The sequence below is a fragment of the Oncorhynchus gorbuscha genome, linkage group LG22 (assembly GCF_021184085.1).
Source record: "Oncorhynchus gorbuscha isolate QuinsamMale2020 ecotype Even-year linkage group LG22, OgorEven_v1.0, whole genome shotgun sequence".
NCBI classification, from domain to species: Eukaryota; Metazoa; Chordata; class Actinopteri; order Salmoniformes; family Salmonidae; genus Oncorhynchus; species Oncorhynchus gorbuscha.
Genome location: NC_060194.1, coordinates 2,118,292 through 2,185,136, shown reverse-complemented (window position 1 = coordinate 2,185,136; position 66,845 = coordinate 2,118,292). Strand labels below are relative to the sequence as shown.

At 42.6% G+C, this 66,845-nt stretch overlaps 2 protein-coding genes across 4 annotated transcripts; both read left to right on the top strand.

Moving 5' to 3' along the window:
• The first annotated feature begins 6,877 nt into the window (after window positions 1–6,877).
• On the top strand, window positions 6,878–15,493 carry epdr1 (ependymin related 1). The gene is made up of 3 exons (XM_046322553.1): window positions 6,878–7,320; window positions 8,752–8,960; window positions 13,078–15,493. Exons 1-3 carry the CDS (start codon window positions 7,019–7,021, stop codon window positions 13,266–13,268), a joined length of 702 nt encoding a protein of 233 aa, XP_046178509.1. The 5' UTR covers window positions 6,878–7,018; the 3' UTR covers window positions 13,269–15,493.
• An 18,002-nt stretch (window positions 15,494–33,495) lies between these two features.
• On the top strand, window positions 33,496–65,349 carry stard3nl (STARD3 N-terminal like). 3 transcript variants are annotated; one of them, XM_046321856.1, is made up of 10 exons: window positions 33,533–33,643; window positions 39,306–39,417; window positions 40,108–40,556; window positions 50,221–50,298; window positions 50,399–50,476; window positions 50,744–50,797; window positions 54,634–54,751; window positions 56,320–56,418; window positions 56,817–56,875; window positions 64,279–65,349. In XM_046321856.1, exons 3-9 carry the CDS (start codon window positions 40,362–40,364, stop codon window positions 56,870–56,872), a joined length of 678 nt encoding a protein of 225 aa, XP_046177812.1. In that variant the 5' UTR covers window positions 33,533–33,643; window positions 39,306–39,417; window positions 40,108–40,361; the 3' UTR covers window positions 56,873–56,875; window positions 64,279–65,349. The 3 variants fall into 3 exon arrangements, with proteins under 3 accessions (XP_046177811.1, XP_046177813.1, XP_046177812.1); XM_046321855.1 differs by lacking the exon at window positions 39,306–39,417 and having other exon boundaries at window positions 33,496–33,643; XM_046321857.1 differs by lacking the exon at window positions 39,306–39,417 and having other exon boundaries at window positions 33,496–33,643; window positions 64,276–65,349.
• The last annotated feature ends 1,496 nt before the right edge of the window (window positions 65,350–66,845 follow it).

The following is a 66,845-nucleotide window of genomic DNA, read 5'->3' as shown; positions in this document are numbered from 1 at the left end:
CCCATTGAAAAAAATAGCTAGCCTGCTACTTAACCCTGTTGCCCAAAACTAACGTTATAATCATCCAGCTAGCTTTATCTAACTACTATATTATGGCTTGACCGTACCGGGATATGTGTTGTGAAGATAGCCACAATAGTGGAATTTGTTGTTCCCCTTTAAAATAAAAGTCCCTATTTGAAAGTGATGCAGAAGGTTACAATTGGTGAAATCATGCCATATTTAGACTTGATAATGTTAAACATGGTTGGAGTGTTGGAATGTGGAGCAATGGAATGGGGTATCAGTCCACTCGGAGACACCCAGAGAAGACAACTGTGAAGAGTTTACAGAAATATTAGCGTTGTAGCTCATATTGAGGGACTTTGACTGTCGGAAATCACCTCCCCAGTCAGACTATTGTGCGTTTTGACATTCATATTGCACTGTACAGCCTTACCTAACGAAGGATCAATGAAATATGGTATCAGCCTACTCAGTACCCAAGTGATTTTCCCCCAAAGTCCTCCTCAAGAGTTATCAAGCTCCAAAACATCCACAATGTATTATTTTTCCTCTGGAACAGTGTTCAATACAGATAGTAGGTTGACTGGTACAATAAATGTGGCTCAATTCACAGTTGTTTCAGAGTCCCGCAATAAGAGCTACTGTCATGTTTGTCATTTATTGTCATGTCTTGTCCCTGTGCTCCCCATGCTATTCGTTTCCCTCTGCTGGTCTTGTTTGGTTCTATCCCTCTCTCTCCCCCTCCCTCTCTCGCTCTCTCTTCTCTCTGTCGTTCCGTTCCTGCTCCCAGCTGTTCCTATTCCCCTAATCATCATTTAGTCTTCCCACACCTGTTCCCGATCCTTTCCCCTGATTAGAGTCCCTATTTATTCCTTTGTGATCCGTTCCTGTTCCGTCGGTTCCTTGTATTGTATTCACCATGCCGTGATTGCGTTTCGCCCTGTCCTGTCGTGTTTTGCCGTGATTGTGTATCACCCTGTCCTGTCGTGTTTTGTGCCTTCATCAGATGCTGCGTGTGAGCAGGTGTCTCAGTCGACTACGGCCTGCGCCTACCCGAAGCGACCTGCAGTCTGTGGCCGCTTCTCCAGTTGTTTCCCCTCTACAAGTCTAGAGGAATTCTGTTATTCCGTTTTGGACTTTAATAAACTCTGTTTCTGTTAAGTCGCTTTTGGGTCCTCTTTTACCTGCATGACAGAAGGAACCGACCAAGGAATGGACCCAGCGACTTCAGACGCTCGTTACACTGCCGTCGAAATCCAAGGAGCCATGCTCGGCAGACACGAGCAGGAATTGTCTGCTGCTCGCCATGCCGTGGAGAACCTGGCCGCTCAGGTTTCCGACCTCTCTGGACAGTTCCAGAGTCTACGTCTCGTGCCACCTGTTACTCCCTGGCCTGCCGAGCCTCCAGAACCCAGGGTTAATAACCCACCTTGCTACTCCGGGCAGCCCACTGAGTGCCGCTCCTTTCTCACGCAGTGTGAGATTGTGTTCTCTCTCCAACCCCACACATACTCTAGAGAGAGAGCTCGGGTTGCTTACGTCATTTCACTCCTTACTGGCCGGGCTCGAGAATGGGGCACAGCTATCTGGGAGGCAAGGGCTGATTGCTCTAACAGATTCCAGAACTTTAAAGAGGAGATGATTCGGGTTTTTGACCGTTCAGTTTTTGGTGGGGAGGCTTCTAGGGCCCTGGCTTCCTTATGCCAAGGTGAACGGTCCATAACGGATTATTCCATTGAGTTTCGCACTCTTGCTGCCTCTAGTGAGTGGAACGAGCCGGCGCTGCTCGCTCGTTTTCTGGAGGGACTCCACGCAGTGGTTAAGGATGAGATTCTCTCCCGGGAGGTTCCTTCAGATGTGGACTCTTTGATTGCTCTCGCCATCCGCATAGAACGACGGGTAGATCTTCGTCACCGGGCTCGTGGAAGAGAGCTCGCATCAACGGTGTTTCCCTGCTCCGCATCGCAACCATCTCCCTCCTCTGGCTTTGAGACTGAGCCCATGCAGCTGGGAGGGATTCGCATCTCGAATAAGGAGAGGGAACGGAGGATCACCAACCGCCTGTGCCTCTATTGCGGAGTTGCTGGACATTTTGTTAATTCATGTCCAGTAAGAGGCCAGAGCCCATCAGTAAGCGGAGGGCTACTGGTGAGCGCTACTACTCAGGTCCCTTCATCTAGATCTTGTACTACTATGTCGGTCCATCTACGCTGGACCGGTTCGGGTGCTACATGCAGTGCTTTGATTGACTCTGGGGCTGAGGGTTGTTTCATGGACGAAGCATGGGCTCGGAAACATAACATTCCTTTCAGACCGTTAGACAGGCCTACGCCCATGTTTGCCTTAGATGGTAGTCATCTTCCCAGTATCAAATTTGAGACACTACCTTTAACTCTCACAGTATCTGGTAACCACAGTGAGACTATTTCTTTTTGATTTTCCGTTCACCGTTTACACCTGTTGTTTTGGGTCACCCCTGGCTTGTATGTCATAATCCTTCTATTAATTGGTCTAGTAATTCTATCCTATCCTGGAACGTTTCTTGTCATGTGAAGTGTTTAATGTCTGCCATCCCTCCCATTTCTTCTGTCCCTACTTCTCAGGAGGAACCTGGCGATTTGACAGGAGTGCCGGAGGAATATCATGATCTGCGCACGGTCTTCAGTCGGTCCCGAGCCAACTCCCTTCCTCCTCACCGGTCGTATGATTGTAGTATTGATCTCCTTCCGGGGACCACTCCTCCTCGAGGTAGACTATACTCTCTGTCGGCTCCCGAACGTAAGGCTCTCGAGGATTATTTGTCTGTGTCTCTTGACGCCGGTACCATAGTGCCTTCTTCTTCTCCGGCCGGGGCGGGGTTCTTTTTGTTAAAAGAAGGACGGTACTCTGCGCCCCTGCGTGGATTATCGAGGGCTGAATGACATAACGGTTAAGAATCGTTATCCGCTTCCCCTTATGTCATCAGCCTTCGAGATTCTGCAGGGAGCCAGGTGCTTTACTAAGTTGGACCTTCGTAACGCTTACCATCTCGTGCGCATCAGAGAGGGGGACGAGTGGAAAACGGCGTTTAACACTCCGTTAGGGCATTTTGAGTACCGGGTTCTGCCGTTCGGTCTCGCCAATGCGCCAGCTGTTTTTCAGGCATTAGTTAATGATGTTCTGAGAGACATGCTGAACATTTTTGTTTTTGTCTATCTTGACGATATCCTGATTTTTTCTCCGTCACTCGAGATTCATGTTCAGCACGTTCGACGTGTTCTACAGCGCCTTTTAGAGAATTGTCTCTACGTAAAGGCTGAGAAGTGCTCTTTTCATGTCTCCTCCGTTACTTTTCTCGGTTCCGTTATTTCCGCTGAAGGCATTCAGATGGATTCCGCTAAGGTCCAAGCTGTCAGTGATTGGCCCGTTCCAAGGTCACGTGTCGAGTTGCAGCGCTTTTTAGGTTTCGCTAATTTCTATCGGCGTTTCATTCGTAATTTCGGTCAAGTTGCTGCCCCTCTCACAGCTCTTACTTCTGTCAAGACGTGTTTTAAGTGGTCCGGTTCCGCCCAGGGAGCTTTTGATCTTCTAAAAGAACGTTTTACGTCCGCTCCTATCCTCGTTACTCCTGACGTCACTAGACAATTCATTGTCGAGGTTGACGCTTCAGAGGTAGGCGTGGGAGCCATCCTATCCCAGCGCTTCCAGTCTGACGATAAGGTTCATCCTTGCGCTTATTTTTCTCATCGCCTGTCGCCATCTGAGCGCAACTATGATGTGGGTAACCGTGAACTGCTCGCCATCCGCTTAGCCCTAGGCGAATGGCGACAGTGGTTGGAGGGGGCGACCGTTCCTTTTGTCGTTTGGACAGACCATAAGAACCTTGAGTACATCCGTTCTGCCAAACGACTTAATGCCCGTCAAGCTCGTTGGGCGTTGTTTTTCGCTCGTTTCGAGTTTGTGATTTCTTACCGTCCGGGTAGCAAGAACACCAAGCCTGATGCCTTATCCCGTCTGTTTAGTTCTTCTGTGGCTTCTACTGATCCCGAGGGGATTCTTCCTTATGGGCGTGTTGTCGGGTTAACAGTCTGGGGAATTGAAAGACAGGTTAAGCAAGCACTCACGCACACTGCGTCGCCGCGCGCTTGTCCTAGTAACCTCCTTTTCGTTCCTGTTTCCACTCGTCTGGCTGTTCTTCAGTGGGCTCACTCTGCCAAGTTAGCTGGTCATCCCGGTGTTCGAGGCACTCTTGCGTCTATTCGCCAGCGCTTTTGGTGGCCGACTCAGGAGCGTGACACGCGCCGTTTCGTGGCTGCTTGTTCGGACTGCGCGCAGACTAAGTCGGGTAACTCTCCTCCTGCCGGTCGTCTCAGACCGCTCCCCATTCCTTCTCGACCATGGTCTCACATTGCCTTAGACTTCATTACCGGTCTGCCTTTGTCTGCGGGGAAGACTGTGATTCTGACGGTTGTCGATAGGTTCTCTAAGGCGGCACATTTCATTCCCCTCGCTAAACTTCCTTCCGCTAAGGAGACGGCACAAATCATTATTGAGAATGTATTCAGAATTCATGGCCTCCCGTTAGACGCCGTTTCAGACAGAGGCCCGCAATTCACGTCACAGTTTTGGAGGGAGTTCTGTCGTTTGATTGGTGCGTCCGTCAGTCTCTCTTCCGGGTTTCATCCCCAGTCTAACGGTCAAGCAGAGAGGGCCAATCAGACGATTGGTCGCATACTACGCAGCCTTTCTTTCAGAAACCCTGCGTCTTGGGCAGAACAGCTCCCCTGGGCAGAATACGCTCACTTCGCTTCCTTCGTCTGCTACCGGGTTATCTCCGTTTCAGAGTAGTCTGGGTTACCAGCCTCCTCTGTTCTCATCCCAGCTTGCCGAGTCCAGCGTTCCCTCCGCTCAAGCGTTTGTCCAACGTTGTGAGCGCACCTGGAGGAGGGTGAGGTCTGCACTTTGCCGTTACAGGGCACAGACGGTGAGAGCCGCCAATAAACGCAGGATTAAGAGTCCAAGGTATTGTTGCGGCCAGAGAGTGTGGCTTTCCACTCGCAACCTTCCTCTTACGACAGCTTCTCGTAAGTTGACTCCGCGGTTCATTGGTCCGTTCCGTGTCTCCCAGGTCGTCAATCCTGTCGCTGTGCGACTGCTTCTTCCGCGACATCTTCGTCGCGTCCATCCTGTCTTCCATGTCTCCTGTGTTAAGCCCTTTCTTCGCACCCCCGTTCGTCTTCCCTCCCCCTCCCGTCCTTGTCGAGAGCGCACCTATTTACAAGGTACATAAGATTATGGACATGCGTTCTCGGGGACGGGGTCACCAATACCTAGTGGATTGGGAGGGTTACGGTCCTGAGGAGAGGAGTTGGGTTCCGTCTCGGGACGTGCTGGACCGTTCGCTCATCGATGATTTCCTCCGTTGCCGCCAGGATTCCTCCTCGAGTGCGCCAGGAGGCGCTCGGTGAGTGGGGGGGTACTGTCATGTTTGTCATTTATTGTCATGTCTTGTCCCTGTGCTCCCCATGCTATTCGTTTCCCTCTGCTGGTCTTGTTTGGTTCTATCCCTCTCTCTCCCCCTCCCTCTCTCACTCTCTCGCTCTCTCTTCTCTCTGTCGTTCCGTTCCTGCTCCCAGCTGTTCCTATTCCCCTAATCATCATTTAGTCTTCCCACACCTGTTCCCGATCCTTTCCCCTGATTAGAGTCCCTATTTATTCCTTTGTGATCCGTTCCTGTTCCGTCGGTTCCTTGTATTGTATTCACCATGCCGTGATTGCGTTTCGCCCTGTCCTGTCGTGTTTTTGCCGTGATTGTGTATCACCCTGTCCTGTCGTGTTTTGTGCCTTCATCAGATGCTGCGTGTGAGCAGGTGTCTCAGTCGACTACGGCCTGCGCCTACCCGAAGCGACCTGCAGTCTGTGGCCGCTTCTCCAGTTGTTTCCCCTCTACAAGTCTAGAGGAATTCTGTTATTCCGTTTTGGACTTTAATAAACTCTGTTTCTGTTAAGTCGCTTTTGGGTCCTCTTTTACCTGCATGACAGCTACGACTGATACCCCATGTCATTGATCCACAATCCATAGGTAAGGCTGTACAGTGAAATAAGTATGTCCCCAATGCAATTCTAAAGTCTAATACATCCAGTGTGATTTCAACATTTTTGTCAAATCAATAAATTATTGTATTTTGTTGAATTTTTGCATAATTATACTATTTGTATTCATTTGCATCACTGTCAATGACATTTTATTTTGAAGGCTAACCGCAAAGTCCACTATTGTGGCTAATCCTTATTGTGGCTAGCTTCACATAAATGGGTCCGCCCACCATTAATCAAGTAAGAATTGTCTTACAAATTAGGGTTATTTTAGATGATGACACCTAGCTACTTGATCTGTAAACCTTTGCTAGCTAACTATAGCTACTGAAACATATTATGTCGAAGGGCAGGTGGGCGAGACAACTATACCAGCATCATAGCATACATATCGATTAATCCTTGTGACATATGAAATACGAGTGATACTGTAATCATTGTGTAATAACTGCGTAACAAAAATGTATGAACGCGATCAATTGTTATGTGACTGCAGTCATATTCAGGTCCTGATTGGTCAACAAGCTTATTTGACACGTCAAATAGTGTTCTTTGAATTGTGTCATTTTTTGACGTTCCATACTATGTATGGAACATTATTTGTTGGCTATTATTTATGTTCATATCATTTATATAAATACACTGTAAAGAAATAAAGATGTGGGCAACTATCAATTTTAAACATGTCAATTTCAAAATGCAAAATGTTCCTGTGCTTGTTCAATTCTAAGGTTCGACTACATATCATGCTATTTATGTTTACAATAATTAATATAACAATGTTACCGTAAATGTATCCTTTTTATACAAACATGTTTATTATCATAGGACGGATTTGCGACTGCGTGAGCTGCTCTGAAAAAACAAACGGGCTTTTCATTTGAGTGTAACGGTATCAAAGACTCTGTGGTGTTATCAACCTGCTGCCACATATCAAATGAAATCAACAGGTCATGATTTTTACCTTCACTTAAATGAATTCCATATCTCCAGGATGACTCATGTTGTACCTCTTGTGTTTGCATTTTGCTTGGGAGCGGTGGTACCTGCTTTGAGCTACCCGGAGACAGCTTTCGCTGCGCCGGTTCAGCCCTGTCTTGCGCCCTTGCAATGGGAGGGCAGATCCGTCGAATACAACCACAACACAGGACGAAACACACGGGCCTCGGTGTCGTATGATGCACAGAACCACAGAATAAGGCTTCTTCAACAGAATAAAAGACATACACCATGCCAGAAGTAAGCAGGCTACTTTGAAACATTCGTTTTTATTCATGAATAGCGTTTGTCCAACTGGTGAGGTCAATTAAACAAAGGTTAGGTATTGTGGATACGGATGAAATACCGATGATGGCCGCTACAAAGCGTCAATATGGCTTGAGCTGTTCCTCTACCATTGTGATTGCAGACCTAAATAGACAATAACAGCAAAATTATGAAACAAAAATATCCAATCAAAGACATTTTGTGTGATATTGAACCTTTACCAATATAATACGACTATAAACGTTTTTTGAATTCATATTTTAAATAATAAGCATGTGTTCTTTATGAACTAGAACTGTTTTATGTTCAGACCTATGAGTCAGCATTGCTTCTGACCTTCATGAAAGTAGTTGATCCAGTGCCCTGTTTTTGGATAAGCTCTCCGGACCTCAAATAGGCCTAATATGCTCACCAGACACGTCGCGTGCACCGCAAAATTAATTTAGAAATCCATGTTATTCAATTATTACACCCACACTGCTCGCACGCGACAACAAGCGTCTGCGAAGCCAAGGGCTAAAATAGAAGTCATTCCTATTTCTGACACCGATCGCGCTGAAAGTCCTGCCTCTCCCATCTCCTCATTGGTTTATAGAAGCAGGTACCCACGTGCCATCTCCTCATTGGTTATACCCACGTGGGTGATTGAAAGACAAACTGTTTTGCCGGTTGTCGTGGTAATACTATGAAAAATGTGATCACCATATAAGTTCAACGATGAAAAAGCCTGCAAGGAGGAGACATGACTAGAAACGATTCAGTTGGCCGTTTTATGTGTTGATTAATGGTCAGAGTAGAGGAGTTTCAGGTAAAATAACAACTCGTTGTTTAAATCCCAGGACAAATTAGCTAGCAACAGCAAGCTAGCTAAATAGGACAAATTAGCTAGCAACAGCAAGCTAGCTAAATAGGACAAATTAGCTAGCAAGTGCAAGCTAACTAGCTAAATTGCCATACATGATTAATGCTTTTTGACCTGTCCCCAAATTAATGTCATTGGTTCAGAGTTTGTTTTGATATTTTAACCTGCGTGTCGTGATCGCTTTTGGTGTAGGGGGACAAAATACATTTCTGCACGATAACGCATATGAGCGCAGCCGGTTTTGGGTTTCATGTAAGTAAAACAAATGACAACAGCCAGAGGCAAAAGAGGAAAAGCGTTTTTCTCACAGCATAGTTAGACCTTGAAACAATAATCTAATTACTTGGTTATTATCAATGATCAATCAGTAATGCAAAAGGCAATATAATAGGCCTAATGTTAAAAGGACTAACCCTGCATTTCTTGTTGAATAGCTACTATTTACCTAGCTACAGTATGATTGATTCAAATCACATGCATTTTCTCCTATTATTACAAACTTGACATTTGAATATTTCCTTTGTTTTGCACTCACTCTCCAGATACTTTGAGTTTATCTACCTGTACAACAGTGGCCTGCTGTTCCAGATAGAGCAGAAGACGAAGCAATGTTCTAAGATCCCCTTGACCCAGGCCTGGGACCCCTTTGACATCCCTATGAACTCCACCTATGAGGACCAGTACTTTATCGGTGGACCTGGAGACATGATCGAGGTGCAGGAGTGGTCAGATAGGAAACCAGCCCGCAAAAGTAAGTAAGTGCCTTTAAACTGGGTATGGTAGTAGGTTCCAGGCATACCGGTTTGTGCGTCAAGAACTGCAATGCTGCTGTGTTTTTCACACTCAACATTTTCCGTGTGACTCAAAAATTGTCCACCACCCAAAGGACATCCAGCCAACTTGACACAACTGTGGGAAGCATTGGAGTCAACATGGGCCAGCATCCCTGTAGAATGCTTTCGACACCTTGTAGAGTCCATGTCCCATCGAATTGAGGCTGTTCTGAGGGCAAAAGGTGGTGCAACTCGAGATTAGGAAGGTTGTCCACCACCCAAAGGACATCCAGCCAACTTGACACAACTGTGGGAAGCATTGGAGTCAACATGGGCCAGCATCCCTGTAGAACACTTTCGACACCTTGTAGAGTCCATGTCCCGTCGAATTGAGGCTGTTCTGAGGGCAAAAGGTGGTGCAACTCGAGATTAGGAAGGCTCACTCCATTGTGTTACCAGGTGCTTGTTGAAAAGCTGTATACTTAGAAGGAAGTGAAGGTCCCTGATGAAGGTCCATTGAAGCCCAAAAAGTTGGTTTATAAATGTTTGGAAGCATCAAGCTCACCTGGCTGGCAAACACCATCTTATTTAGAAGAAACAGGAAAGGCTTCAATGTTTACTTTTATTTTCATATACAGAGCAATGTTAAACCAGTAGAAATCAACTTTTTCAAGATGAAAGACAATGGCCAGAGCTTACCCATAATGTTGCACAATGATTTAAGTTGTTTTAGTCAAAGTTTGATACATTTGGGCTTGAGTGACAAATCCAAACTGCAAATCCGTGTGAATGAACAAATTATTTTCTGCCTACATTTAGTTTCAGGGCTGGGTTTTATTTGAATGTTACCACCCACCAGCATGGCATTGCTTATTTATTTAATTAACTAGGCAAGTCAGTTAAGAACAAATTCTTATTTTCAGTGACGGACTCGGAACAGTGGGTTAACTGCCTGTTCAGGGGTAGAATGACAGATTTGTACCTTGTCAGCTCGGGGATTCGATCTAGAAACCTTTCGGTTACTGGCCCAACGCTCTAACCACTAGGCTACCTGCCGCCCTGATTATTATTAATCAGAAACAACTGTAAAGTTATTCTTCTTATCGAACCAAACAGCCTTGTGTTTTACTTGACCACCTGAGCAATGGTTATAATAAATGTAAAATATGGGGTGCAAGTTTAAAATAGGGGGTGCAAACATATGTTTTTGCACCATTTCTTTTTTACCAGAACATTATTTACATTTACATTTAAGTCATTTAGCAGACGCTCTTATCCAGAGCGACTTACAAATTATCATTATCATCCATTAGATAATTTATAAATGTTCACTTATTTTTTTAGCTAGTCTGTTTAAAAATATATATATTATAGTTTTATAAATGGTATAAATGTGTGATATGCTCCCCCCAAGATGAATGGTTTTGATCTTTAAAGTTTTGTTTCACTATGTGCTCCACTGCAATTTATAGAAGATGCCAAAACTGGATATAACAATAGACCAGTGTGGCCCAAATTTTTACAATTTTTAATTTTACCCCCTTTTCTCCCCAATTTCATAGTAACTACTAACAATTGGATACTATCTTGTCTCATCGCTACAACTCCCATACGGGCTCGGGAGAGACGAAGGTCGAAAGCCATGCGTCCTCCGAAACACAACCCGACCAAGCCACACTCCTTCTTAACACAGCGCTCATCCAACCCGGAAGCCAGCCGCACCAATGTGTCGGAGGAAACACCGTGCACCTGGTTAGCGCGCACTGTGCCCGGCCCGCTACAGGAGTCGCTGATGCGCGATGAGACAAGGATATCCCTACCGGCCGAACTCTCCCTAACGACGCTAGGCCAATTGTGCGTCACGGACCTCCCGGTCACGGCCGGCTGCGGCTGACCACTGCGCCACCCAGGAGGCCCAGTTTTCCCTAAATCAATACTTATGACATATCCAGCTCCATACGGTGTAGTATTTTTTTTTTAAAGCAACATCTGATAACATTAGCTAGCTAGATAATGTTAGCAAGATAGCTAGCTAGATAAGGTTAGCATTCAAGCTAGCTTCACTGACAGCCTTCAGTGCCCTATTTGTTAATGTTTATCAACTCCACGTGGAAATTCTCATACCCAATTTGTGAATATGTATAAGTAGCCTTCATCATTCTTCGGTTGAACCTAAACATGCATTTCCTCTCTAGGTCAGGAAATTACAATGAAATAGTGGTGGCAACTTCCTTTGGGGAAGTCTATTAAAGAGGAATTTCCCCCTGGCTCTGCCACGACATAGTTATTACTATATTAACAACATTACGTTTTTGTTATAAACATCAACATTATCCAAACCACAAGCTAGAAGAAGTACATTTTAATTTCACTGCTAGAATCGGAAAGTTTTGACTTCCTTTGTATTTGTCTGCTCATAGTGAACCACAAAGGCCAGCATTCATAGCGAATGCAGATACCACCCCGTTAAGTAGATGGGGCATGCCCACAAACCTGGTTCAGTTCCTATGCCCTCCACTAAATGTCAACAGTCTTTAGAAATTGTTTCAGGCTTGTATTCTTGTAAATGAGTGAGTAAGACCAATCTGAATGAGTGGACCCTGACTTGTCACAGAGCTTTTTCATGCTCAATCCAGAGAGAGTGCATTTCTTGTTTACCTTTTATATTGAAGACGTTATTGTCCGGTATTATAGATCATTTAGGCTAAAAAACAACCTGAGGCTTGAATATAAACATCGTTTGACATGTTTCAATGAACTTTATGGATACAATTTGGATGTTTTGTCTCCCTGTTTTGACTGTTTGAGCCTGTGGATTACTGAAGAAAATGCGAACAAAACAGAGGTTTTTGGATATAAAGAGACTATCGAACAAAAGGAACATTTATTGAGCAAATGAATGTCTTCTGAGTGCAACCATATGAAGATCATCAGAGGTAAGAGATTCATTTTCTCTCTGTTTCTGAGTTTTGTAACTCTTCTGCTTGGCTGGTTACTGTTTGTAATGATTTGTCAACTGGGCTATGTTCTCAAATAATCGTAAGGTATGCTTTCGCCGTAAAGCCTTTTAAAAATCTGACACTGGTTGGATTCACAGGAAGTTAGGTTTAAAGATGATGTAACATATGTTTTGTTTTCTGAATTTTTATCATGAGTATTTCAATATTTGAATTTGGCGCTCTGCAATCTCACTGGATGTTTGCCAGGTGGGATGTAGTGTCCCACATACCCTAGAGAGGTTAAACACGGGTTCCCATGCTTGTTCAATGCTTGTTCAATGAACCATAAACAATTCATTAACATGCACCTGTGGAACGGTCGTTAAGACACTAACAGGCAATTAAGGTCACTTATGTTTGTTCCTTGTATAATGACAAACCGTGGCGTAGGTTTAACCACTTTTAATGAACATATACTTCACCTAGAAAACTCCCTGTTTAGTCATGCAAGGCATTCTTCAACCACCTAAACCCCCCCCCCCCCCCGCATAGCCTGCTGGGTAACGTAGCCTAAATGTTATTAACACATAACAACACATTTTCCTTCCTTTAAAAGAAAACTACTTTTCTATGTAACTACACATGTCCCATCACATTTGTTTACCCAACCTGCATAACATGCAATTTTCCATAACACACATTTCTTTCCCCCAATTGTTATTGCTTTTTTTTTACATTGCTCTCATCACTTTAGAGGCAATAAACATATTCTGATGTATTATTTTTTCAACTAAATATAGTCTGTCCAACAATACTCTATTGTGGCTCTATTTCTTTTCACATAAACAAAACATTCAGTCCAGGTGCCCCTTTTTTAAAAACGTTTTATTTATTAGCAATTGGCCTAGCCAGAGTGGCCTAGCCAGTCTCCAGACCTTAATCCCATAGAAGATCTGTGGAGGGAGCTGAAGGTTCGAGTTGCCAAACGTCAGCCTCGAAACCTTAATGACTTGGAGAAGATCTGCAAAGAGAAGTGGGAAGCTCATGTTTTTAACCTATGGTATTCTATCTAGACGCAACAGAACATTTTAATGTACAAATTTCCCCTCAGGGACAATAAAGTCAATCCTAATCCTACCTCTCCCTGCTACACCAGATGAGGCGTGGGTGGGCGTCTACACAGTGAAGGACTGCTACCCTGTCCAGGAGACCTACACCAGGAACAGCAGCATCACTACCTCTACCCGCTTCTTTGACCTCCAGCTGGGCATCAGCGACCCAGAAGTCTTCACACCGCCCAGCAGCTGCCAGTCAGCCCGCCCAGAGAGGATGGACTCCGACTGCTGAGGCCTTCACCTTTCCCCTTTGACCCCATGCTCATTGACCCCATGCTCTGTTTTCACATTTCCCCCACTTTTTTAATTTTTAAATGTAACCTTTATTTAACTAGGCAAGTCAGTTAAGAACTAATTCTTATTAGTGTCGGTTTAGGTGTAGGTCCAACTGTCCCGGCATCCCGGTTAGAGGATGTAGAATGACCAGCAGGAGACAGGGAGACAAGGCACACTTTATTACCAAACACACACACACATGGCAAACTGGAAGAGGAGACTGTTAGTAGTGTAATAAGTGTTGTAGTGGTTGTCTACAAGAGAAGAGCATGTATTACATAATGGCATTACAGGCTAATGAATATGTAATAGCAATGAGGATGACACGTACTATAATGGTCAGGTATTAGCATAAGCTTATGTGGTACACAGTAGGATACAATAGTACACTATGGACAGAGCTACTAGCATGTATTAGCAGCTAGGCTAACAGTATGGCTTACAAAGAGAAGTTTGTAGGAGCCAACTAATGTAGCACACATTATGACAGTATATACAGGTGGGCTAGCATAGCATAGTATACACAAGATACAATTAGTGGCTAGCATATGTAAAATATACAAGAAAAGCTAGCATGCTAGGCTAGCAGGCCACAGGCTGTAGGTAGTAAGTAGCACACAATATATACAGTGGAGGCTAGTAAGCTTCAGGTTATAGGTACAGCATACAGAACTATGTACAGTAGGGATGAGTTTGCATTAGGGTTAGCAGCTAGGAGTTAGCATGCTATTTGGTAGAGGCTACGATTCGTATGAGGAATTGACCGGATGTTACCGGTCGGCCATTTTAGGTGAGCAACTCGAAGATGTAACTGGTAGCCATCTTGGGTTCCATAACAACAATGAAGGGATTACTCCTCTTGGCCTGCATACTGTACTGTAGCCAGAACTATGCCAAGCCGATAGATAACATGTATAAGCATATACTAACATAATAATATCAGCCTATAACATGTAAGCAGATGTTTTGTAGTGATTTCTATGTTGAAAATTTAAAGAATATTTGCTTGTCTATGGTGTGTAATGGGAAGCAACCAGATGCTGAATTTGACATATTTATTAATTTGCTTGTTCCAGTTCCTAATAAGCACGCATCCATTAAGAAAATGACTGTAAAAACTGTCGAATCTCTGTGGATTGATGAGGAATTGAAAAATGTTATGGTTGAGAGGGATGAGGCAAAAAGATTGACCAATATGTCCGGCTGCACAGCCGATTCGCAAACATACTGTACATTAAGAAATCATGTGACTAAACAAAATAAGAATCTGTACTTTGAAACAAAGATAAATAATATAAAGAATGAAAATAAAAAGCTTTGGAGTACCTTAAATGAAATTTGGGGCAAAAAGGCAACCTTGGCTCCATCATTCATTGAATCAGATGGCTCACTCATCACAAAATCCACTGATATTGCCAAGTACTTTAATGATTTGTTCATTGACAAGGATAGCAAACTTAGGCATGACATGCCAACATCAAATTCTGAACCTACACATCCATTTATAACTGACCAAATTATGAAAGACAAGCGTTGTAATTTTGAATTCAATAACTTGAAGTGTGGAAGAGGTGAAACAATTATTGTTGTCTATCAACAATGACAAGCCACCGGTGTCTGACAACTTGGATGGAAAATTACTTAAGGGTGATAGTGGACGATATTACCACTCCTATTTGCCATCTCTTCAAACTAACCCTAAAGGAAAGTGTGTGCCCTCAGGTCTGGAAGAAAGCAAAAGTCATTCCCCTACCCAAGAATAGCAAAGCACCCTTTACTGGTTCAAACATCAGCCTGTTACCAACCCTTAGTAAAGTTTTGGAAAAAATGGTGTTTGACCAGATACAATGCTATTTCACCGTAAAAATAATAATTGGTCTCTTCACAGTCCCCAAATCCAGAACAGATTATGGGAGGTGTACAGTACTACATAGAGCCATCACTACATGGAACTTCCACATCAAATTACTCATGCAAGCAGTACAATTTAGATTAAAAATACACCTTATGGAACAGCGGGAATGTGAAGACACACAGGCACAGACACATGGATACACTCACATGATAACATACGCACACTATACACACATGTACACGCGTGCATTTCATGTCGTAGATATGTGCTGGTGAAGTCGTGGACTGAGGGCACACACATAATGTGTTGTGAAATGAATTGTAATGTTTTTTAAAACTGTATAACTGTCATGTTTGTCATTTATTATCATGTCTTGTCCCTGTGCTCCCCATTCTATTCGTTTCCCTCTGCTGGTCTTATTAGGTTCTATCTCCTCTCCCCCTCCCTCTCTCACTCTCTCGCTCTCTCTTCTCTCTATCGTTCCGTTCCTGCTCCCAGCTGTTCCTATTCCCCTAATCATCATTTAGTCTTCCCACACCTGTTCCCGATCCTTTCCCCTGATTAGAGTCCCTATTTCTTCCTTTGTGTTCCGTTCCTGTCCTGTCGGTTCCTTGTTTAGAATTCACCGTGCTGTGATTGTGTATCGCCCTGTCCTGTCGTGTTTTTGCCTTCATCAGATGCTGCGTGTGAGCAGGTGTCTCTGTCAGCTACGGCCTGCGCCTACCGAAGCGACCTGCAGTCTGTGGCCGCTTCTCCTGTTATTCCCCTCTACAGACTAGAGGATTTCTGTTATTCTCTGTTTGGACATTTCCTGTTAAGGATTCAGGATTTGTCGTTTTCTGTTTGGACTTGAATAAACTCTGTTTCTGTTAAGTCGCTTTTGGGTCCTCTTTCACCTGCATGACAGAAGGAACCGACCAAGGAATGGACCCAGCGACTTCAGACGCTCGTTACACTGCCGTCGAGATCCAAGGAGCCATGCTCGGCAGACACGAGCAGGAATTGTCTGCTGCTCGCCATGCCGTGGAGAACCTGGCCGCTCAGGTTTCCGACCTCTCTGGACAGTTCCAGAGTCTACGTCTCGTGCCACCTGTTACTTCCTGGCCTGCCGAGCCTCCAGAACCTAGGGTTAATAACCCACCTTGCTACTCCGGGCAGCCCACTGAGTGCCGCTCCTTTCTCACGCAGTGTGAGATTGTGTTCTCTCTCCAACCCAACACATACTCTAGAGAGAGAGCTCGGGTTGCTTACGTCATTTCACTCCTTACTGGCCGGGCTCGAGAATGGGGCACAGCTATCTGGGAGGCAAGGGCTGATTGCTCTAACAAGTTCCAGAACTTTAAAGAGGAGATGATTCGGGTTTTTGACCGTTCAGTTTTTGGTGGGGAGGCTTCTAGGGCCCTGGCTTCCTTATGCCAAGGTGAACGGTCCATAACGGATTATTCTATTGAGTTTCGCACTCTTGCTGCCTCTAGTGAGTGGAACGGCCGGCGCTGCTCGCTCGTTTTCTGGAGGGACTCCACGCAGTGGTTAAGGATGAGATTCTCTCCCGGGAGGTTCCTTCAGATGTGGACTCTTTGATTGCTCTCGCCATCCGCATAGAACGACGGGTAGATCTTCGTCACCGGGCTCGTGGAAGAGAGCTCGCATCAACGGTGTTTCCCTGCTCCGCATCGCAACCATCTCCCTCCTCTGGCTTTGAGACTGAGCCCATGCAGCTGGGAGGGATTCGCATCTCGACTAAGGAGAGGGAACGGAGGATCACCAACCGCCTGTGCCTCTATTGCGGAGTAGCTGGACATTTTGTTAATTCATGTCCAGTAAAAGCCAGAGCTCATCTGTAAGCGGAGGGCTACAGGTGAGCGCAACTACTCAAGTCTCTCCATCAAAATCCTGTACTACTTTGTCGGTCCATCTACGCTGGACCGGTTCGGGTGCTACATGTAGTGCCTTGATAGACTCTGGGGCTGAGGGTTGTTTCATGGACGAAGCATGGGTTCGGAAACATGACATTCCTTTCAGAGAGTTAGAGAAGCCTACGCCCATGTTCGCCTTAGATGGTAGTCATCTTCCCAGTATCAGATTTGAGACACTACCTTTAACCCTCACAGTATCTGGTAACCACAGTGAGACTATTTCTTTTTTGATTTTCCGTTCACCGTTTACACCTGTTGTTTTGGGTCATCCCTGGCTAGTATGTCATAATCCTTCTATTAATTGGTCTAGTAATTCTATCCTATCCTGGAACGTTTCTTGTCATGTGAAGTGTTTAATGTCTGCCATCCCTCCCGTTTCTTCTGTCCCTACTTCTCAGGAGGAACCTGGCGATTTGACAGGAGTGCCGGAGGAATATCATGATCTGCGCACGGTCTTCAGTCGGTCCCGAGCCAACTCCCTTCCTCCTCACCGGTCGTATGATTGTAGTATTGATCTCCTTCCGGGGACCACTCCTCCTCGAGGTAGACTATACTCTCTGTCGGCTCCCGAACGTAAGGCTCTCGAGGATTATTTGTCTGTGTCTCTTGCCGCCGGTACCATAGTGCCTTCTTCCTCTCCGGCCGGGGCGGGGTTCTTTTTGTTAAGAAGAAGGACGGTACTCTGCGCCCCTGCGTGGATTATCGAGGGCTGAATGACATAACGGTTAAGAATCGTTATCCGCTTCCCCTTATGTCATCAGCCTTCGAGATTCTGCAGGGAGCCAGGTGCTTTACTAAGTTGGACCTTCGTAACGCTTACCATCTCGTGCGCATCAGAGAGGGGGACGAGTGGAAAACGGCGTTTAACACTCCGTTAGGGCATTTTGAGTACCGGGTTCTGCCGTTCGGTCTCGCCAATGCGCCAGCTGTTTTTCAGGCATTAGTTAATGATGTTCTGAGAGACATGCTGAACATCTTTGTTTTTGTCTATCTTGACGATATCCTGATTTTTTTCTCCGTCACTCGAGATTCATGTTCAGCACGTTCGACGTGTTCTACAGCGCCTTTTAGAGAATTGTCTCTACGTAAAGGCTGAGAAGTGCTCTTTTCATGTCTCCTCCGTTACTTTTCTCGGTTCCGTTATTTCCGCTGAAGGCATTCAGATGGATTCCGCTAAGGTCCAAGCTGTCAGTGATTGGCCCGTTCCAAGGTCACGTGTCGAGTTGCAGCGCTTTTTAGGTTTCGCTAATTTCTATCGGCGTTTCATTCGTAATTTCGGTCAAGTTGCTGCTCCTCTCACAGCTCTTACTTCTGTCAAGACGTGTTTTAAGTGGTCCGGTTCCGCCCAGGGAGCTTTTGATCTTCTAAAAGAACGTTTACGTCCGCTCCTATCCTCGTTACTCCTGACGTCACTAGACAATTCATTGTCGAGGTTGGCCTTCAGAGGTAGGCGTGGGAGCCATTCTATCCCAGCGCTTCCAGTCTGACGATAAGGTTCATCCTTGCGCTTATTTTTCTCATCGCCTGTCGCCATCTGAGCGCAACTATGATGTGGGTAACCGTGAACTGCTCGCCATCCGCTTAGCCCTAGGCGAATGGCGACAGTGGTTGGAGGGCGACCGTTCCTTTTGTCGTTTGGACAGACCATAAGAACCTTGAGTACATCCGTTCTGCCAAACGACTTAATGCCCGTCAAGCTCGTTGGGCGTTGTTTTTCGCTCGTTTCGAGTTTGTGATTTCTTACCGTCCGGGTAGCAAGAACACCAAGCCTGATGCCTTATCCCGTCTGTTTAGTTCTTCTGTGGCTTCTACTGATCCCGAGGGGATTCTTCCTTATGGGCGTGTTGTCGGGTTAACAGTCTGGGGAATTGAAAGACAGGTTAAGCAAGCACTCACGCACACTGCGTCGCCGCGCGCTTGTCCTAGTAACCTCCTTTTCGTTCCTGTTTCCACTCGTCTGGCTGTTCTTCAGTGGGCTCACTCTGCCAAGTTAGCTGGTCATCCCGGTGTTCGAGGCACTCTTGCGTCTATTCGCCAGCGCTTTTGGTGGCCGACTCAGGAGCGTGACACGCGCCGTTTCGTGGCTGCTTGTTCGGACTGCGCGCAGACTAAGTCGGGTAACTCTCCTCCTGCCGGTCGTCTCAGACCGCTCCCCATTCCTTCTCGACCATGGTCTCACATCGCCTTAGACTTCATTACCGGTCTGCCTTTGTCTACGGGGAAGACTGTGATTCTTACGGTTGTCGATAGGTTCTCTAAGGCGGCACATTTCATTCCCCTCGCTAAACTTCCTTCCGCTAAGGAGACGGCACAAATCATTATTGAGAATGTATTCAGAATTCATGGCCTCCCGTTAGACGCCGTTTCAGACAGAGGCCCGCAATTCACGTCACAGTTTTGGAGGGAGTTCTGTCGTTTGATTGGTGCGTCCGTCAGTCTCTCTTCCGGGTTTCATCCCCAGTCTAACGGTCAAGCAGAGAGGGCCAATCAGACGATTGGTCGCATACTACGCAGCCTTTCTTTCAGAAACCCTGCGTCTTGGGCAGAACAGCTCCCTGGGCAGAATACGCTCACAATTCGCTTCCTTCGTCTGCTACCGGGTTATCTCCGTTTCAGAGTAGTCTGGGTTACCAGCCTCCTCTGTTCTCATCCCAGCTTGCCGAGTCCAGCGTTCCCTCCGCTCAAGCGTTTGTCCAACGTTGTGAGCGCACCTGGAGGAGGGTGAGGTCTGCACTTTGCCGTTACAGGGCACAGACGGTGAGAGCCGCCAATAAACGCAGGATTAAGAGTCCAAGGTATTGTTGCGGCCAGAGAGTGTGGCTTTCCACTCGCAACCTTCCTCTTACGACAGCTTCTCGTAAGTTGACTCCGCGGTTCATTGGTCCGTTCCGTGTCTCCCAGGTCGTCAATCCTGTCGCTGTGCGACTGCTTCTTCCGCGACATCTTCGTCGCGTCCATCCTGTCTTCCATGTCTCCTGTGTTAAGCCCTTTCTTCGCACCCCCGTTCGTCTTCCCTCCCCCCCCGTCCTTGTCGAGCGCACCTATTTACAAGGTACATAAGATCATGGACATGCGTTCTCGGGGACGGGGTCACCAATACTTAGTGGATTGGGAGGGTTACGGTCCTGAGGAGAGGAGTTGGGTTCCGTCTCGGGACGTGCTGGACCGTTCACTCATCGATGATTTCCTCCGTTGCCGCCAGGATTCCTCCTCGAGTGCGCCAGGAGGCGCTCGGTGAGTGGGGGGGTACTGTCATGTTTGTCATTTATTATCATGTCTTGTCCCTGTGCTCCCCATTCTATTCGTTTCCCTCTGCTGGTCTTATTAGGTTCTATCCCTCTCTCTCCCCCTCCCTCTCTCACTCTCTCGCTCTCTCTTCTCTCTATCGTTCCGTTCCTGCTCCCAGCTGTTCCTATTCCCTAATCATCATTTAGTCTTCCCACACCTGTTCCCGATCCTTTCCCTGATTAGAGTCCCTATTTCTTCCTTTGTGTTCCGTTCCTGTCCTGTCGGTTCCTTGTTTAGAATTCACCGTGCTGTGATTGTGTATCGCCCTGTCCTGTCGTGTTTTTGCCTTCATCAGATGCTGCGTGTGAGCAGGTGTCTCTGTCAGCTACGGCCTGCGCCTACCCGAAGCGACCTGCAGTCTGTGGCCGCTTCTCCTGTTATTCCCCTCTACAGACTAGAGGATTTCTGTTATTCTCTGTTTGGACATTTCCTGTTAAGGATTCAGGATTTGTCGTTTTCTGTTTGGACTTGAATAAACTCTGTTTCTGTTAAGTCGCTTTTGGGTCCTCTTTCACCTGCATGACAATAACTGCCTTAATTGTGAAGTATGCCTCCTTCAAATTAATTTGGGAAGGGTACATAAGTGTGTTGAGGTGGAGGACAGATAGGTGGTTGGCCGAAGCCTGAAGGGAGGAACAGATTTTTTTTGTACATGACAGTAAAACATTCTTGTGACACAAATTTGTTGGCCCCTTCAATTCTTACACATTTTCTCCTAAAACATATATTCCAACACTCAGCCGCTAATATTTTTTTTTTGCTTAACTACTAAACTTAAAACCAAGCAGAACTCCCGTACATACACCTCGTGATGAAGGCTATCTTTCTATCGAAGATGTAAACACAGCTTCTTGTGAAAACGTGAGCTGCTGTCTGATGAAGAGGAACATATACATAAGCTAGCTAGCTCCCAGACTGAAAAAATTGAAATATCTGTTTGTTTTTTTAAATATGTTGCATACAATATGAATTGTCTTGACAATATGAAGAGGTAAATCTGTTTACCATTTAGCCAATGTATTGAAAGCTAGCCAATGTTACAGACAAGCCTACTGTAAATGTCGACTTGTGTTTCATTAGCCATCTCTCTGTCAGTTAATTAAATTGTTGAATCATGTTTTGGCATGATACATACAGTATGTCTCATTTCAAATAACTAGCTGCAGGCTTAAAGAAACATATACTTTGCATAGAAACCCAAATAAAAGCATGTAGATAGAAAGATGTGTGTGTGTGTGTCATGTATGCTAGAATGAGGGTTTAAAAGCGACAGCTGCATATTAGCCAATACATATGGCATAGCCTACACATAAAGCATACCTTGTAATACAATATAATATTTTCTAAAAAAAACAGTTGTACAATGTGCTCTGCAATAACTAGAGTTTGATTTGTAAACCATCTCAGCCTTGTGCAGGTCTACAATTTTATCCCTGATGTCCTTACACAGCCCCCTGGTCTTGGCCATTGTGGAGAGGTTGGAGTCTGTTTGATTGAGTGTGTGGACAGCTGTCTTTTATACAGGTTACGAGTTCAAACAGGTGCAGTTAATACAGGTAATGAGTGGAGAACAGGAGGGCTTCTTGAAGAAAAACTAACAGGTCTGTGAGAGACGAAATTCTTACTGGTTGATAGGTGATCAAATACTTATGTCATGCAATAAAATACAAATTATTTACTTAAAAATAATACAATGTGATTTTCTGGATTTTTGTTTTAGATTCAGTCTCTCACAGTTGAGGCGTACCTATGATAAAATTTACAGACCTCTACATGCTTTGTAAGTAGGAAAACCTGCAAAATCTGCAGTGTATCAAATACTTGTTCTCCCCACTGTTGCTGAGAGATATTTAAATAATTTAGCAGCTGCTTTTTTCCCAGAGCATCTTACAGGAGGAACTAGGGTTAAGTGCCTTGTTCAAGCACATAGACAGATTTATCACCTCGTCAGCTCAGGGATCCAAACCAGCAACCTTTTGGTTACTGGCCCAAGGCTCTTAACCGCTAGGCTACTCTGCCCCGGACTTGGATCTGCTACACTCATCCTCTCACCGGACATCAAGGGTGTCTGACGCACCGGCTCCTTCGTCAGACACAATGGGTTTTTCCTTCCAGCAAGAGGCACAAAAACTGCCGGACCTCCTCTGCCATCTCACCAACCGTTACCATTGGCAAGTCTATGGTGACAAACATCTCAGTTTTCAGGCAAAAACCTTGTGCTCTCCTGGGGCTCGGGTACAGGACATTACTGGGCTCCTTCCTACTGTTTCTTGCCAGAACACGGGGGATGTCGCTGTCGTAGTCCATGTGGCATCTAATGACATTAGGGTGGCTAGCTCAGAATGGCTGAAACAGGATTTTATAGAACTGATTGGAACTCTGAAAGACTCCAAAATGCGTCCAATTATTTCAGTGCCATCGCTGAGTCGTGGCAGCGAAAGATTCAGTAGGTTGCTGGCATTACATGAAATGTGAGGACAGGGTCCAGTACAGTAGACTCACTGAGACATTGACCTTTCCACAACCCAAGTTCCAGGCAGGTAATCCCAACCATAAAGGATCAGCATTATCATCATACTGCAGGCCCACAACAGGTAACCCTCATTGACTCTTGTTTTAATCCACATCCTCATTCAAAGCAAAGTCCCAATTGTACAATTCTAGACAATCTTGTTTGTATCTATACCAATTCAAGCTAGCCCTATGGTATTTTCAAATAAGGGGTTACCTACCGATTATGGTATGCTTGTATTAGACTCTGTCCGATCTGAAATCCCATGGCATTGGACTAATTCATGTAAATGCCAGAAGTTTGATATCGAAAATGGATGTTATTATAATTCTGGCCTCTTAAACCAACATGGACATTATTGTAATATCTGGCTAAATAAGACTGTACTGAAAACTGATGTATCTGACTGGTTATAATGTTTATAGATCTGACAGAGTTAGCGGAGGTGGAGGTGGAGGTGTCGCCATATTTACAAACAACAATTTAAATGTTTCTGTAGCAATTTGAATGTCTAGTCCTAAATCTGGGCCTTGGTAATAATGTCCAATTTACTCTAGTGAGAATTTATCGCCCTCCCTCTGCCTCAATATGTGCACTTGCTATCTAACTATGCTAAATCGGAATTATTAATTTTGGGTGATCTTAATCCTGATTGGTTGATGGCAGCTTCTGATATTCTGAAAAATATCTACATAGAGCTAAATCTAACTCAGATGATAACTGAACCAACTCATGAAGTATCAGAGAACGTTAAGGACAGAAATGTAGCTTGGGCTAAGGCTGACTGATTTTAAGTCAGACTGACAGTCCTTTAGAAATAGATGTCGATCCCTGGTTAGAAAATCAAAATAGACATACTTCTTGAACTGTGCATCTGAGAATGGTGGGAATCCAGCTGCCTTCTGGAAGGTAGTGCAGTCTCAAGCAAAACTCCATCCCCTCATTACCCCAACAGGTTATGACAGTCTGGTCCCATAACAGAGAAGATAGACATTTGTGGTGCCTTTAATAACCACTGCCTCAGCGTACCTACTAAACTCAGCAAAAAAAGAAAGTCCCTTTTTCAGGAACCTGTCTTTCAAAGATAATTCATAAAAATACAAATAACTTCACAGATCTTCGTTGTAAAGGGTTTAAACACCGTTTCCAATGCTTGTTCAATAAACCATAAACAATTAATGAACATGCACCTGTGGATCGGTCGTTAAGACACTAACAGCTTACAGATGGTAGGCAATTAAGGTCAAAGATATGAAAACTTAGGACACCAAAGAGGCATTTCTACTGACTCTGGAAAAACAGCAAAATAAAGATGCCAATAGTCCCTGCTCATCTGCGTGAACGTGCCTTAGACATGCTGCAAGGAGGCATGAGGACTGCAGATGTGGCCAGGGCAATAAATTGCAAAGACTGTCCGCAATAGGCTGAGAGAGGCTGGACTGAGGGCTTGTAGGTCTGTTGTAAGGCAGGTCCTCACCAGACATCACCGGCAACAACATCGCCTATGGGCACAATCCCACCGTCGCTGGACCAGACAGGACTGGTAAAAAGTGCTCTTCACTGACAAGTCGCGGTTTTGTCTCACCAGAGGTGATGGTCGGGTTCGCGTTTATCGCCGAAGGAATGAGCGTGACACCGAGGCCTGTACTCTGGAGCAGGATCGATTTGGAGGTGGAGGATCCGTCATTGTCTGGGGCGGTGTGTCACAGCATCATTGGACTGAGCTTGTTGTCATTGCAGGCAGTCTCAACACTGTGCATTACAGGGAGAGGTTGCATCCTCCTCCTTCATATGGTACCCTTCCTGCAGGCTCATCCTGACATGACCCTCCAGCATGACAATTCCACCAGCCATACTGCTCGTTCTGTGCATGATTTCCTGCAAGACAGTAATGTCAGTGTTCTGCCATGGCCAGAGAAGAGCCCAGATCTCAATCCCATTGAGCACGTCTGGGACCTTTTGGATCTGAAGTTGAGGTCTAGGGCCATTCCCCCTAGAAATGTCCGGGAAATTGCAGGTGCCTTGGTGGAAGAGTGGGGTAACATCTCACAGCAAGAACTGGCAAACCTGGTGCAGTCCATGAGGAGGAGATGCACTGCAGTACTTAATGCAGCTGGTGGCCACACTAGATACTGAATGTTACTTTTGATTTTAACCCCCCCCCCCTTTGTTCAAGGACACATTATTCAATTTCTGTTAGTCACATTTCTGTGGAACTCTTTTTAGTTTATGTCTCAGTTGTTGAATCTTGTTATGTTCATACAAATATTTACACGTTTAAGTTTGCTGAAAATAAATGCAGTTGACAGTGAGAGGACGTTTATTTTTATTATTTTTTATTATATAAAACTTTAATTCCAGCAGAGGGAGTTCTTTATTCACCTCAAGCCAGGTTGCAGAGAACAATACCAACCTCTGCATTAAAACCTTTTGAATCAGTCTAAATGTTCTGATTACCAGAATGGTACCAGGTTGCAGAGAACAATACATTCCCAGATACACATCCTGATTTTCATTTCAACCATTTGATTAACCTATATTTTTAACTTGAGGTTATTTCTGGGGTTATCCCTAAGATCTTGAAAACTGCTCATGTCCTCCCCCTACACAGAGGTGGAGATCCTTCTGACTTGGATAACTACAGATCTTGCCTTGCTAAAGTTTTAGAGTCCCTAGCTAACTCGGCTTAGAACTTTTAAACTTTTCATTCTATTCTTAATGAGCACCAATCTGCTTTAAGATCTCCACATGACACTTAGATTATGTGCTATGTTGTTTAGTTTAGACCATACAAATCATTGTGCTGCCTTATTTAGTGACCTGTCGAAGGCATTTGATACGGTTGACCATTTCTTACTTGTTCAAAGGTTGTCTGAAATACGCCTAGATCAGGCATCTTGCAATTGGTTCAAGAACTATCGAACGGAAAGGAAACAGAGTGTTTGCTTACTGATGGTATCAAATCTAGTTTCCTTAATGTTTTGAAAGGTGTGCCGCAGGCCTCGATTTTGGGCCCTGTTCTCTTCACTATTTATATAAATAATATCAGTGTATCTGTTCAAATCTGTAACATTCATCTCCATGCGGATAATACAGTCATTTAGTCCTGTGCCTCCTCAGTACAGCAGGCCATTCATGACCTTCAGCATGGGTTTGACGTAATTCAAAAATCTCATATTGATCGAAAACTACTGCTAAATGCTAATTAACCAAGTTTGTTGTTCTCTTTGTCTCATAATATTGACCCTGAGGACCTGCATATTTCCTCATTGAAGGGATCCCAAATGGTGCAAGTTCCCCATTATAAGTACTTGGGTATTTAGACTGATGATACGCTCTCTTTTTAAAACACACATTAAGATCGTTCTTTTTTTATATATTAAAAAAATGGTCTCGCTTTGGAAAGTAGAAGGAATATTTTTCAAGCAAAGCTTCACTCAGTACTTGATTACGGTGATATTATCTAAATGCCCGCAGCAACCTCTGCTTTAAAATGTTCTGATTACCAGAATGGTAGACAGCACTGGGGGTTTTTATCACTGGGGCAGTCTAAATGTTCTAAACCTCTGCTTTAAAACCTTTTGAATCAGTCTAAATGTTCTGATTACCAGAATGGTAGACAGCACTGGGGTTTTATCACTGGGGCAGTCTAAATGTTCTGATTACCAGAATGGTAGACAGCACTGGGGGTTTTATCACTGGGGCAGTCTAAATGTTCTGATTACCAGAATGGTAGACAGCACTGGGGTTTTATCACTGGGGCAGTCTAAATGTTCTGATTACCAGAATGGTAGACAGCACTGGGGGTTTTATCACTGGGGCAGTCTAAATGTTCTGATTACCAGAATGGTAGACAGCACTGGGGTTTTATCACTGGGGCAGTCTAAATGTTCTGATTATGTTCCAGAATGGTAGACAGCACTGGGGTTTTATCACTGGGGCAGTCTAAATGTTCTGATTACCAGAATGGTAGACAGCACTGGGGTTTTATCACTGGGGCAGTCTAAATGTTCTGATTACCAGAATGGTAGACAGCACTGGGGTTTTATCACTGGGGCAGTCTAAATGTTCTGATTCAGAATGGTAGAAATGTTTTATTCTAAATGTTCTGATTACCAGAATGGTAGACAGCACTGGGGTTTTATCACTGGGGCAGTCTAAATGTTCTGATTACCAGAATGGTAGACAGCACTGGGGTTTTATCACTGGGGCAGTCTAAATGTTCTGATTACCAGAATGGTAGACAGCACTGGGGGTTTTATCACTGGGGCAGTCTAAATGTTCTGATTACCAGAATGGTAGACAGCACTGGGGTTTTATCACTGGGGCAGTCTAAATGTTCTGATTACCAGAATGGTAGACAGCACTGGGGTTTTTATCACTAAATGGGCAGTCTAAATGTTCTGATTACCAGAATGGTAGACAGCACTGGGGTTTTATCACTGGGGCAGTCTAAATGTTCTGATTACCAGAATTACAGCAGTTTTAATGGCAGTCTAAAGACAGCACTGGGGTTTTATCACTGGGGCAGTCTAAATGTTCTGATTACCAGAATGGTAGACAGCACTGGGGTTTTATCACTGGGGCAGTCTAAATGTTCTGATTACCAGAATGGTAGACAGCACTGGGGTTTTATCACTGGGGCAGTCTAAATGTTCTGATTACCAGAATGGTAGACAGCACTGGGGTTTTATCACTGGGGCAGTCTAAATGTTCTGATTACCAGAATGGTAGACAGCACTAGACAGGGGTTTTATCACTGGGGCAGTCTAAATGTTCTGATTACCAGAATGGTAGACAGCACTGGGGTTTTATCACTGGGGCAGTCTAAATGTTCTGATTACCAGAATGGTAGACAGCACTGGGGGTTTTATCACTGGGGCAGTCTAAATGTTCTGATTACCAGAATGGTAGACAGCACTGGGGTTTTATCACTGGGGCAGTCTAAATGTTCTGATTACCAGAATGGTAGACAGCACTGGGGGTTTTATCACTGGGGCAGTCTAAATGTTCTGATTACCAGAATGGTAGACAGCACTGGGGTTTTATCACTGGGGAACATTTTTGTTACATCACTGCATTTTGTATACAATAGTTCTGTTGGAGTCTCTGACTACCAGAAGGGCCCAGCATTGTCAACTTTTTGTATATAAAGCGGTTCTTCGGAGACGACTTCAGGTCACTTATTAACTGGAGGTCCAGCCATTTTTAGACCTACTCTCTGGTCTGGCTGGTTCTTGAGGTCCAGCCATTTTTAGACCTACTCTCTGGTCTGGCTGGTTCTGGAGGTCCAGCCATTTTTAGACCTACTCTCTGGTCTGGCTGGTTCTGGAGGTCCAGCCATTTTTAGACCCACTCTCTGGTCTGGCTGGTTCTGGAGGTCCAGCCATTTTTAGACCTACTCTCTGGTCTGGCTGGTTCTGGAGGTCCAGCCATTTTTAGACCTACTCTCTGGTCTGGCTGGTTCTGGAGATCCAGCCATTTTTAGACCCAGTCTCTGGTCTGGCTGGTTCTGGAGGTCCAGCCATTTTTAGACCCAGTCTCTGGTCTGGCTGGTTCTGGAGATCCAGCCATTTTTAGACCCAGTCTCTGGTCTGGCTGGTTCTGGAGATCCAGCCATTTTTAGACCCACTCTCTGGTCTGGCTGGTTCTGGAGGTCCCGCGGGTCTCCACTGACCTGGGGGAAAAGGCTTTTAGTTTGTATGCCCACAGCTCATGGAATAGCCTTTAGGCCATCTTGAAATTAGACTTTCTTGTCTCCATTGGACAGTTCAGATCGAGTTTAACCTGTAGTGACACCCCATCCCGTGAACGGGACCATTGTCATCATCTGACACTAATTAGCATAATGCAACGGACATAAATCTTCCTAGAAAATCTTCCTATTCATGAAAATCACAAGTGAAAAAAATTGGAACACAGCTTAGCCTTTTGTTAATCACCCTGTCATCTCAGATTTTCAAAATATGCTTTACAGCCAACACTAGATAAGCATTTGTGTAAGTTTATCGATAGCCTAGCATAGCATTTCAAAACCTTGGGCACTTCCGGATTGGATTTTTCTCAGGCTTTCGCCTGCAACATCAGTTCTGTTATACTCACAGACAATATCTTTACAGTTTTGGAAACGTTAGAGTGTTTTCTATCCAAAGCTGTCAATTATATGCATATTCTAGCATCTTCTCCTGACAAAATATCCTGTTTAAAACAGGAACGTTTTTTTTCCAAAAATGAAAATACTGCCCCTAACACCAAGGGTGTGAGAGTTGTGTTTGTTTTATTACCTGTGGTCTAATCAGATGGGACATTTACCTAAATCTATTATTAGTTTACCGGTTATGAATATGGGTTAGTGCCGAGGTATCTTAAAGGGACACACACATGGATTTTTTTATCTTTTAATTGAACACACGTAAATTCTTTGGATAGGAAATGTACTGGAAACTTACTGTACACCTGGGATACGATATGTATTAAATATTTGACTGTTTTTCATTAATTTGTCTAATTTAGTAAGAAACACTTCTTTGAAGGGTTTGTATGACCTCTGACCTCTGCCCTGACTTTCCAGTGTGGTTTGATCGCCCTGAAGGGAATGCCATTCAGATGATGAATTTAAGGTAATTTGTAATTATACTGATTTGAATATGATTTATAATACTGATAATTCTGATGAAGTTTAGAGTTCATAGCCATGTTTGTGAGTTGGACCAACAGGAAGAAGGAGAGGGCGTTTGAATAAGAGTAGGCTGTCTTGTCCATTTTCCTATGACCGTATGGGTGTAATATATATTTTTTTAACCTTTTGACCCATTCCATACATTTGTCAGGAGGATGTACTTTACTATAAAATGCTGTGGTTCAAATCCCTCGTTGGGCCCACAACGAACCATCTAAGGGTGGTTCGTCGACCAGCTTCATTATTGCAATAATTAATCTGTTTTATTAATACATTTTATTAATATTTTTTTTTGAATAAAGCTATATCCTGATTGGTGATGTCTCTCCTCATTATTATTTTTTTTTTTTAGCTTTATTTAACCAGGCAAGTCAGTTAAGAACATATTCTTATTTTCAATGACAGTGGGTTAACTGCCTGTTCAGGGGCAGAACGACAGATTTGTACCTTGTCAGCTCGGGGGTTTGAACTCACAACCTTCCGGTTACTAGTCCAACGCTCTAACCACTAGGCTACGCTGCCGCCCCATCATTATTGATGATTATTTCCACGACAAAAGTGAGAGACAAGAATTAATAAAATAATTAATCACAGGAAAGTAGTTTGTGAGCTAGAAAATGAACATCCTGACAGTCTGAGGCAGGGTGCTCTGCAATCATCCTACTCCAACTATTGACAGGGATAATGTGGCATTTCTTATTTGTCAGTATGAATTAAATGAGTGTGTCCTGCCTTATTAGATTTACACCACTTGTCCTTTAGATTTTTGTAGTCCTGAATTATTAGTGAAAGCTAAAACGCTCCTTGTCCCAGAATGGCATGCTAGCTATAAAGTTATCTGCTCCTGCTAGCTAGTAACAGATCAACTCATTGTAACTAGCTAGCTAACTAGCAAGCTAGCTACATTACTAAGGTTGCTGTGTTTACATCTTGCATTAATGGCATCACGTTTCTATAACAAAATAAATTGATTACAAATTAATAAAAAATACTTTACATGATAGCAGTTTATCGGACAGCAATCTCTCTCTTGAGATGTCACCTGCTGTCTACTACCTTAGATACGGATAACGGGATTAGCAGATGTGATCAGCAGAGATAGTAACATGGATAGTACAGTGTAGTACTGAGGCATTTGCTTGTCCATAAAACATAAAAGTAAGTATTGACATTGTTTTTGCAAGATTTGACATTGCCAACAAACTCAAATGTGTTCAGAAGAAATAAATATACACAATACGTAAAAAACAGCTTCTCCCTCGACAAAGATGGATCATCTTGAAAACTAAATTAGATACAGTAGCTTGCTAAGGCCCACCACCTAAGGAGTTTACAGAGCTTGTCTCAACCTGCCCTTCTTTTTAGGGAGCGTGCAATTGGCATGCAGGAATGTCCCCCAGAGCTGTTGCCAGAGAATTTAATATGAATTTCTCTACCATAAGCCGCCTCCGTCGTTTTTAGAGATTTTGGCAGTACGTCGACCAGCCTCACAACCACAGACTACGTGTATGGCGTTGTGTGGGCGAGCGGTTTTCCAATGTCAACATTTTCAACAGAGTGCCCCACGGTGGCGGTGGGGTTATAATATAAGGTATAAGGCATAAGCTATGGACAACGAACACAATTGCATTTTATCGTTGGCAATTTGAATGCACAGAGATACCGTGATGAGCTCCTGAGGCCCTATTGTTGTGCCATTCATGCGCCACCATCACCTCGTGTTTCACTATGATGTATTCCCAGTCACATGAAATCCATAGATTGGGATCGAATGAATTTATTTGAATTGACTGATTTCCTTATATATAAACTGTAACTCAGTAAAATCTTTGAAATTGTTGCATGTTGCATTTATACTTTTGTTCAGCATTTGAATGTCTCCTTGCTCTTCTCCTCCATCATCACTCTCTCTCCACCTCCTTTTTGTTCCTTTTTGATAAAGATATGGATAAAGAAAAACCTACTTGGCCAAAAAATATACATTTACTATTAGACTACATGTCCCATAAGCCCACACAAGGTCGAAATATTGGGCTCGTTTGAGTAATAAGGTGAACACAACAGACTGTAGACGAAAGTCCAGGAGTGAAGTCGGGGGAGGTGCATCTGCGACAGCTGAAAGTCGGACACGTAGTTTTCCAACAGGAAGGCTCAGTGCAACATGGAGGTGTTGCAGTTGTTTACAAAAATGTTTCTTTGTAATGTCGAAATAACAAGTGTCCAACTTCCATATCACACACGCACAACTGTAAATATATATGTGTACATTGTAGGGTACTAGGGGGTAACTAGCCCCCTGGGGTAACTGCCCCGCCTCCCCCGTAATTCACATAAAGACCACAAGGTGTCATCAAATTATTTCCCCAAAACTTTCTGTGGCTGCCACTGGTCTTGCTCAACAAAAAATGTACTCTGTGTCATCACAACTTTTGGAGATGTTTCAACAAAACACATTTTTGGTAAGTATATCAAATTTTTTTGTCATTGAAAAAGTTGAAGACATATTCCAATGAAGTTAGATCTATAATTGTTTTTTAAATATACAAGTAGGAAAGCATTAAGATAAATAATCCACTTGTTTAGAGAGAAAAATTTAGATTTTTGTTGTTGTAAACTAGTAATATTTTGCATGAGTGTGTTGGGGGCAACTCCCCCCCCCCATGGGGTAACTGGCCCCTGGGGGCTGGTTACCCCTTCATGGTTATGAATGTGTTTCTACCTGTCATTAGACAATGACTAACCAAGTTAGGGCTAGTTTATGCTAACTTGGTAGTTAGCAACTTCACTGCTAGCCAGCTAGCTAGTTAGCATAAGCTGCTAGGAGCGCTAGCTAGCAACCTCACTACCAGATTGTCTGAGATAGAATACAGTGGCGATCCGCAGAAACAGCTGTGTGTTATGAGTTATGCTGTTCGTTTGTTGTGTTGGTGGAGTGGCGGGGGGTGGAGAACCGCAAGTTTAAGACCATGCTTGGCCATTGTTCTCTCTCTTACTTTTTTTTCATAACAAGAGATGGTGACGGTTGTTTTATACTGTTATCCTTGGTTTACTTCGCGTGGGCTACACCCAAACAGTAGCCTGTGTTGAGTTGGGTTAATAAAACAGGAATTCGTAAACTCAATCCCTCGGTCTGGACATTTGTTAATATATGATCTAGCCATGTCATTACAATACATTAAACAGGTAATGTAACTTAATTGCAGTTGTGAATGTTTCCACTAGTGACTGATAGATTAAAGTTAATGTTACTTTATAGCCTTTTAGGAATTTTACACAGCATTTCATGTCATATTCCTGGATAGCTAGCTAAATATTTTTAATGAGAGCTTTTCAATTGCATCTCCCCCTGTTTTCAGTCACAGGTGGGGACTGGATTAGGTGTGAGCAGTGCTGGAGGTGGGCTCATGAGTTGTGCTCCAATTTGAGTGGGGATAGCTTTATTTGTGACCCATGCTCCCGAATTTAATTTTAGTCTTGCATTATTCAAACAATATCTAGTGCAATTATACATAATGGATTGTATAGAAAAGGAACTACTAAGAAAGAACAAAGAAAATGTAATTGCAGGTGAGTTAAAAAGACTACATCAAATAGCGCCATAGTGTGGCTACTAATGGTTTACCACCCCACCCCCCATATTTGATTAAAATAATTAAAATAAGACAACTAGACTTAGATTTTATGCATTACTTACTAAATAATTTCCAAGTAAAACGGATTCAATGGATTTTACACACCACTTTTTTGTTTTTGTCCTGGCACTACATAGCTAATTCAAACAACCAACTCATCAAGTTTTGATTATTTGAATCAGCTGGGGAGTGTTAGGGTAAAAGCCAAAACGTGCACCCAGGTGGGGCCCCAGGACCGAGTTTGGGAAACCCTGCGCTAATGCGACACACTTTGGAAGGAGACTTGACAAAAGTGATCCGCTCGAACGCGCCCATTATCACCCCATTTCCTGTCCGACGGAATCAAGTATTTCCGCTGTATTCGGTTGACAGTTTAGTCTTCCGCATAATATGCCAAAGACAGCAGGGTGTAAGAAGAAAACGACAGGTAGCTAGCTATACAATTAAAGGTAAGATAACACTTTCACTGCAACACAGCCTATTGTCATTTGCATACGTTCATTAATTGTTATTTGAATATTCCCAGTTTTGAAAACATTTGCTCCTATGAAGAATAATTTTCACGAGCAGATATCGGTGGACTGTCTTGTTTTTTTCCTCCATCGTCAGTCGGGTCTGTATATGTTGTTGTTGTGCTGAACTCGATTCCATATATGGACATCTATTTAACCAGTTTAAGGGATCATAATGATTTAATATCACTAACCCCAATTTGCATTAGGTAAAGTAACTGCACATTTGTGATTGGTTGATATATTTGGAACAGAACTTGCAACAATGTAGCCAAATGCCCAATGACAAGGAACCCACATAGCAACATTAAGCACAACAGTGAGTGGTTAGTTCCGGTAGTCTCGCGTTGCGATAACTCAAATCACGTCGTTGCCTCGTTTTATAGACGTTGTCTATTCTCAATATGCCCCAAACCTAACGCCAGCGTTGCATGTTTTCACGTAAAAATGTGGCATTTATAAAAACTGAACTAGACGTGAGAATTTGCTTGTCCTCCAGCAAACTTAGACCATGCTTAGGACAGTTTCTAGTGGTTGAAGTATTACATTGCAAGGAGGCTAAAGTAGCCTAGTTCATGAATATGACACTTATTCATAACAAAAACGGGTAGATAAATTGTAAGATGCAAACATTTGCCGTTAGAGAGAACGAAAATCGATGCATTCTAAAATAAAGGCATTAACGTTACATGTTATATTTCAGTAATTTGGCCTTATCCAGAGCAACTTAGTGCATTCGTCTTAAGATGCATAGGTGGAACAACGCACAGTCAACTCATAGTATGCACATCTTTTCCTCAATCAAGGAGACATCTAGTTCCAACTATTTATTTCATTTCCATGATCATTGCAGAATAAATGACTCGCCTTTTCTGACTGATGGTTTCATACTGACGAAATAGCCTTGAGTGGTGGGCGTTGCCAAAGCTCCTCGGCCTTTACTGTCATTGGCTGTGACTGGAGGAGCAACCAAGTAGCTGACTGACGCTTCATTAGTGGGTGGACCCAGTCCAGAGTGAAAGGCGTGGCCAGTTATGGAGAGCATAAGTGGTAGCAGCATGGACTCGAGAAACACCCTTCGAGGCATAAACACCACACCTGTCTTGGCCCGCATAGAGTCTTTACAGGCTACGTCTGAATACTGTAATGTCATATTTCGACTAGACTATCATTTCTAAACATAATACACGCACTGAGTGTACAAAACATTAGGAACATCCCCTTTTGGCGTCAGAACAGCATCAATTCGTTGGTCACGGGCTACAAGCTGTCGAAAGCGTTGACGCTTCACACTGTTGTCAGGATGTCCTTTGGGTGGTGGATCATTCATGATACACACAGGAAACTTGAGTGTGAAATACCCAGCAGCATTGTAGTTCTTTGACACACTTAAACCGGTGCACCTGGCATCTACTACCATACCAGGCACTTTCATTTTTTTGTCTTACCCATTCACCCACTGTGTTGACCACACACAATCCATGTCTCAAGGCTTAAAAATATTTAATTGACCTGTCTCCTCCCCTTCATCTACACTGATTGAAGTGGATTTAACAGATGACAGCAATAGTGGATCCTAGCTTTCACTTGGGTTCACCTGGTCAGTCTGTATTTGTATTTAATATGAATCCCCATTACCTGCTGCCAAGACAGCAGCTACTCCTCTTGGGGTCCAGCAAAATTAAGGCAGTTGTACAATTTAAAGTGTATTTGTAACATTTTTAAAAATCAAATTTTACTGCTTGCATGAGTTACTTGATGTGGAATAGAGTTCCATGTAGTCATGGCTCTATGTAGTACTGTGGAATAGAGTTCCATGTAGTCATGGCTCTATGTAGTACTGTGGAATAGAGTTCCATGTAGTCATGGCTCTATGTAGTACTGTGGAATAGAGTTCCATGTAGTCATGGCTCTATGTAGTACTGTGGAATAGAGTTCCATGTAGTCATGGCTCTATGTAGTACTGTGGAATAGAGTTCCATGTAGTCATGGCTCTATGTAGTACTGTGGAATAGAGTTCCATGTAGTCATGGCTCTATGTAGTACTGTGGAATAGAGTTACATGTAGTCATAGCTCTATGTAGTACTATGCACCTCCCATAGTCAGTTTGGGATTTGGGGACTGTGAAGAGACCTCTGGCTTGTCTTGTGGGCTGTGCATGGGTGTCCGAGCTGTGCATTCAACATGTCAATACCTCTCACAAATGCAAGTAGTGATGAAGTCCATCTCTCCTCCACTTTCAGCCAGGAGAGATTGACATACATATTATTCATTATAGATCTCTGTGCTGCTGCTCTGTTCTATTTTGTGGCACGTGACCAATTGACTAAACAGTAGTCCAGGTGTAACAAAACTAGGACCTGCAGGACCTGCCTTGTTGATAGTGCTGTTACGAAGGTAGAAACTGGGGCCTGTAGGACCTGCCTTGTTGATAGTGCTGTTACGAAGGTAGAAACTAGGGCCTGTAGGACCTGCCTTGTTGATAGTGCTGTTACGAAGATAGAAACTAGGGCCTGCAGGACCTGCCTTGTTGATAGTGCTGTTACGAAGGTAGAAACTAGGGCCTGCAGGACCTGCCTTGTTGATAGTGCTGTTACGAAGGTAGAAACTAGGGCCTGTAGGACCTGCCTTGTTGATAGTGCTGTTACGAAGGTAGAAACTAGGGCCTGCAGGACCTGCCTTGTTGATAGTGCTGTTAAGAAGGTAGAAACTAGGGCCTGTAGGACCTGCCTTGTTGATAGTGCTGTTACGAAGGTAGAAACTAGGGCCTGCAGGACCTGCCTTCTTGATAGTGCTGTTAAGAAGGTAGAAACTAGGGCCTGTAGGACCTACCTTGTGCTGTTAAGAAGGTAGAGTAGCGCTTTATTACGGACATACATCTCACCATCTTAGCTACAGTTATATCAACATGTTTTGACCATGACAGTTTACAATCCAGAGTTACTCCAGCAGTTTAGTATTGCTCAATTTCCACATTATTTATTACAAGATTTAGTTGAGGTTCAGGGTTTAGTGGCACTTTAGTATTGTCAGTGTAACAGTATAGCTTCCGTCCCTCTCCTCGCCCCTACCTGGGCTCAAACCAGGAACACATCGACAACAGCCACACTCGAAGCATCGTTACCCATCGCTCCACAAAAGCCGTGGCCCTTGCAGAGCAAGGGTGGAACAACTACTCCAAGTCTCAGAGTGAGTGACGTTTGAAACGCTATTAGCGCACACCCAGCTAACTAGCTAGACATTTCACATCGACTACACCAGCCTAATCTCGGGAGCTGATAGGCTTGAAGTCATAAACAGCTCAATGCTTGAAGCATTGCGAAGAGCTGCTGGCAAAACGCACGAAAGTGCTTTTTGAATGATTGCTTACGAGCCTGCTGCTGCCTACCATCGCTCAGTCAGACTGCTCTATCAAATCATAGACTTAATTATAACATAACACACAGAAATACGAGCCTTTGGTCATTAATATGGTCCACTCCGGAAACTATCATTTCGAAAACAAAACTTTTATTTAAGTGAAATACAGAACCGTTCCGTATTTTATCTAACGGGTGGCATCCTAAGTCTAAATATTGCTGTTATATTGTAAAACCTTAAATGCTATGTAATAATTACGTAAAATTCTGGCAAATTAGTTCGTAACATGCCAGGCCGCCCAAACTGTTGCATATACCCCGACTCTGCGTGAAATGAACGCAAGAGAAGTGACACAATTTCACCTGGATAATATTGCTTGCTAACCTGGATTTCTTTTAGCTAAATATGCAGGTTTAAAAATATATACTTCTGTGTATTGATTTTAAGAAAGGCATTGGTGTTTATGGTTAGGTACAGTCGTGCAACGATTGAGCTTTTTCCGCAAATGCGCTTTTGTTAAATCATCCCCCGTTTGGTGAAGTTGGCTGTCTTTGTTAGGAAGAAATAATCTTCACACTGTTCGCAACGAGCCAGGCGGCCCGAACTGCTGCATATACCCTGAGTCTGTTGCAATTTACCTAGTTGAAAGAAATTCATGTTAGCAGGCAATATGAACTAAATATGCAGGTTTAAAAATATATACTTGTTGATTTTAAGAAAGGCATTGATGTTTATGGTTAGGTACCCGTTGGTGCAACGTAGGACAGATGGATAAACTAGTAATATCATTAACCATGTGTAGTTAACTAGTGATTATGATTGATTGTTTTTTATAAGATAAGGCCCAGGCTAGGGTTTGAGAAGTGAAAAATCCTTCCTTGTTAATTTTCTCTGAACCCAAACACAAAGATTCAAGCTAATGTGTTAAGTAGTTGAACATGTTATTACTCCAACCTCTTGAAAGTGAAACACGTTTTCATTTTTGTTAAAAACAACTTTATATGGAAGGAGTGCCTGTTGCACATGTTTCTGTGCATGAGCTTAGCGAGCTAACATCAAAGACATCGCCAAACAGGGAAGCAGGTTATGCCTATGTTTTGGGGGGCTGTATCAGCTTTAATATGGCATATAGATTGTAGCTTTCATCAATGTAATTGTCTGCATCATGATGGGGTTAGGGGAACATAAAGGAAAATATTTGATTGGAGTAAACTAATGGAAAACAACACTTAGGCTTCTCCTTCCAGCTTATACACACAATATACATTTTACGGACACATATTTTACAATAGTTATTTTTAATCCCTTCCTTCAGCTGCTCTATTTCCCCTCCCATCTACAGTGCATTCAGAAAGTATTCAGACCCCTTGACTTTTTCCACATAATGACGGAACGAACAGGTTTTTTGGAAATATCACATTTACATAATTCAGACCCTTTGCTAAGTACTTTGTTGAATCACCTTTGGCAGCGATTACAGCCTAGAGTCTTCTTGGGTATGACGCTACAACCTTGGCACCCCTGTATTTGGGGAGTTTCTCCCAATTCTTCTCTGCAGATCCTCTCAAGCTCTGTCAGGTTGGATAGGGAGCGTTGCTGGTTTAAGTCCGGGCTCTGGCTGGGCCACTCAAGGACATTCAGAGACATCCCGAAGCCACTCCTGCTTTGTCTTGATTGTTTGCTTAGGGTCCTCATCCTGTTGGAAGGTGAACCTCCGCCCCAGTCTGAGGTCCAGAGCGCTCTGGAGTAGGTTTTCATCAAGGATCCCTGTACTTTCTCCGTTCACCTTTCCCTCAAACCTGACTAGTCGATGCTGCCACCACCTTAGGGATGGTGCTAGGTTTCCTCTAGACGTGACGCTTGGTATTCAGGACAAAGAGTTCAATGTTTGTTTCATCAGACCAGAGAATCCAAGCAGGCTGTCATGTGCCTTTAACTGAGGAGTGGCTTCCATCTGGCCACTCTACCATAAAGGCCTGATTAGTGGAATGCTGCAGAGATGGTTGTCTTTCTGGAAGGTTCTCCCATCCCCAGTCCCCAGCTCTGTCAGAGTGACCATCGGGTTCTTGACCACCTCCTTTACCAAGGCCCTACTACCCAGATTGCTCAGTTTGCCCGGGAAGCCAGCTCTAGGAAGAGTCTTGGTGGTTCCAAAATTCTTCAATTTAAGACTGATTGAGGCCACTATGTTCTTGGTAACCTTCTATGCTGCAGACATTTTTTGGTACCCTTCCCCAGATCTGTGCCTCGACACAATCCTGCCTCGGAGCTCTACGGACGATTCCATCAACCTCGTGGCTTCGTTTTTGTTCTGACATGCACTGTCAACTGTGGGACCTTATATAGACAGGTATGTGCCTTTCCAAATCATGTCCAATCAATTGAATTTACAACCGGTGGATCAAGTTGTAGAAACATCTCAAGGATGATCAATGGAAACAGGATGCATCTGGGCTCAATTTCAAGTCTCATAGCAAAGGGTCTGAATACTTATTTAATAAGGTATATTTGAAATTATTTTATACATTTGCGAACATATCTAAAAACAAGTTTATGCTTTGTCATTACAGGGTATTGTGTATAAATTGAGGGAAAAATGCACTTAATCAATTTTAGAATAAGGCTGTAATGTAACAAAATGTGGATAAAGTCAAGGGGTCTGAATACTTTCCGAATGCAGTGCATGTACAGTATGTGTGCTGGGATGTATGGATAGAATCTGTAGTATATCTGAAGAATAGTATATGTACAGCAATGGTTAAATATGTTATGTACAATATACATTCAGTCACACTTGAGGGAGGCTTTTAATGCAAGTAATAAGGATGAAAGGTTTTAAGCAGAGCCATAGATGTAAATAGATGGCTCTGGTTTCAAGTGTTATTTTACATGGGGTAATATACTAAAGTAAATGGCAGTGCTGCAAATAGGTCTACGGCCTGCATTTGAAGTAAACGCAGGCAAGCAAATCGAATTGACACTTTCCTTGATGTGAAATGTAAACTTTATTTACTGAAGGCCTGGCTTTTCTCTTTTTCAGCTGAGGCAGGGATGCATCTGACATCCATCCGCAGTGATCGTCACTGGATGTGATAAGTAGGCGGGCCTTCTTCTGACCAGTCAACGGGGCCAATACCTGCAAGCAGCAGGTGTGGGCACACCTCTTGAGTGGTGGGCGTTGCCAAAGCTCCTCGGCCTTTACTGTCATTGGCTGTGACTGGAGGAGCAACCAAGTACCTGACTGACGCTTCATTAGTGGGTGGACCCAGTCCAGAGTGAAAGGCGTGGCCAGTTATGGAGAGCATAAGTGGTAGCAGCATGGACTCGAGAAACACCCTTCGAGGCATAAACACCACACCTGTCTTGGCCCGCATAGAGTCTTATGAGGCAAGCGAGAAGAAGTGCATCTCCGATGTCAGGAGGACATTCTGCCTCTTTGTCACCTTCGACCTCCTCTTCATCACCTTGCTCTGGATCATTGAGCTCAATGTAAGTTTTTTTTTTTTTAATGCTTCATGAAAGTGAATACAAACTCCTGTTAAGTGCAGTCTGGACATGTGCGAACTCTTGCAGTGAGGGTTTTCAGTCCATTATGCATTGCTTGCTGTTTGGGGTTTTAGGCTGGGTTTCTGTACAGCACTTTGAGATATCAGCTGATGTACGAAGGGCTATATAAATAAAATTTGATTTGATTATAATGAATCGCTCCTGTTAACTTCATGCTCCGGTTTAGTGCACACTGTCACTACACGACAGTTGTACCAAGCTGTTGTATTTACTAGGCCCTTTCATAGCTTATTCACGTATTGATAGAGCTCAATATTGACTACTGTAGTTTAAGATAAATGTATCGATGTATGAATCATTTTGAAACGCTACTTTTTGTTACTGGGAAAAGTTTTCCGTTACTGGTAACGTGTATCCGAAGTGCACTTCATTTACTCTAACAGGATTTTAAAAGCTATATTGCTTTTTCTGAACTTCTACTTAAAATAGCAAAAGCATATTTTATTGTAGTCCTGCATATGGAGTTTACATAACACGCCCTTTTACAAAACCGGCCGTATTCATTATGGTGATTCGGTTGCAAAACGTTTTGCAACCGTTTACTCCAAATGGAAACCGTTTTGCAAAGAAATTTCAATTGGACAACTTCAATTAGGTCCCTTTTCATTCTGTTTGGTTCTTAAACAGTTTCCTTTGAAAGAGAACACTTCTCATTGTTAAACATAGTAGGCCAGTTGTAACCAGCATTGGCCACTAGACTATGGCCAGCTGATCTCTCCTTAAACCATCAAAACACACTAAAATCACCTGCACAGCTGATCTCAATTGCAACCATCATCCTCCACCGTTTCACCGCTCCATAACGCAAATGGTACATTTACCATGTTTACAATGGCAACTACTTGTAAGGCGTCTTTCTCAAACTCAACTCTCTAATGTATTTGTCCTCTTGTTCAGTTGTGCACCGGGGCCTCCCACTCTTTCTATTCTGGTTAGGGCCAGTTTGCGCTTTTCTGTGAAGGGATTAGTACACAGCATTGTACGAGATCTTCAGTTTATTGGTAATTTCTCGCATGGAATAGCCTTCATTTCTCAGAACAAGAATAGACCGATGAGTTTCAGATTTTTTTTTTTGGAGCAGGCCATTTTGAGCCTGTAATCAAACCGACAAATGCTGATGCTCCAGATACTCAACTAGTCTAAAGAAGGCCAGTTTTATTGCTTCTTTAATCAGAACAACAGTTTTCAGCTGTGCTAACATAATTGCTAAAGGGTTTTCTAATGATCAATTACCCTTTTAAAATGATACACCTGGATTAGCTAACACAACATGCCATTGGAACACAGGAGTGATGGTTGCTGATAATGGGCCTCTGTACTTGGATTAGCTAACACAACACACCATTGGAACACAGGAGTGATGGTTGCTGATAATGGGCCTCTGTACACCTATGTAGATATTCCATTATAAATCAGCTGTTTCCAGTTACAGTAGTCATTTAAAACATTAACAATGTCTACACTGTATTTCTGATAAATGTTATGTTATTTTAATGGACAAAAAAATGTGCTTTTCTTTCTAAGTGAGAAACTTTGGAACGGTAGTGTACATATAGATGGGGGTAAAAGGAACTAGGCAATCGGGATAGCTAATAAACTGCAGGTGTGTGTGTGAGCGCCTGTGTGTGTGAGCGCCTGTGTGTGTGTGAGCGCCTGTGTGTGTGTGAGCGCCTGTGTGTGTGTGTGGGTATAGTTTAGTGAGCGTGCATAGAGTCTGTCCAAGAGAGTCAGTGCAAATAGGCCGGGTGGCCATTTGATTAACTGTTCAGCAGTCTTATGGCATTGGGGTTAACACTCTTCAGGAGCCTTTGGGTCCCAGACTTAGTGCTCCTTGTGGTGCGGTAGCAGAGCGGACAGTCAATGGCTTGGGTGGCTGGAGTCTTTGAAAATGTTTAGGGCCTTCCTGTCTCATAGAGGCAGGGAGCTCGGCTCCAGTGATGTACTGGGCCATATGCACTAGCCTCTGTAGTAGCGCCTTTTCTGTAGTCCACAACACTGCCAGGTCACTGACCTCCTCCTTATAGGATGTCATGTCATCAGGCTAATGTATTCAACTTTTTCTGGCCCATGGTGTTGCGTGTGAATGTTTATCCTTTTAAGCTTGGAAAAGAGACATTTTCAGTCTGAACATAAGACTTTGACCACACAAAGTGATTGCTTTGTGTCACACACCCTCTCCACCAAATAGCAGACGGGAAGCAAAATAGTGATTGCTTTGTGTCACAGTTAGCCATTGATTCCTTCCTAACCTGGTGGAAGGGACTTTGTGGATCTGAGGCTCTTTCCCCTGTTGCCTCCATCCTCCAAATCCCACCAACATCTCCCGCCTCAGAGCGCAACTGTTCCTTGTTTAGGAACACACACCAAAGCACGCAACAGGCTGGCCAATACAAGGGTTGAAAACTTGGTGGCCATCCTCAACATGGTTGGACAGTGAAGATGAGTCCTTGGAGTCTGATGTTCAAGAGGTGGACATTGAGGAGGTCCAGGGAAAAGTCTTTTAGGACCCACTTTCTTGTTGCTAGTCAACTTTCAGTGGACACCTAATGGAACACTCCACCTGCTTCCTTTTGGTTGTTAGTGACTGTTAGTTCCCACTTCTGTTTGAGCGGCTACATTTTTGGATTCTTTTTGGGGAACGTAACATGTCACGAGACTTTCATGAATACAACCAACTTATTGGTTCAGGGACCTCAACCCTCGAATCAATGGCTTTTTAAATGAGATTTTTTACTTTGGTACTCTGGACTCTGTCCTGGCCTTTCAAGGCCGCATTGAGACAATGACTTATCAGTGACTCAAGACCTGCTCAGATAATCACTACTATTGTGTCACCGAGCTGTCGTAGTACTGCTGCAAATGTAGATTTTCCCAGGAGTGTTGGCAGTCATAATGTAAGTAACCTAATTTATGTTCTTCTAAATGCCTGTCAATCCGACGGCTATTATCCTCAGTAACCATCTGCCTATGATCCTGAGTTGTACTGTTTAGCACGGAGATGTTTTTCCCTAGTAAGGACGCCCACTGTGAGCAGTTCACCCTGCACTATCAGCTCATATATAAATATCGCTGTCATGTCACCTCTAAGCCTCCCAGTAAAGCAATAAAAAACCAAGAATCCCAGAAAAGCGCCAAAAAACAACTATGTAGCCTAAAAAATAAGGTGCATTAAAGCGATCTTGCTAGCAACAGAAAACCTGCATATATTGGCTCTGAAACTCACTTGGATAATTCCTTTTGATACAGTGGTAGCAATATATGGTTATAACCGCTACACTAGACACATGAATGCCAATGGAGGTATTGCTGTTTGAGTCATATTCCTGTAAAGTTTACAGAGGATCTCATGTCAAATGCTGTTGAAGTAATATGGCTTCAGGTTCATCTGCCTCGCCTAAAGCCTGTTCTTGTGGGAAGTTGCTATTTGACCACCAAGTGTTACCAATCCGTCTCTGGATAATGTGTGTGAAATGCTTGGTAATGTATGTAATATCAATAGAAGCAGATTTTCTGGGTGATCTAAATATTGACTGACTTTCATCAAGCTGTCCACAGAAAAAGCTTAAAACTGTAACCAGTGCCTGCAACCTGGTCCAGGTTATCAGTCAACCTACCAGGGTATTTACAAACGTAACAGGAACTTACAAACGTAACAGGAACTAAGTCGATACAAGTGGATGATTACATCTTTACCAATGTTGTAGAAATATAATATATAATATAATAATATATAATAATAATATATGCCATTTAGCAGACGCTTTTATCCAAAGCGACTTACAGTCATGTGTGCATACATTCTACGTATGGGTGGTCCCGGGAATCGAACCCACTACCCTGGCGTTACAAGCGCCATGCTCTACCAACTGAGCTACAGAAGGACCATCTGCTTTGAAGCAAGATCCACACCCATTGAATGTAGTGATTACATTTACATTTAAGTCATTTAGCAGACGCTCTTATCCAGAGCGACCATAATATAGTAGCCATATCTAAAAAACAATGTTCCAAAGACTGGCTTTAAAATGGTTTCTAAGCGATCATGATTCCGAATGTTGAAGATGTGATATATTTGTTGGTTTGTGTGTAATGAGTGGCATCCTGATTTTTCACCTGAAGCATTTTTGAAATTGCTTATTCCAGTTACTAATAAACTTGCACCCATTTTAAGAAAAAGATTGTAAAATTTGGTTAAATCCTCTTGAATTGAAAAAGTGTATGGTTGAGAGGGATGAGGCAAAAGGAATGGCACATAAGTCTGGCTGCACAACCGATTGGCAAACGTATTGCAAATTTGAGAAATCATGTGACTGAACTTAACAAAAATTATACTATGAAACTAAAATAAATTATATAAAGAATGATTAGTAAAAAGCTTTTTAAATGAAATTTTGGCCAAAAATGCAAACTCATTTTTGCTGTAGCGTTAAGATTTCCCTTTACTGCAACTAAGGGACCAAGGCCAAACCATGTAAAACCTCCCCAGACCATTATTCCTCGTCCACTGAACTTCATAGTTGGCACTATGCAGGTAGCGTTCTCTTGTCATCTGCCTAACTCAGATTTGTCCGTCCAACTGCCAGATGGTGAAGTGTGATTCATCACTCCAGTGAACGCGTTTCCACTGCTCCAGAGTCCAAAGGCGGTGAGCTTTACACCACTCCAACCAATGCTTGGCATTGCGCATGGTGATCTTAGACTTGTTTGCGGATGCTTGGCCATGGAAACGTATTTCATGAAGTTTCCAACAGTTATTGTGCTGATGTTGCTTCCAAAGGCAGTTTCAAACCCTAGTGAGTGTTGCAACCAAGGACGGATGATTTTTACGCACTTCAGCTCTTGGCGGTCCCGGTCTGTGAGCTTGTGTGGCCTGCCACTTTGTGGCTGAGCCTCTGCTGCTCCTAGAAGTTTCCACTTCACAATAACAGTACTGACAGTTGACTGGGGCAGGACAGAAATGTTTCAAACTGACATGTTGGCACCGTCATAGGATGTCACCTTTCCATGTTGAAAGTCACTGAGCTCTTCAGTAAGGCCATTCTACTGCCAATGTTTGTCTATGGAGATTGCATGGTTGTGTGGTTGATTTTAAATACCTTAAATACCTGTCAGCAGTGTGTTTGTGTGTGGCTGAAATAGTTGACAGTGCATGACTGCGCAAAAATCAAGCCGTGAGGTCGAAGGAGTTGGCCGTAGAGCTCCGAGACAGAATCGTGTCGATGCACAGCTCTGGGAAAGGGTAAAAACAAATGTCTGCAGCATTGAAGGGCCCCAAGATCAGTGGCCTCTTCCATTCTTAACTGGAAGAACTTTGGAAACACCGAGACGCTCCCTAGAGCTGGCCGCCCAGCCAAACTGAGCAATTGGGGGAGAAGGGCCTCGGTCAGGGAGGTGATTAAGAACCAGATGGTAACTCTGACAGAGCTCTAGAGTTCCTTTGTGGACCTTCCAGAAGGACAACCATCTCTGCAGTACTCCACCAAGGGAAGATCTTGTTTTGATTGGAATACAACAGACAAAACAATGTGTGATAATAGTCACGGCCCCTATCCCTGCATCCCTGGCTCTCTATCCACAGTGAGTGCTACACACACACACACACACCCCACCTCACTATACGCTATTAATGAACACAGTGATTACATGATCTCTCTAAAACACACCACAGGTCTTTTTTACAGGTGAGAGGCATTTGCGCGCAAAATTATATTCTCGCTCGCTTTCTCTCCCCCTTTTCTCTCCCAATTTTCAGTTCAGTTTGCTGTATTGGCATGATGCAACAATGTATCTATTGCCACAGCTTACTTTGGAGGTTTACAATATTAACATAATCAATATTGTCAACGGCACAAGAGTAACAGCAATAACCAAAGGTCAAACTAAGCATAGAGGACATGTGCAGGTATGTTGGTCTGTCAGACACTGTCCCTCAACTTATGGCAGGCAGCAATGTAGTGGTCTGCCAACCCACAGCTGTCTGCGTCCTCCCCCAACAAGACGGGTAACCTATCCTCATCAGAGAGGTCTGAGGAAATGGCACTCTTAATTGTTTTATATTTTTACCATTTTGCCAGGTTCTGCTGTTGTGCAGTGGTTGCACAGCCTTTCCTCTACAGGGGGCCTGGTCAAATATCTAGCCATGGTGTACTGTCAATTTAGGGCCAGATAGCACTGCGCTTGTGTTACCCTATAAGTAATGTAAACTCAGCAAAAAAAGAAACATTTTCTCTGTCAACTGCGTTTATTTGCCGCAAACTTAACATTTGTAAATATTTGTATGAATATAAGATTCAACAACTGAGACATAAACTGAACAAGTTCCACAGACATGTGACGAACAGAAATGGAATAATGTGTCCCTGAACAAAGGAGGGGTTCAAATCAAAATTAAGTCATTATTTGTCTCACAGTAATGAAGGTGTAATTCACCATTTTTGGGGGTTTCTGTGCTTTGGTTTGTTCTGGGTTTTTTTTCTCTTTATTTTACAACCTGCATAAAACCAGCTGTCATCTGATCTTTGTTTTGTTTATTTATCAATTTCTGTTTTGCTGATTTTTTGTTTTTTTGCCTGAATATATTTCTAGATTGTGTTTAGTGTTAGTGGATGTGCTATCCAGAAAGTTATCTAAGAGTGTTTGGATATTTTGCTTACAGGTTGCTTTCTGGTATTCTTCTGTGCTGTTTTGGGCCCATCTGTATGCATTTCTGATGTTGTACAGCTTACTGGGCTGTAAATGTGTGGTTGTTTCCAAGTCTGTTCTCTTGAGGAACAAGATCATTTGGCTGTGATCAGACAGAGGTGTTAGTGGCTTGACAGTGAATGAGCTGAGAGAGAAAGGGTCAATGTCTGTAATCATATAGTCTACTGTACTGTGTCCAAGAGGTGAGCAATAGGTGAATCTCCCCAAAGAGTCTCCCCGTAACCTACCATTGACAAAGTACAGAGCTGCAACAGATTCCTTTCTGTGTTTGTTGACAGTGCTGTCACTGTTTCTATGGGGGAGATGAAGACAGTTAGAGACAGTATGGACTGTAATAAAGCTGTCACTGTTGTTTCTATGGGGAGATGAAGACAGTTAGAGACAGTATGGACTGTAATAAAGCTGTCACTGTTGTTTCTATGGGGAGATGAAGACAGTTAGAGACAGTATGGACTGTAATAAAGCTGTCACTGTTGTTTCTATGGGGAGATGAAGACAGTTAGAGACAGTATGGCCTGTAATAAAGCTGTCCCCTCGTGTGGTCGTTAGATCAGGTAGTGTTCCTGTGCATGCATTTGTGTCCCCACAGATGCGCACATTTCCCTGGGCCTGGAAATGGCACGTCTCTTCCTCAAGGGTGGGGAAGATCTATGAGTAATATGGGGATTCTGATGGGGATCTGAATAAAATAAATATTCTTATTAAATACTTTTTTCTTTACATAGTTGAATGTGCTGACAACAAAATCACAAATTATCAATGGAAATCAAATGTATCAACCCATGGAGGTCTGGATTTGGATTCGCACTACAGGCTGATCAAACTTTGATGTAATGTCCTTAAAACAAGTCAAAATGAGGCTCAGTAGTGTGTGTGTGTGGCCTCCATGTGCCTGTATGACCTCCCTACAACGCCTGGGCATGCTCCTGATGAGGTTGCGGATGAGGTCTCCTGCGGGATCTCCTCCCAGACCTGGACTAAAGCATCCGCCAACTCCTGGTCAGTCTGTGGTGCAACGTGGCGTTGGTGGATGGAGCTTGACATGATGTCCCAGAACTGGACAGGCCAGTCCATAGCATCAATGCCTTCCTCTTGCAAGAACTGCTGACACACTCCAGTACATGAGGTCTAGCATTGTCTTGCATTAGGAGGAACCCAGGGCCAACCGCACCAGCATATGGTCTCACAAGGGGTCTGAGGATCTCATCTCGGTACCTAATGGCAGTCAGGCTACCTCTGGTGAGCACATGGAGGGCTGTGCGGCCACCCCAAAGAAATGCCACCCCACACCATGACTGACCCAACGCCAAACCGGTCATGCTGGAGGATGTTGCAGGCAGCAGAATGTTCTCCGCGGCATCTCCAGACTCTGTCATGTCTGTCACATGTGCTCAGAGTGAACCTGCTTTCATCTGTGAAGAGCACAGGGCGCCATTGGCGAATTTGCCAATCTTGGTGTTCTCTACCAGTTTCTACACTGACCCTTTGACCTTTAAAAAATAGTAACTCACACACACTTCTCAGGCTTTTCAATCTATGATTGAACTGATATCATCTTGTTCATGGGGCGGCAGGTAGCCAAGTGGTTATTATCAATGACCTCTCTCTCTATCAATGCTCTATCAATGCTGGGGCGGCAGGGTAGCCTAGTGGTTATTATCAATGACCTCTCTCTCTATCAATGCTCTATCAATGCTGGGGCGGCAGGGTAGCCTAGTGGTTATTATCAATGACCTCTCTCTCTATCAATGCTCTATCAATGCTGGGGCGGCAGGGTAGCCTAGTGGTTATTATCAATGACCTCTCTCTCTATCAATGCTCTATCAATGCTGGGGCGGCAGGGTAGCCTAGTGGTTATTATCAATGACCTCTCTCTCTATCAATGCTCTATCAATGCTGGGGCGGCAGGGTAGCCTAGTGGTTATTATCAATGACCTCTCTCTCTATCAATGCTCTATCAATGCTGGGGCGGCAGGGTAGCCTAGTGGTTATTATCAATGACCTCTCTCTCTATCAATGCTCTATCAATGCTGGGGCGGCAGGGTAGCCTAGTGGTTATTATCAATGACCTCTCTCTCTATCAATGCTCTATCAATGCTGGGGCGGCAGGGTAGCCTAGTGGTTATTATCAATGACCTCTCTCTCTATCAATGCTCTATCAATGCTGGGGCGGCAGGGTAGCCTAGTGGTTATTATCAATGACCTCTCTCTCTATCAATGCTCTATCAATGCTGGGGCGGCAGGGTAGCCTAGTGGTTATTATCAATGACCTCTCTCTCTATCAATGCTCTATCAATGCTGGGGCGGCAGGGTAGCCTAGTGGTTATCAATGCTCTATCAATGCTGGGGCGGCAGGGTAGCCTAGTGGTTATTATCAATGCTATATCAATGCTGGGGCGGCAGGGTAGCCTAGTGCTTATTATCAATGCTCTATCAATGCTGGGGCGGCAGGGTAGCCTAGTGGTTAGAGAGTTGGACTAGTAACCGAAAGGTTGCAAGATCAAATCACCGAGCTGACGAGGTAAAACTCTGTCGTTCTGCCCTGTCGTTCTGGCCAGTTATTGAAAATAAGAATTTGTTCTTAACTGACCTGCCTAGTTAAATAAAGGTAACATTAAAAATAAATGTAATATTTACTCTGTCTCCAAAGTAACATTTTGACCGGTTGCTCACCTACATTGCCAATGCCGCCAACACAGTTACAAAAATGCATTTCAATCACGGATAACATAGCAAGTCGCATATCTGAATGGGGGAATACTGAAAATGTTTGGTATTTTAAGAATGAATTGAATCTATGATAAGTTAACTCAATGTATTGACTACAGATTTGGGTATTTTGAATCTGTCCTGTCAAATCCATTTTTTTTTTTTGTCTTCATAGGTGAATGGAGGAATCGAGACGCGGCTCGATAAGGAGGTCTTACACTATGACTACCACGCCTCATTCTTCGACATATTTGTAAGTCCATTATGCTGCATCTTTGCTCAGAGTACAGTGCTCATTTGTTATCCAGATCAGGCAGAAATTATGACGTAAATTGCGACTGAATATTCCCTAGCTCCTGGCTGTGTTACGGTTTGCAGCCCTAATCTTGGCCTATGCTGTTTGTAAACTGCGTCACTGGTGGGCCATAGCGGTAGGTGAACCGTCCTATGACTCAAACACATTTTCACATTTGCTACTGCTGTTTCCCCTGTGTAGGTCCTGTTTTACATGTTCATTGTGCCTGTTTTCAGTCGAGCGATGAATCGAATAGACCGTAATTGCATGGCAACACACTTCCTGTTTTTTTTCTTCAATAGTTCAGTGACATTTTCTTTTCATGATTTCATTTTTACTGATGTAATGTATTTAATGCCAACTACAAGTAGTCACTGTTTTCTGATCGGTCTTTCCATCACAGATAACCACAGCAACCACAAGTGCTTTCCTGATCGCAAAAGTCATTTTATCAAAGGTATGCTTTTATTAAAGTATGTCTGATGTAATTTTAACAAGAGGAATGAAACATATATTTCATAATTTGAATACAATATGGGGGATATGCATCTTCTCTCTGACATAGTGACGTAAGATGTTTTCATGTTTGGATTGTGAATCGAATAATGTAAGCATTACTGTAGGACTTGGTGTTGGTACAGTGGGTCCTCCTTTAAAAGATGTGAGCTTACGCCGCGGGACTTAGAGGGACCCAGCGTCACGGCTTCATTGCTCCAAACCACCACAAGGGGGAGTTAGGGCACTCATTATGCATTTGGGTCCCAAGGTTTTTATATGACTTCATATTAATGAGTCATTTCACGCGAGCCACCCATCCCTGGTGAATTTCTTCAGCAAGGATGGCTGACATTACGGGGGAAGCCGGTGTAAGTAGTTATAACGCCATAACAAGTTAAGCAAAAAATGTACAATTAAGAGGAATATGGTAGTAATGTAGAGAAACTGTTGTACGTATTTGTTTGTCAAAGTTACTTTACGAAGATCGCTATTTAGCAAGTTTTTTTGTTTTGTTGGTGTCATATCTAATACCAGGTGTATCAAACTCCATTCTTTGAATGATGCTGTGTCTGGATGTATGTATTACAGATATACACTTCAACAGGGTTTACGGCTCCTGGGACGTCAATGATTACACAGTGTAACTATGAAATAGACTAAACATGATTTAAGTAAAGGCTGATTTGTAATTCGTATATACAGAATAAAAAACAGTACATCCTGCCAGCACACCCACAAGCATGCTGTATGACGCATTGGAGGAAGCGAGGAATGATATTGGAGTAACAATCCAGGCCATTTGCTCTGAGACCTGCATAATAATGTAATGAAACAAGCAGGGAGCAGGTTTTGAACCCTCAACATTCTAGCCCAAAGTCCAGTACGCTATCAACTGTGCCCAAATGTATTAATTGGGGTTGGGGCCGATTGTGGCTAAAAACGCTATCAAGGGGAAAAAGTATTATTAGTTTTTCAAGGCATAGCAGGATGGGCTATTTAGCTGAACAATAGACTATTCAACCTTTTTAACTAAATTATTGTCTAATAGCTGAGCCAACATGCAACAAGTCATTAGGATCTACCTTTCCACATCTACCTACACACGGTTAATGTTCTGGGGGAAAAAATGTGTGTGTGTGTGTGTCATTGGTCCCGAGGGGTGCAGCGGTCTAATGCACTGCTTCTCAGTGCAAGAGGCTTTTTCTACAGTCCCTGGTTCGAATTCCAGGTGTATCACATCCGACCGTGATTGGGAGTGCCATAGGGCGCACAATTGGCCCAGCGTCATCTGGGTTTGGCCGGGGTAGGCCGTCATTGTAATTAAGAACTGGTTCTTACCTGACTTGCCTAGTTAAACAAAGGTTCAATTTTAAAAAACAACTGGCCGCAACCGCAGCGCAATCAATAGGAGGTGAACAGTGGCTGGTGCTGAAAATATAGCGAACTTGTTGGTGTGCAAGTGTTGCACACTAACAGATGGAGAAAACAGTCGAGCAATTCATTTCAACAATAATCTTCAATTAAGCCCTCTTGTTGTTTGTAGTCTATTTCTTCGGAGCCTAGACCTATATAAAATAACTTAGCCTACCTCAGCCAATTATGAAGCTTAACAGCCTAAAAGAAGTAGGATTTATTTTTAAGTAGCCTACTTACAATTGCAACTGGTCAAAAATGTGGTATCCTAGCACTTAGCATTTAAAAAAGACTTCACTTTTGAACTAAAACAATGTAACTAATAATTAAAAGCGCACATTTGTAAATCTAAAACGAATTGGAAAGGTAGATACAAATTATGTGACCTTTGTGGTTACAATAAAGAATGTAGCCCATCATGCAAATGTTTCCTATTAGCAGGACGATAGACTTTATAGCCCGGCTACTGTCCCTCAACTTGCATTGTATTTGATGCTTAAGTACTGTAGTGTTACATTTCTAACTCAAAACACCATTTCTTCAACATCTTTATGCTTTCGTTAATCTTCTTGATCTTTTTTTCCTGTTGCAATTTTGAGCAAATTGCTCAAGGGCCATGGTTGATTAGTCTGTGAAGATGATGTTTATTGAATGTCTCGCCAGTCTTGATTCATGCCGGGGCTTGCACGAAAGCAAAGTTCTTTGTTTGTCAGACGAGTTATTGGAATCATTGACTCACTCACGCATTGAAAAGGGTAAGGAACAATCAATGCCAGGCACACCAGTGAGCTCTGGAACTCCACCTCCGACAGGCAGAGTCAACATACGTGATGGCTTCGTCAGGTCTTCGGTTCACACTGACATTTCCATTCCTCTTCTGACAACAGAACTTGACCAACTGCTCACCAGTCACAGCATGGGCCGCCCGGACTGTTATGCTGTTCTGCCATTCCAAGGATGTGTAAACGAAGAGATGCCCGAGTGGGCACCGCTGTGGTGTCTATTTCAGCACCATTTCGCACTGCTCTGAGACAAGCATGGAGAAATGAAAATGTTCAAATATTCCACGATATTCTTAAGATATGTGTTGACTGAATATAAGCAAGTGATGTCTGCTTTCTCCAGAAAACTGATGGAAAATGCCCCTTTAGATATTAATATAGTGTCCTCAATCCTCTTAAGTGCAATTATTGTCGGAGAGTCACATCATTGAAAATAATATTTGTAGATATACTGTTAAGTGGTGTAGGTCTTATTTGTTTAAAGAGCATATTGAAGTTAGAAGCCTACAACTATTTTAGCACTGTTTCGCGTTGCTCTGAGGGGACTCTTGAGACAAGCCTACGCCTTCCTCCCCATCGGCGATTTGTACCCCGGTCTCTCGTCTGCACGACATAGGGATTCTTTAGCTAAATAGCCCAGTACTGTACTGTCGTGTTGTACAGCGCCATATTTTCCATTCCAGCAGGTACCAGTCAAAAGTTTGGATACACCTACTCATTCCAGGATTTTTCTATATTTGTACTATTTTCTACATTGTAGAATAATAGTGAAGACATCACAACTATGAAATAACACATGGAATCAGTTAAGAACAAATTCTTATTTACAAGGACAGCATACTCCTTCCTCCCCAACGGGCTGCATTCTGTAGTACAGACACAGCCTGTTCTCCTTTATGTAAGAAATTAGGCACTTTCCCATGTTTTACTACAGTATCTATTGTAGACTGCACAGTAGCCTAATAAACACATTTTGTTAATAAAATAATGATATAAAATACTCTTTAAAAATGCAGATGTTATTTACTTATGGATCCATAATGAATTATTATGGGAATAAATATCACTGATTTACAGAAATATTGGAGCAAAGTTGAAGGCGAAAAATGTTCAATCCTGTAGCCTACTCCCGACCGTCACGTTGTACAGCGCCATATTTTCCATTCCATCCTAATGGAAACCCCGAGGGTTTCTTTTTTCTCTGAATAGGAACAGCATAATATTAATCAAATGAATTAAGCCATTTTTTAAAATCAATCACATATACTATGTTATTACAAAAAAGGTTTTAATTTCTCTGGTAATGCAAATACGGAATACTATCAAATGCTTCTCAAAAATGCCCTCTGGTGGTAAAACTAGCAATAATTTGTAGTAACAGAAATGTCTGACAATTAAATGACGTGCCACAGAATGCTGTGGCAGCACGCAAGGTGTGCCGCAGTATGACGCAACTTTTAAAGGAGGAATCGCTGTACATGTTTAGTGTCTGTGCATGTCAGTTTTTTTGTCAGTATGCAAGTAACAACATATGTTTGCTTATGTGTGTTTTGCTATATGAACTAAGAGCAAATTAGTTTTTTGTGTGTGCATGTTCCAGCTCCTTTCCCAGGGGGCCTTTGGGTACCTGCTGCCCATCATCTCTTTCATCCTGGCCTGGATAGAGACGTGGCTACTAGACTTTAAGGTTCTACCTCAGGAGGCTGACGATGAGAACAGTGAGTATGGGAAACTCTCCCATTTCACTCCTAGGGTGCATCCCAATAATATCTCTCTTCTCCGAGGTGTACACCCTTTCACTACTTCCCACAAATCTAAAAGCATTGGATTGGTGGAGGTGTGGGCTAGAGGGAGTCTTCACCAGATATTTCAACAAATAGGTAAATGAAAGGAAAGTGAACAGACACTTTGGGAGGAAGAGATAATTGGGAGGAAGAGATAATTGGGACAGAGACTATCTTCTAAATTGACTTATTTAGATTCATACTCCCAGTTTACAGAAACGAAAGAAATACAGATTTTAAATCATAATGTAATATAAAAACACGTGAAAAGACAAATGGGTTACATATCATTTTGTCTTGATTGGAGTCATTTGTAATTGTTAAAAGCTCAAATTATTGTAGTGGGTCTCTTTTCAAAAACAAATGTGCAATTGTTCTTGCTGCCACAGTGTTTTCCTTCACCGCATTCAGCAAAACATGACCGCATCTGTGTATACAGTGCGTCCGGACTCCTTCACTTTTTCCACATTTCCTTACAGCCTTCTCTTAAAATGTATTAAATACATTTGTTTCCTCATCAATCTACACAAAATACCCCATAATGACAAAGCGGAAAACGGGTCATTCAGACCCTTTGAGACTCGAAATTGAGCTCCGGTGCATTCTGATTCCATTGATCACCCTTGACGTTTATACAAATTGATTGGCATCCACCTGTGGTAAATTCAATTGATTGGACATGATTTGGAAAGGCACAAACCGTGTCTTAAGGTTCCACGGTTGACAGTTCATGTCAGAGCAAGAACCAAGCCATGAGGTCGAAGGATTTTGTGTTACAGCCTGAATTCAAAATGGATTACGTTGTTTTTTCTCACCCATCTACACACAGTACCCCATAATAACAAAACATGTTTCAAGAAATGTACATTACTTGCAGAAATATCGAAATTACATAGGTATTCACACCCCTGAGTCAATGCATTTTAGAATTACCTTTGGCAGCGATTGCAGCTGTGAGTATTTCTGGGTAAATTTCTTGACAGCCTTTTAAAATTCTTGCCATAGCTTTTCAAGATGATTTTAAGTCAACTGTAACAAGGCCAATCGGAAACATTCAATGTTGTCTTGGTAAGCAACTCCAGTGTATTTTTGGCCTTGTATTTTAGGTTATTGTCCTGCTGAAAGGTGAATTTGTCTGTTGGAAAGCAGACTGAATGAGATTTCTCTAGGACTCTGCCTGTGCATAGCTCTATTCTGTTTGTTTACTCCTGAACTTATTTAGCCATAACAAAGGGATTGAATAATTACTTATTGGCTGAAGACATTTCAGCTTTTCATTTTTAGTTGATTTGTACACATTTCAAAAAACATAATTCCACTTTGACATTATGGTTGTATTGTGTTTAAGCCAGTGACACAATCGCAACACATTTTTATACAGGGTATAACACAACAAAATGGGGAGAAAGTCATGATTCGTGAATCATTTCTGAAGGCACTGTACAAGTGATACTATGTTACAGTGACACTTACGTGTCATCATTGTGTTTTCATCCCATCAGGATTTCTTTCTATAATGGACGCCCCTGAAAGGACCTCATTTGTGCAACCAGGACCACTTTCAGATGGGCAGTTCTACTCCCCACCCGAGTCTGTGGCAGGTGAGAATGTGTGAATCGAAATTTTGAGTTAAAATTTTACAGGCCTGTTTGTGGATTGCTTTCCATAGAGAATGTTGTAGCTGTTTTTAAACTGGGTTTAATCTCTGTGTGGGATTCACAGTGTAGAAGGAAGTGTCTTTTAAACAACATAAATGAGAAATTTTGTTTTGGTACCAACGACTGGTATGACAAATATTGGAGAAGCGACCAAGACAGTATGAAGTGTCATCGGAATAAAATAAAAATCTCATATCCGTACACTCTGTCACCGCATGGTGATATTGTCATTTTCAAATCCATGTATTGCACAGCTTATTTACGCTATTTCCTTTTCTGTGTGTTTTGTCATTTTCTTAGATCTATTTGACTTTTTGGTGTTGTGCTTGCTCCGTTTGTAGACTCTGATGAGGAGCTGTTGGATGATAAACATGACCCGGAGAAGGCTCTTATTTAGCAGGTAACTATACTGTCTTTACCACTCAAACTAATGAGGCGGGTAACTGAATAAAATCAAAATAGTATTTTTGGTGTTTAGAATGGTTCCTATAACAGGTAGGATTTATTTATATCATTTATAAATAAGCATTTATAACATTCAAGCGTTATGGATGTTACATTTGCACGCAAAATCACAAATTTAATCTCTCCCAGAATGGACAACTAAATAGAAATGGACCTTTTGATGTGTGTCTATAGTACCATTTAGGGCAGTGGTACTCAAACGTTTTCAGCGGGGACCCCAGATCTAATGACACAATCTTAAAATCTGTACATTTCGATTTTTACGTCAACAAATAACCTTAAATTCATTGCATTTTCATCTCTTATCAAAATTAAAAGAAACGAGCAAAACATTTCTCTAAAATAGTATTTAGTTAATTATCTTTCTCAATTTTTGTATATGGTCCCATACAATCTGTACTCTAAATGTTTTGTTCCCAAATTATTATTGGATTTTTTTGGGGGGTGACCCCACTGCAGCACCCCGACTTTGAATACCCCTGCCTTAAGGCATCTGCATGCTTCCCAGCCGGAAGAGTTTGTGGATACACTGCTGTTCAAAAGTTTGGGGTCACTTAGAAATGTCCTTGTTTTTGAAAGAAAAGCTCTTTTGTCCATTTAAAATAACATCAAATTGATCAGAAAAATACAGTGTAGACATTATTAATGTTGTAAATAACTATTGTAACCAGAAACGGCAGGTAAAAAAATATGTAAAAAAATGGAATATCTACATATGCGTACTGAGGCCCATTATCAGCAACCATCACTCCTGTGGCACATTGTTAGCTACTCCAAGTTTATCATTTTAAAAGGCTAATTGATCATTAGAAAACCTTTTTGTAATTATGTTAGCACAGCTGAAAACTGTGCTGTTTAACCTGTTTGGGCGCATGAACCGTTAGTGGGACACCTAACGACAACATCCAGTGAAATTGCAGAACACGAAATTCAAAATACAAAAGTCGTACTATTAAACATTCATGAAAATACAGTTGTCATACATCATTTAAAAGCTTAACTTCTTGTTAATCCAACTGCATTGTCAGATTTCAAATAGGCTTTACTGCGAAAGCATACCATGTGATTATCTGAGGACAGCGCCCCACATCAAATACTTATTCAACCAGCACAGGCGTCACAAATGGCAATTAAATAAATCACTTACCTTTGTAAATCTTCCTCTGTTTGCAATCCCAAGGGTCCCAGCTACACAATGAATGGTGGTTTTATTCGATAAAGTCCTTCTTTTGTATCCAAAGAAATCTATTTAGTTGGCGCCAATGATCTCAGTAATCCACTCGTTCAACATGCATACAAACAAATCCAAAAAGTTACCAGTAAAGTTTGTCCAAAGAAGTCAAACCATGTTTCTAATTCATCCTCAGGGACTCTTATATCTAAATAAACGATAATATTTAAGACTGAGAATAGTATGTTCAATAGGGAAGATAAATAACGAAGAGCACGCACCTCATTCACGCGCCAACAAGACAACTTTTATAATGAGACAACTTGGAAAAACTACAACTACTCACTCATTTTTCAAAAAACAAGCCTGAAACCCTTTCGAAAGACTGTTTACATCTAGTGGAAGCCATAGGAACTGCAATCTGGGTCCTATCTATTTGTATTTCCCATAGGCTAGCATTGAAATGGCCTGTGACTTCAACCCCCAAAAATTCCGGATGGATTTTCCTCTGGTTTTTGCCTGCCATATCAGTTATGTTATACTCACAGACATTTATTTTAACAGTTTTAGAAACTTCCTCTATCCAATGCAACCAAGTATATGCATATCCTAGCTTCTGGGCCTGAGTAACAGGCAGTTTACTTTGGGCACATCAGTCATCTGAAATTCTGAACAACAACAAGTATGCTAATAAAGTTAATGAAGCAATACGACTGGCCTTCTTTAAACTAGTTGAGTATCTGGAGCATCAGCATTTGTGGGTTCGATTACAGGCTCAAAATGGCCAGAAACAAATACTTTCTTCTGAAACTCGTCAGGCTATTTTCATTCTGAGAAATGAAGGCTATTCCATGTGAGAAATTGCCAAGAAACTGAAGATCTCGTACAATGCCATCTACTACTCCCTTCACAGAACAGCGCAAACTATCTCTAACCAGAATAGAGAGAGTGGGAGGCCCTGGTGCACAACTGAGCAAGAGGACAAGTACATTAGCGTCTAGTTTAAGAAACAGACACCGCACAAGTCCTCAACTAGCAGCTTCATTGAATAGTACATGCTAAACACCTGTCTCAATGTCAACAGTGAAGAGGCGACTCAGGGATGCTGGCCTTCTAGGCAGAGTTGCAAATAAAAGCCTTTTCTCCGACTGGCCAATAAAAAGAAAAGATTAAGATTGGCAAGAGGAATTAAAAAAAGACTACTCTTTCTGATCAATTTGATGTTATTATAATGGATAGAAACTGTGCCTTTCTTTCAAAAACAAGGACATTTCTAAGTGACCCCAAGCACTAGTGTATATCATGATGACGTTTTTGTGCATTTTGTACTTCAATAAGGTTTTTTCTCAGTTGTTTGCGGGGGGTGTACATTTCTTTTCTCAAGGCCAGCGGAGGTTTGTGAGCTGACATGTACGCCCCTTGGTCTGAGATTTGTTAACGGTAGGGATTCTTCAATAAAATGTATCTTTCAACGAGAGATGACTCATTTTCATGCACCTTTATTCATTGAGAAATACTGCACCAAACATCTTAGTTAGATGTAGAATCGCACGACTAAGATCTCATCTGTTAAAATTAATGACAACTCAAGAAATCTTTCTTAGATTAAATCTGACTTTTTAGAAATTGTATACTGGCTACGGCATCTCAAAATGGACAAATGGTATTATTTGCTGCTTTTTTTCTCATTTTTCAAGAGAAGGTATTTTAAGGGAGTTTGAGCACACTCGTCCGGTTTGCCTTGTAGACTTCGGCTGGCCAGACTGAAACATGCTGATGCCTCTAGGGGGAGTGTATAAGTGTATATCGAAAATAGTGAACTTTAAGAGAAATTGGAGAAATAAAGCAAATATGAAGCAGTATGGATGCTACATTAAATAGACAAGCTTTTTGAACATATTAGCAAAAGTCTTAGGTCAAAACATGGCCGTTCTCAAGGAATTCCAAAACCATAAACCAGCCGTTTACATGATTACTTTTCAAAAACAACCGTTATGGATGTTAGTCTGAAATCCTGAAATCTATCATGTCATTTGGAGTGTTTTTAAGAAGACAGCATAAGGCATAGTACCTGCATAATTACAGTTAGCCTTAATAGTATACACAGCCAGGCACCCCACACTAATAGGTTAACCAGTATATTGTAGACTCAAAGATACGTTTTTTTTTGTATAAAAAATCATCTGAAATATCATAATGCAAATGAGGCATGTGCCTGTACTGCCAATCCACTTTCTGGACACTGGATGAAGTCTGTATATTTTGGGGGGCTCATTTGAAAAAGACACTCCAGGACTATTCCGTTTGTTGATTAGCACTCTTATCTTTCTATCTAAAAAAACGTGTACTGCCATGTATGAGATCAATTTCACCATACGTTTTCCAAGATAATCTTAGCTAGAACACATTGTCAAGATATCAACAAACTATAGTTTTGGCAGGTCGGTTAGGATATCTAATTTATCCAATTGTTTACAGACAGATTATTTCACTTATAACTTATAACTCACTGTATCACAATTCCAGTGGGTCAGAAGTTTACATACACAAAGTTGACTGTGCCTTTGAACAGTTTGGAAAATTCCAGAAAATTATGTCATGGCTTTACAAGCTTCTGATAGGCTAATGGACATCATTTCAGTCAATTGGAGGTGTACCTGTGGCTGTATTTCAAGGCCGACCTTAAAACTCAGTGCCTCTTTGCTTGACATCATGGGAAAATCTAAAGAAATCAGCCAAGATCTCAGAAAAAAAATTGTAGACCTCCACAAGTCTGGTTCATCCTTGGGAGCAATTTCCAAATGCCTGAAAGTACCACGTTCATCTGTATAAACACAATGGGGCTACGCAGCTGTCATACCGCTCGGGAAGGAGACGCGTTCTGTCTCCTAGAGATGAACGTACTTTGGTGCGAAAAGTGCAAATCAATCCCAGAACAGCAAATGCTGGAGTAAACGGGTGCAAACGTATCTATATCCACAGTATAATGAGTCCTATATCGATATAACCTGAAAGTCTGCTCAGCAAGGAAGTAGCCACTGCTCCAAAACCGCAATTAAAAAAAGCCAGACTACGGTTTGCAACTGCACATGGCAACAAAGATTGTACTTTTTGGAGAAATGACCTCTGGTCTGATGAAACAAAAATAGAACTTTGTCCATAATGACCATTGTTATGTTTGGAGGAAAAAGGGGGATGCTTGCAAGCTGAAGAACACCATCCCAACCGTGAAGCATGGGGGTGGCAGCATCATGTTGTGGGAGTTCTTTGCTGCAGGAAGGACTGGTGCACTTCACGAAGTAGATGGCATCACGAAGATGGAATATTAATGTGGATATATTGAAGCAACATCTCAAGACATCAGTCAGGAAGTTAAAGCTTGGTTGCAAATGGATATTCCAAATGAACAATGACCCCAAGCATACTTCCAAAGTTGTGGCAAAATGGCTTAAGGACAACAAAGTTAAGGTATTGGATTGGTCATCACAAAGCTCTGACCTCATTCCTATAGAAATGCTGTGGGCAGAACTGAAAAGGTGTGTGCGAGCAAGGAGGCCTCAACCTGATTCAGTTACACCAGCTCTGTCAGGAGGAATGGGCCAAAATTCCCCCAACTTATTGTGGGAAGCTTGTAGAAGCCTCCCCGAAACATTTGACCCAAGTTAAACCATTTAAAGGCAATGCTACCAAATACTAATTGACTAACTTCTGACCCACTGGGAATGTGATGAAAGAAATAAAAGCTGAAATAATTAATTCTCTCTATTATTCTGACATTTCACATGCTTAAGATAAAGTGGTGATCCTAACTGACCTAAGACGGGGAATTTTTACTAGGATTAAATGTCAGGAATTGTGAAAACTTAGTTTAAATGTACTTGGCTAAGGTGTATGTAAACTTCCGACTTCAATGATCCCTTATTGATGTCATCTATTAAATCCACCTCAGTCAGTGTAGATGAAGGGTAGATGGGTTAAATAAGAATTTTTATGCCTTGAGACAGTTGAGACATGGATTGTGTATGTGCCAATCAGAGGGTGAATGAGCAAGGCAAAAGATTTAAGTGCCTTTGAACGAGGTTATAATAGTAGGTGCCAGGCACACTGGTTTGAGTGTCAACTGCAACGCTTCTGGGTTTGTCACGCTCAATCGTTTCTCGTGTGTTTCAAGAATGGTCCACCACCCAATGGACATCCAGCCAACTTGACAAAACTGTGGGAATCATTGGAGTCAACATGGGCCAGCATCCCGGTGGAACGATTTCGACACCTTGAGGTCCATGCCCCGACAAATTGAGGCTGTTCTGAGGGCAAAAGGGGCTACTCAGTATTAGGAAGTTGTTCCTAATGTTTTGTACACTCAGTGTAAAATTGTATTCGCAAAGAAATTGGGAAATTATATTATTTTATACAGTTGCTCAGAGAAAGATTTCGTTCAAGTTAAAAAAACAAAATCTCAAAACGGCAAGTTTAACTAGGCAAGTCCGTTAAGAATAAATTCTTATTAATGCTCCGGCACCTTCGCCTTTTTGAGAGGATATAACCTTTTTACAAAAGGTTTTATGAGATTGAAAAACAAATTAGGAGGGATCGGAAGACCATTCCTCGACGCATAATCCTTCTAGATAATTGATATCCTTTGTCTGCGCTTATGGACGGCCCTCTTCAATCAAACCAACAGGTTTTCAACGGGGTTCAAGACTGATTGCAGAATGTTGATTTTTGTAGTCAATTGACCATTTTCTTTGTGGATTATGATGTGTACTTTTTTTGGGGGGGGGGGGTGGAAGATCCACTGCGGCCAAGTTTCAGCCTACCTGGCAGAGGCAACCAGGTTTTAGGCTAAAATGTCCTGGTACATCAAAGATTCACCACTATATTTTACAGTATGTACGAGGTACTTTTCTGCGTGTGCATTCATGCCAGTGTTGTTTAGCAAATTCCAGGTGTTTACGTTTGTTGGATGACATGAAAATGGAGCTCTTTGGCTATGCACACCAGTGGTGGGTTTGGTGTTGAAAGAAAGCTACGTATGCAGAAAAGTACCTCATACTTACTGTAAAATGTTGTGGGGGATCTTTGATGTTATGGGGCTATTTTGCTCCCACTGGTCCCTGGGGCTCTTAAAGTTAATGGCGTAATTAACTTTACCCAGTACTAGGATATTTTAGTCAACCTGGTTGCCTTTGCCAGGAGGCTGTTTATTAAAAATGATTTAATATAGCAATAAAATGTACAATATAGTTAAGTATTTATTTTAAGAATGCCAAGAATTTTGGATCTGACGTGTGTGTGTGTGTGTGTGTGTGTGTGTATTCTAATTGCTAATATTGAGTTACACCCCCCACCATTGCCCTCAACAGCCTCAATTCGTCGGGTCATGGACTCTACAAGGTGTCAAACGTTCCACTGGGATGCTGGCCCATGTTAACTCCAAAGATTTCAGCAGTTGTCAAGTTGGCTGGATGTCCTTTGGTTCACTACCCAATCTTGTGGGAAACGTTTGAGCGTGAAAAACACAGCAGTGTTGCAGTTCTTGACACACTCAAACTGGTGCGCCTGGCACCTACCACCATATCCCCCATTCAAAGGCACTTACACAAATGGCGCGTCTCGGAACACACATCTCGCCGGGCCTTGTCACGGATTGGCTGTTGCAGCAGAACCTGGTGTGGTCATCTATCAGCTACAAACCAGAATCTGCCATGGTGGGCACGCGATCATCAACACTGGACAATTGAGTGGAAAAACATTGCCTGGTTTGACAAGTTCCTGTTTCATGTTGAGTCAGGATTTGGCGTAAGCAGCATAAATCCATAACCCCATTAAGCCTGGTGTCAACGGTATAATGTTGTTGGGAATGTTTTTCTGGCACATGTTAGGTCCCTTGATACCAATTGAGCAATGTGTCTATGCCCTAAAGAATTCAGGCTGTTCTGGAGGAAAAGGGTTTTCTGACCTGGTACTAGATGGGTGTACTTAATAAACTGGCTGCTGAGTGTATGTGTAAATATAAAATTTGAATGACTATTGTCAAAATGTCATTTTGTGAATGTTGACATGAAAGTACTTCCATAATACATCATTTCTGGTTTGATTAATGATGTAGGTCATTATATAATTGGTGTTTGTTTGCTTATAATATGCTTTGTTTTGTTTTTGAGAAGTACCAGTGGTCATCCTGGGAGGTGAAACCCATTTGAAGATTCACAACCTCTGCGTCTAAAGTTACTCAAGTGCTACCAGCAGCTGCCCCATCTAACCACGGGGAAGACTTACGACCACTGCATGTTCTGTATTCCTCCAATGAGAGCTCTGTATTCCTCAGCCTATCACCTTCTACACACCTGCTTCATGTCCCGTCGCCTCTTCACTCAAGCTTCCAAATAATTATTTTTAAGAACTGAGTGCATATTGTTTTTGTTGCCAGATATAAGTTCCTGATGTGCTTATTCTTGTATTTCTTGCTGATATGGTTAGAAGCTTCAAAATCAGTTCCTAATTGAAGACTGAGAAGTCCGCATGGGCAGTGTGTGCCAATTTCAAGTGTGGCTGTTGAGCTCTAAGGATGGCACTTGAATATAAATCGATTACGCAGGGAAAAAATGTATTGATGTTGAGCAAATGCCTTCGGACAGCTGTCAAGGGGGGGAAATATAGATTACATAACCAACACAGCTGTGCCTGCATATGTAACGACTTCAGTTGGTAATCTATATATGTCTGAATGCATGACTTTGGGAACTCAATGACAATGTTTTTTTGATTTCTTCTTATGACTACCCTCTCTTCATCATAGGAAAGGAAGAAATTGTATACAGCACATGTTTTTAATCACTGGAAGGTGTTGTACTGTTTGTTTTCTCAACTGACTATTTGGAAGTAGAAGGGCATTAGACCGGAAGCTTCTTAGTAAACTTTCCACTTGGCTTTGCAAAATGTATCAATACACACATTTAAAAAAAATGGCAGAATACATTTCCCATGAATTCATATTAGAGTTCAACACGGGTATCTTTTACACCACCTGGAAGTTTCATACTTTTAATCAAAATATCTGCATGGTATGTTTTCAAAGTGAACTGTCCCAAAGCTTTTTATGCAGAAGCAGATGTAACGGATGTGAAATGGCTAGCTTAGTTAGCGGTGTGCGCTAAATAGCGCTTCAATCGTTTTCGTCACTTGCTCTGAGACCTTGAGGTAGTAGTTCCCCTTGCTCTGCAAGGGCCGCGGCTTTTGTGGAGCGATAGGTAACGATGCTTCGAGGGTGACTGTTGTCGATGTGTGCAGAGGGTCCCTGGTTCGCGCCCGGGTATGGGCGAGGGGACGGTTTAAAATTATACTGTTACATTGATGCTGTTGACCCGGATTACTGGTTGCTGCGGGGAAAAAAGGAGGAAGGTCAAAAGGGGGGTGAGTGTAACGGATGTGGAACGGCTAGCTTAGTTAGCGGTGCGTGCTAAATAGCGTTTCAATCGGTTACGTCACTTGCTCTGAGACCTTGAAGTAGTAGTTCCCCTTGCTCTGCAAGGGCCGCGGCTTTTTGGAGCGATGGGTAACGATGCTTCGAGGGTGACTGTTGTCGATGTGTGCAGAAGGTCCCTGGTTCGCGCCCGGGTATGGGCGAGGGGACGGTTTAAAATTATACTGTTACACAGACTAATGGAGTTTGTGCTCTTATCATGGTGAATGCAGTTCCACACATGGGAATACACAAACAAACAGCTAACACAGAGGGAACCGTTTAATGTAGTTACTCCCACAACAACTTCCATTCACCATGACAAGACTATGAAAATGGCAATAAAACATGCTTCCTCGGACTATTACAGATCCCGGCTGTATGTACATATCACCATGGAAATAACATGGGTAGGATGTAGATTTTACACTGAAATGTATATTTGATAACCTTTTATTAGGTTAACCTCTGAAAATGAATGTGTGTTGGCATGTAATGCTCTTAACTTGCATTCATAATTAGTGTATGCTGATGCATGGACCTGTAATCAAGAATTTCAATGCGTCAGTGGTAGATCCGCGTAATAGTGTGCTTAACATTTTAAAGTGATTTCCGATTGAGCCTGAAATACAGTTTACTGCACTTACTGTGCGTGATTGCAGTTTCCGTGAACATGGGAACATTGGCTTTTTATAAAAGGTGCATACTGTAGACGACAAAAGCGCAATCGGATTGAATACCCACTAAAGAGAGTATAGTCTTCACTTTTATTTTTTATTTAACTTTTATTTAACTTGGCAAGTCAGTTAAGAACAAATTCTTATTTGCAATGACTGCCTACCCCGGCCAAACCCGAACCCGGACGACGCTGGGCCAATTGTGCGCCACCCTATGGAACTCCCAATCACGACCGGTTATGATACAGCTTGGAATCAAACAAGGGTCTGTAGTGGCACCTCTAGCACTGAGACCGCTGCGCCACTCAATACAGTAAAATAATAAGGTTCACCATTCAAGACACCAAGTTCATTTTCACAGTGGCAAGCCTGTGGGCATTTAGGAATTAATCGTTGGTTACCACGTTTGATCAAGAATTACATTGCTTGTCAATTCAATTAAGCAATAATCTGTATCTAGCTTTATGAGTTATTGGTTTTACTCATCTTTGTATTTAATTTTGGATTAAAGTGAAAATTGTATGATTTGTTAATCATGGTATGTGTTCTGTTTTTGCATTTAATTCGATTTTAATACAAATAAATTGCACATTAT

Excerpts from the sequence above, each read along its gene's own strand:
- epdr1 (XM_046322553.1), top strand. The coding sequence starts at position 7,019 with ATGAAATCAACAGGTCATGATTTTTACCTTCACTTAAATGAATTCCAT. Across the intron at positions 7,321-8,751 it reads AGACATACACCATGCCAGAA|ATACTTTGAGTTTATCTACC; the intron begins GTAAGCAGGCTA and ends CTCACTCTCCAG. Across the intron at positions 8,961-13,077 it reads TAGGAAACCAGCCCGCAAAA|ATGAGGCGTGGGTGGGCGTC; the intron begins GTAAGTAAGTGC and ends CTGCTACACCAG.
- stard3nl (XM_046321855.1), top strand. The coding sequence starts at position 40,362 with ATGGAGAGCATAAGTGGTAGCAGCATGGACTCGAGAAACACCCTTCGA. Across the intron at positions 50,798-54,633 it reads CAAAAGTCATTTTATCAAAG|CTCCTTTCCCAGGGGGCCTT; the intron begins GTATGCTTTTAT and ends TGCATGTTCCAG. Across the intron at positions 56,419-56,816 it reads CCCACCCGAGTCTGTGGCAG|ACTCTGATGAGGAGCTGTTG; the intron begins GTGAGAATGTGT and ends CTCCGTTTGTAG.